Genomic DNA, 72,089 nt, shown 5'->3' with positions numbered 1-72,089 from the left:
TTTCCAAACAAGCTTGATACTATAAATTTTGTAATGAGTCAAGCTCGAGCTTAGTAAATGAGCTTGAATCGAGCTCAAGCTCAATAAGAACTAAACAAGCTTAGCTCGATTAGGCAAATACTCGGCTTGACTCGTTTACACCTCTATATAGGACAGCCTCATAAAAAGTTGTCCAAAGAAACAAAGCCTAGAAGAGGGAAATTTTACCTAAACAAATCAATATAAGAACCTAAGAGTCTAGGATAAATATAGTAGGAACAATAAGTTTGAAGCATTTAAAGTTAATATATCCATCTCCTCCCACACTGTTCATGCAACAGTGTTGGGCCTCTACTTTGACTAAACATTATTTCCCTTGTTACCGTTGTTTATGTGATTTTCACTATATCAGTATTAATGTTTGTAAATCAAACCTATCGCTACCGCTTCACCATCAAAAAAGTTGAATCATCAATAACTTTAAATCTATTGTTTGGTTAGAGTTTTGTATGTATTTTTCTTTTCTATTTTTAAAGTTATTTTTAAAAACACCCAAATAAATTTTTAGGTGTTTTCATCATTTTCAAAATACAAACTCTCAGGTACTTGACCTTGTGCACTATGTCATCTAGCCCACACCCGCCAATAGCCTAGCCTACGTCAACCATCGACAATTGTGCCTGCAGCAAGCCCAACCTCATGCCCGCCCCCATTGTCGGCCAATCCCACATCTGCCACCCTCCAAGCTCACACTCGTTGCATGCCACCCCATGTCAAAGTCAATTGCATCTCCATCTTGTCCACCAAAACCTCTTAACACAGCGCCATCATCCTCTTCCAAATCGCAAAACAAAAATTGACTAGTGTGATATTCAATCAAAACAAAAATAGCATATATTTGGGAAACAAGCATATCATTATTTCATATCAAAACATAAATAAAATAAAAAAGGACAAAAACAATATATATATATATATATATATATAAAGTGATCACAAACAACCTCTGAAGTTCTGCCACATGATTCACCCTAATTGTTGCCTCTGTTGTATTGGGCCCACTATTTTAGCTATGTTTGGTCCCTATTTGTGATGCTCACTTTGTGGCTTGGAATTTAAAATTAAAAATTAGACTTTTTATGAAATATTGTTTGAATTCATAATATGATGAATTGAAACTTGCAATATTTGAATTAATTGTGAGAAGTTTCTCATTTTGTATCATTTATAGGCTATGAATAGACCCTTGAGGGACATAAAATTAGTTGTATATTGAGTATTAAATCTTTTCTTTTATTATGTGTGCGCTAAATGTATATTATTCAAGTGCTTCATAGATGTGGATTAATACTTATAGAGGCAAGCCTCCTTATCTAGGGGTGAGACTGTTCTTCTTTCACGATATTTCAATCATTGGTTTGTGTAGTGATTGGAATTTTGGCAAATGTGAAATGTGTTGAATTCATTTTTTGATGATTAGTAGCATAAACCCATAATCTTCTTACATCAAATTGGTATTAGAGTTGATGATTAAATCATGTCAACTCTAGTAAGTCATAATATTGAGTTAATTAAAAAAAAATAAAAGATGCAACAATAACTATCCCGAAGATCTACATAACATTCATGCACCCAGCAGAGGTATGATCTTGAGAAATTTCCACGTCGAATCAAATTTTTTAAAACCTTTTTTAACATGACCATCTATCTAATTTAAAAAAACTTGTGTGTCAACTATACACTATTATATTGTGCTCAATCATTTTGAGAAGGTGTTGTAAGCAAAATAAAATCAACAGGAGCTAACATGAGGCAAACTTAAATAATAATATATACCATTCAGAGAATAACATGATCAATAGGATAATCACTTCAAAGGTTGTAGGCAAAATAATACTAGTATGTTCGCATAATATGATATATTAATAGGCATTATAATTAAACATAATTTGTTTTGAAACTTTATTGTTATATGTTTTCGTAACAGGACTTAGGCAAACGATTAGGGTTGACTTAAGCCACAATTTACCAAGAACACTAAGTGATGCATTTACTGATTCTTTGAGTATTTAGACATATTTACAATGATTTGTTAGCAATACCACATTTGCAACTAAAATCCTTAAAGAGAAATCTTTACCTTCTTCTACTAAGTTTGTCAACCTCAATTACAATAAAATCAGATGTACTAGAATTATATCTTAGTGAGGAAACAATAGTTCATGGATTATTTTGATGTCACGGAGTCTAATTGGCACCAACATTAGACTATGATTATGAACCCATATTTGAACAAGGGTTGGAATTCTAGTCTGGCATTGAATTTGAGCGTGAGACCTAAGCCTCAAATAGAAATGGCATTATCAACTAAAACGGAGCCTCTAATCAAAATCTATGCGTACCTTAAAATTTATTTCTGAACTTGAATTTATCCTCATGCAAGAAGTAAAAATTGAATATAAAAGCAAAAGTTATGCATGAAATCATATCAAAACTTAAACTTCTAAGCAAAATTGAATCTAGTCCTAAAAGTGAACTTAAGCCTAGAATCAAGCAAAAACTACAATCCAAATTTTGAAACTAAATTTGGATTTGAATTTAACTAAATTAAACTGAAAGCGAACAAATTTGTAAAGCTTTTATATGAAATTAAATCTACTCATTAATCTGAGCATGAACCTCTAATAGAAATTGAATTCATTTTTGCCTGTAAATATGAGCTTTTATGTGAAATTGAATCTACTCCTAAATGTGAACTTGAACTTCACATAAAACTATTGAATATGAATTGAGCTTTTAAAAAACATTGGCTATATTCTCCAATGTATAGTTGAACAATCATGCTTGCTATAATAAATGAGACTAATGAGCAAACTAATAAAATACATGTTGAATTTCAAAGTGAATGGCACCTCCCTACTAAAGTTGAAATATCACTAGAACAAGTTGATCAAACTCATTATGTACTTCTTAACAACCATATGTATGCCAATAAAATTGAAATCGATTTTTTCTTTGTTTTTTTAAATTTTATATTTATAAAGAGAGATTTGGAGATATGTTGACCTCAATACCGGTGTCGGGGTTGAGTCGACCCCACAAGGTGAGTTTCAAAAGCGAAAGTGCGCGACGTCGCCCATAATTCACTCGACGCGCTTCGACCAAAAATCCAAATCGCTGAAATGGCCTCCATTCGTGAAATGGACAATGCTGGCGCATCCGGAGCAATGGAAACAGCTGCTGAGATCGATGCCCATATTGATTGTGATGTAGGACTAAATACGTTGGTTGATGTTTTGCCTTTGAAATTATATGCTTTTGAAATAGCAAGAGCAACTAATCAACTTCCATGATTTAAACGGTGATTGAAAACAATAAAGCAGTGTTTTAAATCAAGTAATATATCACACATCAAAGATTTATAACACAAAAATAACCAATCAAATCATATTTTGCTTAATGTGGGGCTGTCGAAAGAAATTCCTAAATTAACATTTTGAATATTAAATATGTAAGATCCCTCACTCAACTCCTTGATGATTGGTGGAAACGGAGAAAGTTTGCATAATCTTTGTGATGCCACATTGAGGAAAACTTAGAAGAGATAAGACTTGCAAGAGATTTCACCTTTGTCAGGCTTCGGAAGAAAGTCGCCACTAAACGGGAGGTTGTCGTCGGTCGATAACGGTGGCAAGGGAGAAGAGGATTCTTTCCACGTAGTCTTCGACGAAGTGGTCATTCTCTAGATCGATGTCAAAGAACAGGGATCAGAGAACGTCAATTAATCCTTGATCGTCGAATATGAATCCATAATCAAGCTCCGGATTGGTCATTCATGAGGAGAAATATGTTAGGGGAGAAGCAATTTAGAAAATTTCAAAGAATTAATTTCAGCAAATAATGAATCCTGAAATAAATCTTGGAGAGGTTGAACAAGGTGGGGAATTAATTGGAGGGGCAAGAGGAAGAGGTGAGAAAGAGAGGGGCAGGCGGCTATGGGGGTGGGGAGGTGATGTGGGAGGGAATTAAGGGGTTACCAAACAAGGGATGTTTAATTAGGGAAGAGGAAATTATGTCAAATCACTAATTAATTTAAATTGGTGTGATTTGGGAAACTTTCCTAAGATAATTTATATTGCTTTAGGAAGGAATTTCAAATTCAAAATAGATTGAAATATGAAATTAAGAACCTTCCTAATTTAAGATGCTTTATAAACGGAAAGTATCAATTTAGGGTTTGAATTTTGGAGGCAAAGGAAAGGAAAGGGGTAGGGGCGGTGGCTTGGAGGAGGAGGAGGTGGCCTTGGGACCGGCGACTAGGAGGAAAAAAAAAGGGAGCTTGGGGGTTGTCGATTAGGAGGGGAGGTGGCTTTGGGTCGGCTGCTAGGAGGAAGGGAGAGGTGGAATCGGCCTAGGGTTTGGGTGGTGTTTCGGCCAAGAGAAAAGGGGAGATGGGGGCCAGCGGCTTGGAGGAGGGGAAGGAGCTTGGCTGGCAGCTTCTGGAGGGGATTGGTCGGCGGTTTATGGATGAGAAAGAGGGGATGAGGAGAACCATGAGCCCGGACACTTCCTGCGGCTAATGGGTAGCACGTTACCCTCACCTAGGGACTTCAAACTCTCACAAAAGCTCTCTCAACTCTCCAAAACACAAGCGCAGGAAAAATTTCATAATGATCATCATTACCCTCTCCAAAGAAGAGGAGGGGTTATAAATAGCCAAGTTACAATAGAAAATCCAAAAGACAAAAGTGTCCCTAAGGGTCACAAACAACTACTCCCTCAAGTGAGGGTAAAAATGAAAAACTATGATAATAAATCAAATACATATATAATATTAAACCTTATACAAATGATAGCTCAAAAATAAAGTTGTGTGATCGTCGTCGTAGATCGTCGGCCCCTTCTATGGTAAACTCTCCATGGTCAGATGTCCTCATCAAATTGGGGTCGTCAATTGGCAAAAATTTAAATTTCACATGCGCGAAAAAAGGCAATGACGTGTGTACGGCGATTTGACAGCAATGTCGAGGCACAATTATAAAATCTGTATATCATATATATTTTTAAAAATAACAATAAAAGAGGGAGAGAGAGAGATTAAAAAATTTTTAAAAAAAAATCCCTAAAATACCCCCACTTAAACCCTTAACCCTTCATTCCTCACATAACACTCACCCTCACTCAATCCAACTGGCCCACTCATGATTCCCTCTCTCATGTGTACCCGACTCCAAGCAGCTGGCCTCCTCCTCCCTCCAAGCTCCTCAAGATAAAATTTCTTCTTCTTCTTCTTCTTCTTCTTCTTCTTCTTATTCTTCTTCTTTCTTTCTTTCTTCCTTTCTTCCTACCCCATTTCCAACCACTTTCTCTTCTTCTTCCACTCTTCTTCTTCTCCTTCACCTTCTTCTTCCTCCTCCATTTTCTTCCCAAACCTAACCTCAACCTAACCCTTTTTTTTTTAATTTCTCCACATCTATCTCTCAAATCTCACATCTCAATTCACAAAAAAAAAAACACTCCCCTACACCTTCTCCACCAAAAAGCACCATCACAATCCACTTTCTCTCTCAAAAAAGAGATAAATTTCATAAAGTATCTTCATAAATATCTCCCTCTCAATCCCAAACACCTCCCTTCACTATCATTTACTCCTATCCCCTTCCTAGAGAGAGAAAAAATTTTCTCTCCCTCTTTTTCTCTCTAAAATTGGAGAAAGAGATTAATTTTCTCTCTAAACATCACCCTCCTCACCATAAACACCTTCCTACACCATTTCCACCAAATCCACTCCTTCCCTCTCTTTCTCTCTCTAAAAAGAGAGCTTGCACACTATATTTCTCTCTCTAGCCCCGATTAAAAAAAATAATGAATATAATATGCATATAATTGGATGCAATAAGCATTAATCATGATAAAAAAATGTATTGTGCATCACAGGTTTCGTGTGTCGTAGTCATCGCTGTCTACCGTCACCGCTTCCACCGCGCACTTAAGGTATAAACCTGACACTAGTATTTCATAATTTATATGCATGATATAAGTACCCGTAACCATTTCTATTAGCGATCAGGAAAACATAAGTAGATGTGACCGCTTTTATTAGAGAGAGAGAAAATTCGTATACATGAAATGTAAGTACCCATGATCGTTTTTATTAGCGAGCAGGGAAATTCGTTTGCATGAGATAAGTACTCATGACCACTTTCATTAGCGAGAGGAGAATTTGTTATATATTAAAAGAAAACTAAGTACCCGTGATTGTTTTACTTAGTAGGTGGGAAAATGCTGCATTTTAAATAGGTACTTGAAGACCCCGTGATCGTCTTTATTAGCGAGTGAGGAATAAAATTTCGGTCATGGTGTCACCTGACACCTACCATGACTATCTTTCTTGGCAGACAAGAAGGCTTAGTACCCCCATGCATCCCCCTACATGGGGACAATGCCGGAGCGCTGCCGAAATTTACAACAAAACTTATGACTTATAAAATTTTAAAGAAATTAAAATATACCCAAACTCCTAAGTCAACAAAATATAAAATGCATGATATCCTAGATATAAAATTGAACAAACAAGAATCAAAGCAGAACAAAACAAAGCTTGTAGTGAATTTGTAGGAGAATTAGTTGCTCACCAACAAAGTAGAATTCAAACCTCTCTATTAACTCTTAACTCACTCACACCAAGACCTTTAAGCAACACTCTTCGCAAGTTGAAATGTATGTATTGAACTACAGAATAACTCCATATTTATAGCCCAAAAAATAGCCATGTGTGGAGGCTCATCAATAAAGAAAATCCAACAGTGAAGGAGCAATGAAGCTTCATATTAAAATAAAGTAAATGTGTCATGTTTGAAGCTTCATGTGCAATAATATCAAGATGTCATTTCGAGACTCCAACTTTGGATTCCTCGAGTATTCACTAGCGAGTAAAATACGAGCATAAATACACATGAATATGGACGGTAATTATCCTAAAAAATGTAAGAGGCAAAAGTAAAAATTTATTTATTTTTCCTACGAAAATGTATTTACATTAAGGGTTGCTACATAGGACTCACTGCATATCCCCGGTAATTATCCTGGCTAAATACTTCATAATAAAATGGGAAATGTCAATCATATTGCAAGTCACAGGTGCACAAGTGTTTCACATAGCGTGCACGTCAGCTGTTAAAGTCAGGAGACTCGTAAGTACCCCGTGAAGATTTCGTAAATCCCGTGAACATAGTCTTTGAAAAGAAACAAAATAGTGCACTGTTACTTGTCACGGGTTGTACGACCCTCCATTAACATGCCAAAATCATCGAAGGGTGTCACCTACGAGCCCCTACTCCTATTGTATAATGCGCATGTACCAAATATATACAGATGCATCAGGTGGCACATATGCATACATCCAATCATATTAGCGCACTAAGTAACCTGCACACATAGCGTTGATCATGCAAACCACTTCCTACATATGCTAATGATCATGCCATTATGCAAGTGCATCGAAATTCATGTAGGTGTGTCACACTAACGCACTAAGTAAAACATGTCAGTGCACTGCACGAATGCACTATACAAGTGCAAGTGTATTTTACACATGTTTAACATGCAAATGCATATCCAAATACATAAGTGTGCATACAAACATACAAATGCATATGCAAACAAACATGCAAACTGTTAGACCGGCCCTCTATGGACCGGTCCAGCCCGCCCAGTTCCTTGTGCCGATTCGTTTTGTTTACATCCGAAGGGGGCCGGCGGAAGCTAGGAGAGAGGAGGGGGTGGGGTCCACTTGATATTCAAATTCAATCTTGGAGCCAAAAGGGGGGCGGCAAGGGCAATTAGGTCCTTTTGCTTTATGGTGCCGAATGTTGGCCTTTAAAAGAGAAGCATAATACTAAGTTAAGTGTGGCAGAGATGAGGATGCTCAGGTGGATGAGTGGCTTTACCCTTAGAGATAGGATACGAAATGAGCATATACGTGAAAAGGTTGGAGTAGCTCCAGTAGAAGATAAGATTAGAGTAAGTCGCCTTAGATGGTTTGGTCACATAAAACGGCGGCCTTGCGATGACCCGGTTAGGAGAGTAGAGGTATTAGATTTGACTTATGTTAAGAAAGGTAGGGGTAGACCTAAAAAGACTTGGTTAGAAAATATTAGGAATGACCTTTCTTTATTAGATTTAAACGAGAATTTGACTTTTAATAGGACACAATGGAGAAAAAGGATTCATGCAGCCGACCCCACGTAGTGGGATAAAGGCTTGATGTTGTTGTTGTTGTTGTTGTGTATTAATTTTGAATTTCATGCATTAAGGGGGAAAAGCTAGGGTTAGGGTTATGTGAATTTTTCTGAAAGTTCTCTTGGATTTCTCTTGTGGCTAGGGCTCTAGATTGTTCTCTAGAAATTGGGAGAGTGTGATCCTCCTCTCGAATAGAGGATCTCTTGTATCTTTGTTGTTTTTCTTGCATCTACCATTAATATCAAGTATTTTGGTGTGATTTCTCTCAAGTTTTCTCCATGTTTTCCCTATTTTTCCACTGTTGGCTGATATTTTCCTGTTGTAAACAGCTGTTTGGTTGTTGTTTTCTACTGATTTTTCAAATTGGTATCAGAGCAAGTCTTGGGACCAATCGTGGGCTGTTTTTTGACAAGTATCAGTGACTGAAATTTGTACCGGCGAAGAAGAAATTGCTGAAATTTTTTTCAGTTCTAGACATCTCCAAAATTTCAAGTCGTAGGAAATGGCAGCTAAGAAGGTGGATGCTTAGGAGGAGAGAATTGAAGGAGAGATGAATCAAATCAAGGAAACCGTTGAGGAAAGAATTTCTTCCATGGAAGGGCAAGTGACCGATCTACGATATATGATGAAGAAGATGTTGGAGTTTCAAACTCAATCGGTAGCGTCTGATGCAAAAAGCACGAAGCGAAAAACACCAACTCTGAAATCCATCGGGAGGAAGAGGAAGTGGAAATCGTGGAAGGGAGTAGGGGAAGGCCTCATCTAGAGCCTTTCCAGAGGGAGGAGAGAGGAGGAAGATATGGGGAAAGGCAAGGCTATGGAGGCGTGGAACCAGGAGGTGCTTCTTGGGAGCATCGGGGGGGTTATCATGGACATTAAAAATGGCGGGGGACAAGCACATGGGAGAGCAGAAATGGCGGGGATCAAAAGGTGAGGAAATTAAAAATGCTCATTTTTGAAGGGGAGGACGCCTATGGGTGGATTTACAAGGTGGAGAGGTACTTTGCCGTTAACGGCTTAACGGAGGAGGAGAAATTGCCGGCAGCGGGCTTATGTCGAGAAGGGAAGGCACTCTCTTGGTATCAGTGGAGAGATCAGAGGAGACCTATCCGGAGCTGGGAAGAATTCAAGGACAGTTTGATAGAGCGTTTCCAAACCGACCGGGGAGGAGACTTCTACGAGCAGTTCTTTGCCCTAGTGCAGGAGGGGTCTGTGGCGGACTACCGAGAGAGATTTAAGCATCTGTCCGGCAGGGTAGAGCGCTTGTCCAATATTGTACTGGAGGGGAACTTCATGAAGGGGTTAAAGGCAGATGTTAGAGCAGCGGTGAAGGTCCTGATGCCCATGGACCAGGGGGAGGCCATGAAGCTTGCACATGAAGTTCCCCACCTACCCAACTGGTCAAAAATCAAAAGAATCTGGAGAAGGGAGCTAGGAATAGCAGCTCAGGAGGCACTTACAGGTGGATGAATAGCCACCTAGCCTCCAAGGGAGCGTCCACATAAGGGATGAAAGAAGTTCCGAAGGAAAAAGCAACAGGAGGAGAAAATGGGGGGCAGTTCAAGAAGCTTACTGGGAAGGAAATACAATAGAAGAGAACAAAAGGGCTTTGTTTCCGATATGACGAAAAATACATACCATGGTATAAGTGCAAGGATCGAACTTTTCAAGTTCTCCTCGAGTCCTCGTTTGTGAAGATGAGAAAGACGAAGAGGGAGGGGGAGCGTTTTTGAGGTGGAGGAGGAAAAGCTGCATTTGAATGTGGCAGAAGTTTCTCTCAACTCCGTAGTGGGATTCACTCCGAGTCACATTATGAAGGTGAAAGAAGAGATAGCTGACCGTGAAGTTGTGGTGTTGATCGATAGTGGGGCAACCCACAATTTCATTTCTACCCAGATTGTGGAGCTTCTGGGGATGGAGTTAGTAGATATAGGAGGCTATAGGGTGATGATGGGCACGAGGAAGGTAGAAATGGGAAGAGGAGTCTGTAGAGGGGTGGTGCTGAAGATCCAAGGTATCCAAGTGAAGGAAGAATTCCTTCCCTTAGATTTGAGGAGTACAGATGTCATCCTAGGGATGAAGTGGTTGCAGGCCTTGGGGGAAACCAAGATCAATTGGGGTACTCTGAGGATGGAGTTGGTGAAGGGAGGAAGGAAGAGGGTGATTTAAGATGATGCGGGGCTGACCAAGGCAGGGGTTTCTCTCAAACCCCTAATCAATAAAATACAGGAGGGGAAGGCTATTTGGTGGGATTACATAGATTGGAGGGAGTGAGTTTGGAGGAAGGGGGAGACATACCTCTCTCTGTACAGCCTTTGATCCATGAATTCTATGAAGTTTTTCAACCACCTCTAGGGTTGCCACCACCCAGGGAGCAAGAGCATGTCATCACATTGAGGGAGGGAGTGTCACCTATCAGCGTACGACCTTACCGTTACCCCCAGTTTCAGAAAGACGCAATAGAAAAGTTGATCAGAGATATGCTGGAAGCATGGATCATCAAGCCCAGCACTAGCACGTTCTCTAGTCCTGTTCTATTGGTGAAGAAGAAGGATGGCAGCTGACGGTTCTGTGTAGACTACCGCGTACTCAACAAGGAAACTGTACCTGATAAGTTTCCCATACCAGTGATTGACGAGCTGTTGGATGAATTGAGTGGAACAGTGATTTTCAGCAAGATCGACTTGAAATCAGGATATCATCATATTCGAATGAAGAAAGAATATGTACCCAAGACCGCTTTTAGAACTCATGAGAGCCACTATGAGTTTCTAGTGATGCCCTTTGGCCTCACCAATGCCCCAGCCACATTCCAGGCACTCATGAATAAGATCTTCAAACAGTATCTCAGGCGATTTGTTTTGGTATTCTTTTATGACATCTTAATGTACAGCAGAACAGAGGAGCATTGGGGGCATTTGAAGAAGGTGTTAGAGGTTCTCCAGGAGCACCAGTTAAGGGCTAACTTGAAGAAGTGCTGCTTCGCACAAGCCAATGTATAGTACTTGGGGCATGTGGTATCCAAGGAAGCGGTAGCAGCAAATCAATCCAAGATTGAAGCCATGTTAAAGTGGCCACTGCTTAAAAATCTAAAGGAGTTGAGGGGATTCCTAGGGCTTACAAGGTACTACAGAAGATTTGTGGAGGGATACAGTACTATAGCATGACCACTCACTGAGCAATTGAAGAAAGATGGGTTCCTATGGGGGGATGCAGCCACGACAGCATTCGAGAAGTTGAAGAAAGCTATGACCACAGTCCTGATCTTAGCTTTGTTGGATTTTACTCAGGCCTTCATCGTAGAGACAGATGCATCGGGGTATGGATTAGGAGCAGTGTTGATGCAGAGTCACGGGCCCATTGCCTATTTCAGTCAGGTGTTAACTACCAGAGTCCGGTTGAAAGCTGTCTATGAGAGGAAATTAATGGCAATTGTTTTGGCCATCCAAAAGGGCGCCCCTACTTACTCGGAAGGCATTTCATCGTCGGGACCGACCAAAGGTGCCTGAAATATTTGTTGGAACAACGCATGGTGACAGAGGAGCATCAAAAGTGGCTATCCAAACTACTGGGATATGATTTTGAGATTCAGTACAGGCCAGGGGTAGAAAATAAGGCAACATATGCCTTGTCCAGGTGCATGGGGGAGCTGTAGACAATGACTGTATCAGTCCCAATGATGCTAGATTGGGAAGTCATAAAGGAGGAGAGTGTCAGGGACGAGGAACTAGGCAAGATGAGGGCTACCTTACTAAAAGAAGAGGGCGGCCATCCAAGGTACTCATTGGAGGGGGAGAGATTGTTGTATCATGGGAGGTTTGTGTTGCCCAGAACATCAATTCACATTCCACATTTGTTCCAGGAGTTCCATGAGACCGCAGTGGGAGGTCATACAGGAGTGCTAAAGACCTACAGGAGACTGGCAGCAGAGCTGTACTGGAAAGGTATGTATAAGGATGTGGAAGAGATGGTATCCAGGTGCGAGGTTTGCCAAAGGAATAAGTATCTAGCTATGTCACCAGGGGGGTTAATGCAGCCATTGGCTTTACCAGGCCGAGTCTGGGAGGAGATATATATGGACTTCATTGATGGGCTACCCCGCTCTGAAGGACTCACTTTGATTTTGGTGGTGGTGGATAGATTGAGCAAATAACTCACTTCATTCCTCTAGCCATCCATACACTGCGGTGACAGTAGCGTCAGCATTCATCAGGGAGATAGTCAGATTACACGGGGTGCCAGAAGCGATAGTATCAGACAAGGATAAAGTGTTCCTCAGCCATTTCTGGAAAGAATTGTTCAGACTGCAGGGAACTGTGCTGAAAAAGAGTACTGCTTACTACCCACAGACGGATGGTCAAACAGAAGTAGTGAACCGGAGCTTGGAGACTTATGTGAGATACTTTGCATCAGAGACACCCAAGCTTTGAGCTAAATGGCTACCATGGGCCGAGTATTGGTACAATACCTCTTTTCATTTAGCTTCTCATATGACCCCGTTCAAGGTGTTGTACGGAAGGGATCCGCCCCACTTGGTGCATTTTGGGAGTAGCAGTACTCCAGTTTCTTCAGTAGATGAGTACTTGGAGGAGAGGGATAAGATACTTGAAGAGTTAAAAAAGACATGTTGAGAGCTCAACAGATTATGAAGAAACAAGCTGATGGGCATCGGAAGGATATTCAGTTTGAAGTGGGTGAGAGGGTGTTTTTGAAACTCCGTCCATATCGACAGAAAATGGTCGCCAACCGGAGGAATGAGAAGCTTGCTCCAAGGTACTTCGGTCCTTATGAAGTGTTAGAGAAAATTGGAGTCGTGGCATATCGTTTGAAGCTACCACCTACGGCGATGATCCACCACGTTTTCCATGTATCCCAGCTGAGGAGAGTCATTGGAGATTATGCTACCAGTTCGGAGTTACCAGGGACATTAACTGATGAGATGGAAATGATATTGGAACCTTTGGAGCTTATAGAGGTTCGTCAGAAAGCATATGGAGCTACAGAAGTCCTGACCAAATGGAAGAACCTACCTGAATACGAGGCCACGTGGGAGCCATACGAGCGGATGAAACGACAGTTTCCTGACTTCCACCTTGAGGATAAGGTGATTTTTTGGGAGGGCGGTAATGTTAGACCGGTCCTCTATGGACCGGTCCAGTCGGCCCAGTTCCTTGGGCCAGTTCGTTTTGTTTACAGCAGGAGGGGGCCGGCGAAAGCTAGGAGAGAGGAGGGGGTGGGGTCCACTTGATATTCAAATTCAATCTTGGAGCCAAAAGGGGGGGCGACAAGGGCAATTAGGTCCTTTTGTATTAATTTTGAATTTCATGCATTAAGGGGGAAAAGATAGGGTTAGGGTTATGTGAAATTTTCTGGAAAGTTCTCTTGGGTTTCTCTTATGGCTAAGGCTCTAGATTGTTCTCTAGAGATTGAGAGAGTGTGATCCTCCTCTCGAATAGAGGATCTCTTATATCTTTATTGTTTTTCTTGCATCTACCATTAATATAAAGTATTTTGGTGTGATTTCTCTCAAGTTTTCTCTTTGTTTTCCATGTTTTTCCTCTGTTGGCTGCTGTTTTCCTGCTGTAAACAGCAATTTGGTTCCTGTTTTGAGTGTTTTCTACTGATTTGGGCTAGGAAATACTTGATTTCAAGTATATCAAGTATTTCCTATCACAAACATGTATGCAAATACACTGTGTCATTTATGCATATGTGTTATATCAATTCTCTATGTGCATTATGTTAGTCATGCAAATGCATTATGTCAATCATACAACAGTCAAATAAGTGCATAATGCAAATCATATATATACGTCACTCACACTATGTAAATGCATTGTTCAAATCATAAAGCACGCAAATATACAGATACGTCATATACATCAAATGTGTCATATACAAAATATATTGAAAAGCATGATATTTACATGATCCCCTACGAGCGTGACACGTACACGTGATGTCTGAAGATGTTGCGCGGGTCAAAAGTGAACTTATGTTCAAGTCTGATTCTCATTTTTAATGGACTGGAGTTGACACGACTTGCGTAATGCTGACCAGAGTATTTTGTTTTATATGTTTATATTAGGCCTTTAAGGTTTATTACAAGAAGTGTTCACTATTAAAAACATAAACTCTCGGGATCGTAAATAAATCAGAATATTTGAATTTTATACGTTCATATTAAGCCTTCAAAGTCTTTTATAAAGAAAATTCACACATCAAATACATGCTCTAAATTCTAATATATATATATGATAACTCTTAAAATTAGGAGTTGAACTCAATCCTATGTTGGCAAGCAAACAAAGTCGACAAGGTTCGATTAATGAAATGAAGTTGCTCATAACCCCTGATGATGGTTGTGTTGAATGCAAATCTCAACTAGGGAGATCCATGCAAATTTCAAAGAAATGCCCCCAAATCTCAAGTTAATTGTTTGATGCTCAAATTTAAATAAAATTTTAAAATATATTTCTCTTTAAAAATTCAAGATATTCAAAATGAAATAAATCACTTAAACACATAAAGCAAAAATTCATCCACCCTCTGCAACAGTTTAACGAGATGGATAAATTTGAAAAATCACTTCAGCTCACAAAGAGCGAATGTCTAGTCGATAATATCACTAAGATTCATTCTCAAATCATCCCTTGTGAGTAAGGACGTAGCACGTGTACTCTAACCGGTGATTTTGCAGCCAAATGTCACCACTAGTAAACGATTATGACCGAATCCTCTGACCGTATGGTTTTACCGCCAAATGATACCACTAAATTACGGTCATAGTCAGAGCATGTATGTTTCCCAATGGCATTAAACCCTTGAGTAATGAATTAATAGGATATAATTGATATGACACAAAGCCCTTTGTTAGCTAAGGTGGACTCAAATATGTCCCTTTAGACAAGCATTCACCCCAAGTCTACAAGGTACCTATGGATAAAGCAACCCATCTCTACCGACAAGGATCCTTTGGTCAAGTTGGGTCGACTACCTCCTTTGACTAATTAAACTCGAGATCAAGATGACCCAGGCCGATAAAACCATGGGATCTTAATCTGGTTCATCATCATTCCCCCACCACCGCTTTAAGTGTGCGGTGATAAAATTTTAATTTTCAATATGTAATTTTGTTGCTAGTATACGCTGGAAACTATGTATATGTTCAACAACTAGCCTTAATCAAAAGTTTTCTCTCGTCATCGGGAGGAGTAATTAACTAAAGAGGTTTACGACTATAGGAAACTTGTACTCATATCATAAAGTTCTCACAAAATGAGGGTGAAATCTCTGGGTAATGTTTTATCTAAAACCCAATCTGTCTTCTAAAATTTTACCTCGGAACTTAAACTTATTAAAACTCTCCTCAACGACACAAAAAAGAAAGGGATCGCGGAGACGCCCCGGTCGACCCCACGTAGTGGGATAAAGGCTCGTTGTTGTTGTTGTATCACAACAATTGCTTAAATTAAAATCTTTTTATTTCTTTCATAATAAATGAGCCTTCTGATAAGCTGACTCAAATTGGTAGAATTGAGCCCCAGCTTGAGCTCAAACTCAATTAATTAATCGAGTTCAAGCTCAAGTTAGGGGTGGCTCAAAGTCAGCTTAAGTTGTTTACACTTTACACCCCTACATTAGGCCATTCCTCAATCTCCAAACAAAAATAATAATAAGCAATTTTCTTGTGGCAAAATTTAATCATGGAAGAGCAATCATTGCAAATACTGCCTCTAAACAAATTTCAACAATGCAAAATGAGCAGTTCTTAAACATGCTGGAGGAAGAAAACAAATAAAGTTTTCAGATAAAAGCATTCTACAAAAATCCATACCTTGAAAACGCCTCCCAACCAAAACCTGAGGATAAAACAGTGGCAAGGGTTAAGAACATGGGATATAGAAAAATAAAAGCATTACATTAGCTACTCATACCTTCCCCCAAGGCTGCGATGCAGTGCCCTCAATAGCCAAGGTTTTGATCTTCGAGATTCCTCAAGCCAAAATTTCTGGAATCTGAGAACAATATATTATTGTCAATATTACAAAATATTCTCACGAGTGACAATGTGGCAAGAAATTTTATTTTTTCTAATAAAAGCACCTGCTATTTAATGTCTCTGTCTCATCCCATGAGTCTAATTTCCAAACATCCTTCTCAGTGATAGGTCTTTTGAAGCCAAGTTGCATGAGTGGAGTAATCCATGAAAAAAATATTTCTGCAGAGAAGGAAAATAAAAATAAAAAGCCAATGAGTGTTAATTCTAACATGGATTTTACATATTCCAATATCTTTACCCAAGCCAAGGGTTCTGTTACATGTTTTATGAAAAATGAGAGAAGAATTTCACCATTCTCCAATACACTCACTAGAAAATATGTTTACATGCCTCTCAGGGCATATCTGCTCTCCTCCAGGAAGCAATTCATACTCTGTGTTGTCCACATGAACATCACCTCTAAGAGGAGTGTATCCCGGATAAGGATCCAAAGTTGGAATATAAAACACGAGCAGGATGCCAAACAAAAGCTACATAAATAAAAATATGAAAAAAAGTTATTGTATGCTCGAAACATAAAGCAATAAGAAAAGATGACCCCTACAAAATCCAGACCACCACAACATAATGAAAATATATGAGCTAAACTCAGTTGCAAATGCATGTCAGATGACAAAGATGCAAAGACAGACCTGACAAATTACACCACTGGTAAATATGTTAAGTGCCAATCTGCAAAATAAAATTTTTTGAGTGAGAGATGAAACAGCTTGGTTGATAATAATGAGAATGGAAAACAAAACAAAAATCAATTTTCTCAGTTACAAAAGTCACTAAATGCAGCGAGGAAACTGGATCCAATAAATATCCAACAAAAAGCATGTAAGGATCTTTAAGATCAAAATATTAGCTTACGGAATTTATCTGGTTCAGAAAAAAAGAATTCCGAGCACATAAGTGATCCAACACATTTCAAACATAAATAGCAAAAGGGGGTCAAATTCCAAAAGTTGTTTAAAGGCCAATAAGCTCCTGCAAATCACATAGAATTTGCAAATTTTCAAAGCAAACAACAAATTTTTGCACATCACAAGGAATTTTCAAATTCTTGGCGCAAACAAGAACGTGATAAATGTAGTTGGAGTTCTATTTTTTTAGGGGAGGGCATGTGGGGATGCCATTAAAAACAAAAGAACAATAATCCCAAACTTAAGCAAAAAAAAGAAATAAATGTCCATCCCATTCAATTGTTCTCTAGCTTCCATCTGGTGTATTCAACATGACAACATCTTAGAAGGAGAGTAAGCATAGAAGTTGCATCCTCAATTACCAACAACTTGTCACCAAAAATCATGGACATTTTCCATAAGGAAATATCGAAGTAACACTTAAAGTAACAGCATGTGATGACTTACTTGTCATAGTACTTCTTTAGTGATAGGAAAGCATCAAAAGCAGCTACATCGCCAACAAGTACATATATGACTACAAACCGCACATACCACCGGAATTCATGGATGTAAATTTTAGTTTCCAAAGCAGTCATGGTGAGCATGCAGAACCAAGCAACTGCTTCAACAATCAGTGAGACCACCTGACAAACGAAGATGAAATGACTGAGTGGATTTAAAATCAACTTTCCGGCAAGTGTCAAACCATTAGATTAGCACATTGAAGTGCTATTCTTGGCACTTGATGACTAACACAAGGATTGAACTTCCAGCAGGCAATAACAAGACAATATTTCATGGCAAGGAGCACTTATGCGCTCAGTTTAGTTGACATATCAAAAACCAGTTGAGAATGAAACAAAATGGCCTGCAGATAAACAAAGGCTTCGTTTGGGACAGCTTTTTTGCTGCTTCTTAAAGCAGCTTTGAAGGACAAAAATTTCAACCTTTGCACTACAAAGCTGTTTTAAGAAGCATTAAAAAAGCCGTCCCAAACGAAGCCCAAATGTAAACCATCATAAATTTAAAATAAAACTGCTGTAGCATTTGCCTATTGAAGCATATTACCCTCTGCTGCACTGGTAACATACCCAAACTTTAAGATATCCATAGAAAGTATGATGACCATTGAGTATGATTGGAGAAAAGTAATCATACTAACCTCAAAGGGAGCAAGACTAGTCTGCCCATCCAAGTTTGCAATCGATAAACCCATGAACAGCCTAACCAATGGCTCTACAGTGCAATACAAAGCCAAAACCCCTAAGAAGTAATTGAAGTACGGAAACCTCAGGCGGTATCTTTGAACAGAATAATCTTTCGTTGTCCTCCATATTCTGTAAAAGCAACAGCCGAATAGAACTAGATAGGAGATGTCAAGCACAATGGTCATGATGCCGCAAGGTGTGTAAGCTCCGAATGCATTCTCGACAAACTTCGCCCATTTCCCGTTCTCAACCGGCCGGCAATACCAAACCAAGGGTTCAAAAGCCATCTCTGCTGAGTTCAGAGAATATCTTGTTCTTTCTAGCAGTTCATTTCCCTGCAAAACCAAAAAAGAACAAAAAAACAAAAAAAAAAAGACGTTCAACTTTGGTAATCAAGCACTGCAGGAAAGCATAAGCAGAATATACTTTAAACAGGTTCGGATCAGAAAACATGATTACAATTATATTATGATCGATAAGAAAAAAAAAAGGTATTTTTCCTCAGAGGGTTTATCCTTGATTTTTTTTCTTTTTTTCTCCTTGAAATTCTCAGACAATGCTCGGCAAACAACAGCCGCTTAATTCCATACACACGTGCTGTAATAAACCAAAACTCAAAGTAAAAAACAAAAAAAAATCATTTACGAAGCTGAAGAACGAAAGGAAAGTCTTTCTCAATCTATTCAGGTCTTGCCGATTTTCTTGTGGAAATCCTTCTTTCCATCAGAACTCGAGGAAATATTAGCTGAATAAATCAACGAAATCCAGCTAGAAAAAGTTATACCTGTAAACGGCCAGAAACCCCAGCCCCAGATTTTGCGGGTTCTGCGGTGTTCCTCACATTTATGGCCGTAAGCCTGCGATTTTATACTCGCTCTCGGAGGAATCAGCAGGAGGAGGAGGTATCGACCAGCCGTCAGCGATGACGAGAGAGAGGTAGAATAGAAAAAAATAAATAAATAAAAAGCTGGCCTAATTATAATATTAAAATATTAAATAACTAAAATATAATTTCTATATATTTAATTGCAGGCTCATTACTTTTCTCTGTCGTTTATGTTCCGAACATTTTGACTAGTTTTAGGTTTTGTTATTTTGTTAATATTGATTAATAAAATGTAAATTATGTGATTTTAATTAATGGTTTAGAAAAGAATTTCTATTTAATTATTAGTCGATAATTATTTCATTGGTCCCATTGAATTATTATATGGCGGATTTGAAAAAAGTTCACGGTAGATAATTATCAGTTTTAAATTGTTTAAGTATAATAAATATTTTAATTATCTTACTCATCTTTAATAAATATATTTATTTAAATTTTTAAACATATTTTAATCTTTAAATTATCCATGTCATAATTCTATCTTTTTAATCATCACAAAAGAAATTAGTCCCACGGCTAACTGCTTATTCTTCTATAAATATTTTTGTTGCGTCCTGGGGTATTTGCGGCGGTAGAGAAATATATAGTTTAACATCTTAACGTTGTACGAAGATCCAGCACACAATCGGATAAGAGAGAGGGTGTAGCGTTCATTAGAGGCACCTGAGTTTTTACATGTAAACCCTTGAAAATGGGGAAAAAAATAACGAGGTCTGGCCCAGTTTAAATGAATCCACTAGTGTTTGCAGTCAATTACAAATGAGGCCCTTCCTTGAGAGAAGGCCTTGGCTTGATGGTACAAATATACATCATATAGAGCACATTACATTGTTGGAGTTACAATATAGAGATGTTTATTTAGTCGGCACAACCATAGTCGATAGGATAGAGGTCAGAAAGACTGTTACCTGGTGATGGAGGTCGGAAGGATCATAGTCGGTAGAAGACAGAGGTCCGAAAGATCGTAGTTGGCAGGAGATCGGGATCAGAAAGACCGTTGTAAGGTGATGGAGATCGAAATGACCATAGTAGGCGATGGAGGTTTGAGGTAGTCGGCATGAGACAAGGGTCCAAAAGATCGTAATTGGCAATAAGGGGTCTGAAAGATCGTAATTATAATGCGGTACTCCAGTAAAACTCTGGGCATCAGGTGGTGGCCTAGTAGAAGTCTGGGCCTCAAGTGGTGGCTTGGCAGAAGTTTGGACCTCATGTGGTGGTCTATTAGAAGTTCGGGCCTCACGTCAGTCTAGCAGAACTCTGAGCATTAGGTGGTGGCTCGTTAGAACTCTGAGTATTATGTGGTGGTTCGGTAGAACTTCGGGCGTTATGTGGTGGTCCGGCAGAGGTTCGAGCTTTAGGTGTTGGTCCGGGAGAATTTTGGGTTCATGTGATGGTCCGACTGAGCTTAAAGCCTTAAGTGGTGGTCCGGCGGAGCTCAGGACCTTAGGTGGTTGTCTGGCGGAGCAACGACGTCAGACGTTGATCTGGTAGAGGATTAAGGCCTCAAGTGGTGGTCTGACAGAGCAACGACGTTAAGCGGTGGTCCGGCGGAGGTGAGGGCCTCAACTGGTGGTCCGGCGGAGCAACGACGTCAAGTGGTGGTCCGGCGTAGGTGAGGGCCTCGGGTGGTGGTCCGGCTAAACTCTGGCGGTGGTCCGACGAAACTCTAGTGATGGTCCGGCGAAACTCCGTCGGTGGTCCGGCGAAACTCCGACAGTGGTTGAGGATGAGCTTCTTCCTTCTTCTCCTCTTGCTTCCGTCCCTCTTTTCAAGAGGAATGAGGGTCTATTTATATATTTATGAAGTGGCATGACATGTAAATAGGTGATAGATCAAGGGTAAATTGAGAGTGATTGGATGGACGGCCGATATTAAATCCCTTGATCATGTACCATTTGAGGGACATTTTTATGCCTTAGTGATGTTAAAATTCAGTGATCCTAGGCTCATTGGATTCGTCTCGTCGAGCCGCTCAATTTGACCATAAGCACCTTATGTTTGAAATTCTGTTTGGTAATCCAATTTGTGTTTTAAACCTTACAACAGCGTTTTGAGTCTTGATTTGGACCCATTTGGGCTTGGATTGAGTCGAAGTTGGTGTCGTTGGGTTCGTATTTCTGAGACGTTCAGTTTGACTGTAAGTTTGCTGAAATTAGAGTTCATATTATTCCAATTTTAATTTTGAAAGTTTCCACCTTGATTTTGCATTGAGATTCGTGCCCGATCAAGATAATGTTTTGATGACATATCAATTTTGATTATATATATGTGTTCAATTATGTTTTAAGGAAAATACATAAATATGGTTAATTTAAATTTTATAATTTGAATTATTAAATTTTCAGATTATTTAAAAGTAAATTTAATTGGTATATTTTAATATCTGATTATGAAAAAAAATGTATTTTTTTATGAATATAATATTTTTCTTAGTCAAAAAGCACTCATGACATGGCTCCCTTAAGATCAATATTAGGGCGTTTCCTAGAAGCGACGTGTTATATAGCTTAAATACAATGAAAAGTATGTAAGTGTTCTGCACAGACATCCGAGTGTAACGTTTAATAGGCAAGGATTTTCATACCATAGAAAGAAGCTATTTCGTAAAACTAAAATTAAGATAATATCGTAAATATTAATAGAATTTGTGATATAATTATAATTTTAAATATTATTGTTGATGCTAAGATTATTAATATTATAAATATTTATATTTTAAAGTAGATTTGAATATGTGTTTAAAATAAAAAAGTTAAAATAACTTAAAAAATTAATAAAAAAATAATTTTTATTGAAGAATATTTAAATGGAAATGCTGGTGAGAGGCAAAGGCAGATAGACGGGGAAAATTATTCGAATAAATTAGAGAAACCCGCTTCGTTTGCGAGCGGTAAAAAAAAAAAAAAAAGCTTATTTCTCGCGACTGCTGCGCTCGATGATAAAGCCCTAATTTTTATTTCCTATCGTAATTCCCTTCCCCAGCGATTCGTATTCTCTCTGCTCCACTCTACGCGATTCCCTTCCTGCTTGACTGCTCCACCGACCGCTCCTGCGGAAAAAAACATGAAGACAAAACTCAGTCAACTTCAATGTAATCTTGTTATTCACCAATAGAGATTTTCTTAGAAAAACAAATGTGTCGCTTTTCACGTTTCTCTTTAGGTCATTTGCGTGTTATTAGGATTTTGATCCTCTTCTAATCTTGAGATTCGCTTTCTGCTTCTAAACTAGGTTTCAATTTATGGGAATTTCTTGATCCCGCTCTTGCTCTAAATACCCTTTCTTATTATTGTGTTTCTTTTGAATTCCTTGGTTAAAGAACGACGTTGGATCTCATGATATTCCAATAAAGATATGAAAATGTTTTGAAGATGAAAGAGTTTATTGGCTTATTAAATTTTTTAATAATATTTTGAAGACTAAAAAGTTGTAAGATGGGTTATGGAGCATATGTTATGACGTGATATTAATGTTTCTCAAAATTAATTTATATTCATGTCGCGTAGGTCTACTATGAAAGCTATATATTTATTGAGAGATTTGATGGAAAAGTATAGATAGAATAAGGATGATCTACATATGATATTTATTGATTTAGAAAAAACATATAATAAAGTTCCAAGAAAAGTAATATGGAGAGTTCTAGAAAAGAAAGGGGTTAACAATGTTTTTATTCAAATCATTAAGGATATGTATGTAGGAGTTATTACTTGTATTCAAACATAAGATGATTTGACAAAGTCTTTTCCTATTTCAGTTTGATTACATTAAGGATCGACCTTAAGTCCATATCTTTTTGTTTTAGTCAAGGATGTTCTCACTAGATATTTGCAAGAGGTTGCACCCTAGTGGCTTGGTGTATGTTTTTTGGTGATGATATTCTTCTTGCTGATAAGACTATTGATGAAGTTGAAGTTAAACTTGAATTGTGGAGGTAAATCTTAGAGTCTAAAAGTTATCGTTTGAGTGTATATAAAATCAAATATATTGAGTGTAATTTTAGTAATAAATCTAGTGGGCGAGATTGTGACTTTGGGAATCAAGTCATTAACAAGAGTATATCTTTAGATATCTTGGGTCTATTGTTCTGAGTGATGACAAAATAGACGGGGATATTATTAGTAGAATTCAAGTTGGATGGTTGGTGGAATAATGCATTGGGCTTCTCGTGTGATAGAAAAGTCTCTCTCAAACTTACGAGAAAATTCTATAAGATGGTGGTGAGACCTGTACTATTTTATTTTATTTCATTTCATTTTTTTAACAAAGTTCAAACCTTGTAAAGTACCTATACTATTTTATGATGCAAAATGTTGTTCATTAAAAGAGAAGCATAATATTTAAGTCAAGTGTTGTAGAAATGAGAATGCTCAAATGGATGAGTGGCTTTACTCTTAGAGGCAGAATATTAAACGAGCATATACATGAAAAGGTTGGAGTAGCTCTAGTACTGAAAGACAAGATTTGAGAGGATAGCCTTAGATGGTTTGGTCACATAAAACGATGGCCTTCTGATTAGGGCTGTCAATTCGAGTTGTCGGGTCGGGTTCGGGTCGAACCCGAATTGACCCGAAGCTAAACGGGTCGACCTGAACCCAACCCGTTTAGCTATACGGGTCTATTTGCTGAACCCGGACCTGACCCGAATTTTTCATGGGTCGGGTCAACCCGACCCGCCAACCCGAAAGTATAAAAAAATAAAATCAGAGATATTTCATAAATTAAAAAAAAAAATCAAAAAACAATGAAACAAATAAACAATAAATGAATACAAAACAAATATGATTAATTCAACAATTACAGTTATAAATTTACAATCTACAAATACAATAAATAACTAATACATTACAAAATATAAATTTACAATCTACAAGACTAAAAATACAATAAATAACTAATACAAATATAAATAGCAATTAATTGATAAAAGCTATAAATCATCACAGCAATTCAACATGCCAACTAGCCAAGTATCCAAAGGCCCAAAGCCAACAGCAAGACTGAGCAAGTCAAGTAGTCAACAACAAGTGTCAACAATAGCCAGTGAAATAACAATATAAATTATAACATGTCAACAACTCAGTTACTCAGCAGTCAGCACTCAGCAGGCCGACAAAATAATGAACAATCCCGACTACTTCCACAGTTGATAGTTCCATAATCAAAAATCAAAATAACCAACATAAAGATTAGCAACAAGCAGCTCAGTGATGTATTGACAAGAACATAAAAGATTTCATGTTCATGATCTCAAGACTCAAGTTCACAAAAAAATCGTAATCAACATTTCAGATTTTCAGCACACCTAAAGCTCTCAGTCTCAAATCGGCTAATCCTCCTTCCTCAATCTATAGATTTCAGCTCACTCATTTCAGAAATCTGTAAATCACGATTCACGGACTCACCAAATCAGCAAATCGGTAACGCTCAAAACCTCGAAACCACGATAGGCAAAACCGCAAAACTCGAAATTTGCTACATAAAGAAATAACAAATCTTCGATCCAAAAACTAAATTGAAATAAAAAAACATCGCCTTAGGCCCTGAACATCCCACCAACAGTCCAAAAGGACCAAAACAACAAAAGGTCGTGAGTTATTTAAGATATTACCAACCGTCACGAACGAGAAAGCCAGAAGTGAAGAGGATTCGAGAGCTCGATACTCGATACTTCGATAGTAGAAGATCCAGAAATAATGAGAGATGAGAGACAGAGAGAGCGTCAGAGCGAGGAGAGGAGACGAGGACGTCAAGCCGTCGAGGAGTGAAAACCCTAAAACAGTCGAATCCGCGAATGAGACTAAAGTGCTTAGTGCGCTGCCTCTCGCTCGAAGCCTCGAAATAGCCCTAAAAATTTATGTAGTCGCGGGTTAGGCGGGTCAACTGCGGGTTAAAAATTGACAGGCCTACTTCTGATGTTGAATGTCAATAATTGTTGAATGTCAGAACATACTCCATAGAGTTGGCGAGTTTATCACTTTAGTATTAAATCAAGAGTCGTAAAATGCATAAAATTTTTATATGGAAATATATAAAAAAAGAACAAAAAAAGATAGATTTTGATGTAATTAAAATGATTCCTCTAATATTTTCCATCCATAATTGAAGAAAGCGTTAATACAATATAATATAACATAAAGTTTATAGAATAAATTCTATAGAGGAAGCTAAGTTAAAAGAGCCATGTGGTTTGGAAGCTGTTTTTAAGAGATTATTTGTTGTATATTTAGTTATTATCCTTTTCTGGATGGGATGACAAAGATGAAGATGTTTAACGTAAATCTTGGTGTTGACACTTGGAGTCAAAATTGATGTCAACGACATGAATCAGCCTTATATGCGATGTCATGTACCCCACTATCAGCAATGATAGATGATAGAGTCAATGAGCATCGATGCTATTGAGTGACGATAATTAGAGGATTGTAATTGGGAATTAATGGTTAGGAGATCATAATTCATATCATAATCTATTAATTGTGGTAAAAAAAAAACAATCATTGGGAGGACCATGATCAGGGGAAGATAGTTCAAAGATTGTTGTTGAGCAATGATAACAATAGGATTATAGCCAAGCATTATAGACAGAGGATTGTATGCAAGCAATAGTGGTTTGGGGGCCATTGTTAGGCTCAATAATTCTATTATTTAATAGGCTTACCACCATACTCTAATATATTTTGCTCATCTCTTGATAAAATAAAGGCATGCTAGTTTTTTATGTGGTTCTTTATGATTTTTCTTTTTACTTCTCTTTCTTTGTACCACATATTATAGTAATTGTTTGAATAAATTTATTTTCTCTCTTTCATATTAAGCCAGGCAGCTTGAACTTGTAAAATAAAGCTCGAGTTTGAGCTTGAACTCAATTAATTAATCAAGCTCAAGTAAGAGCTGACTCAAGCACCGCTTGACTCATTTACACAACGCACCTAATATTTTCCATGGAGCTTATAAAATATTTAACTAATAATAAATTCAAAATAATCCTTATGTATTAAGAATTAAGAGAAATTACACATATTTCCCCTAAAAAATCAATGAATTGCATTCCGGCATGCAAATATGCTAATACAAATCGAAATTACATTTTTATTTTTCATTTCTTATTATTTTAATCATTAGTCAACGCAATAAGCGTCTACTTGGAGAGGGAACAACTTTTTGTAAATTAGTTGAAAAATGTTAAAAAAATAGAATTTTAAAAAATGTTGCGAATATTATAGATTTTGTTTTTAATTAGAAAATTATTTTAATAATTATCACAATAAAATAAATCTTGTTATTAAAAACTCATTATCTTGACATAAATTTTAAAAATTTATTGTTATTACTTTCTTTTTTTAAGTATTTTAATATTAATTTTATAACTAATTGTCAATATATCATCATTATCAAATTTTAAATTGAGATTTTATTAAAAGAAAATTTTGAAAGTCGGCAAGTCACAAAAAATTGTCTTGATCTAACACAATTTAGATGAATTATAAACTTCCGAAATTAAATTCGAGATCATCCGAACTACGATTTCAACAAATTTATATTGAAATTGATCATCTCAAGTAGACGAACCAAATGACATCAAATTAATTTTGATCTGAGCCCAAATCAAGAGATCAAAGCATTTTTTTGAAATTTTTTGAGTATTAATTGGATAACCAAACAATATCCAAATATGACATGTTTAGAGTTGAATCGAGCTGCTCAATGAGAGGAATCCAACGAGCCCATGATTGCATAATTCCGACATTACTAAAGCACTTAAATGTTGAATAAAAGCCCAGTGATCAAATGAATTAATATCTGCCGTCCGATTGAACACTCTCAACATGCAATTGATTTCTTCTTATTTATTAATCATACCACTCCCAAAAAATCATAAAAAAACCTCCATTCTTCACATGAGGGGGAAGAAAAAGATGAGCAAGCTTAAGAGATATCTTGCACTCTCCATCCAATGCTGCTCTCACCAGAGTTCTTCCCGACCACTGTTCGCAGTCAAACTTCTGCATGTTCTCCAGCTATTATTGGAACTCTTCACATATGTTACTGATGCTATATCTCTGACGATCACCTTTGCCCGCCGACTAAAGTCCCACGTACCACCATCGCCCCATGACTACTATCCTTCCGACCACTATGGCCCTCCGATTTAATAATCTATTTATATTTTACTTTATATCAAAAATAGGAATTGTTTTGATATTGTCTATATGATACTTGAATGTTGTTCCGTACTAGAACATTTACAAAGATAGAGAGAGATATATAGTTTAATGCCCTAAATTATGGGAATGTCCAATAAATAATTAGAGAGGGGTAAATATCATAAAAAAATACCAAATATTTTACATGAAAAACCCATAGAAGGAAAAATCATATCGTGATTGTCACAACCCGGCCCGATTAGTCCGAAATAATGGGGTGGGAACAGACGATCGTACGTATAACACTTATAACTTTTATTTCATAAATGACATAAACATAATAATCATCCAATAACACAACAGTGAAAAAAAAAGCTACTAAACTTCCAAACTGAAATATCTCTAATACATCAAAACATGAAATCTCTTATAATATAAGTTGAAAATATTACAGTAGTCAACGATGCATCAACCAACACATTACATAGGGGTGTCAATATTGGACCCGACCAGACCCAAAAATTTTGGGTTTGGGTTGACCCGAACCGGGTCGGGTTCGGGTCTAAAAAATCGACACGTTTGTAAAACCGAGTGGGGTTTGGGTTGAACCAAAAACTCGAAAATGACCTGAAATGACCCGGAAAACCTGACTGCCCGAGTTGCAAGCCCCGCTTGTCCTGCAGCTCGGCTGCCCGTATGCATCAAGCCGTGGAAACTGCCCGCTTGTTGTGTCGTCACGTCTGCCGCACTGTCGCACCTGCCAAGCCTCGCGTGACAGCATTTGTCACGCTTTACCGCTGCTCGGTTGTTGAATGTTGGCTGCCCTGTGATGTCGAAGCCGATGTCGTGCAATCTATGCTGTTGTTGAAGCCAAAGTGAGTCGGGTTCGGGTATATATGGAAAATCAACCTATATGCAAAAATGGGTCTGGTTCGGTTTGACCCAAATAGTGCCGGGTCAGCTCCGGATTTGACCTGAATCCGACCCGTGTCCCAAAATTGACACCCTTAACATTACATAACATGAATATAAAAACCTAATATCATGGGATCCTCTATGATGGTAGGTAAACGATCTTACAGCCATCACTCTCTAACTGTTTCTCCTGAAAAATATTTCCACAAGTAGGGTGAACTAATGGCCAGCAGGTAACATGTATTTATCATAAATTCATGAAATAATAAAAACAAAGATGTTATGTATGAAATTTTCATTCATAATAATTTAAGAAAATAATGAAAATATACTTGACATTTGATATGCATATATTGTATAACATTTCTCTTTTATTTTTCTTAAACTTTTTTAAGTCTTCATAAATTTTATCTTTCATCATAACCTTTTTTTAAATGCATAAAATTCTTAATCATAATATAATACACCCGTCCCGAAAGTACTAGTGTTTTGTACTGATCAAGTACACAATCAAATTTGATCATTCCTTTATCATTTGCTCTTAAGAGCACTTTTACCATTAACTCCAAAGAGTCCCTTTATCATTGGCTCCGAAGAGTCATTTACCATTTGATATTCCTGATCATCATGCACATACAAGTATAATATATATCATAGGGCCTAAGTCATTCATAAATTCATATATATATTTGCCTAAATTGTTTCAAACTCGAATATTCTAATGTCAACCTAAATTTTAGTTAAAGAAATATGCCATCACATTTTACCTTTAAGGTTTAACACTTAATGTAACGACAAACATAAGTACAAAAATTTAACATTTATTGAATACTAAAAAAATGCATATAATTTTAACATATGAAATTTACATAAAAAATTTAACATAAAAGAAAAATTTAGAAACATGAAATTTACTTTAAAAACAAGTACCGTAAACTTAAACGACACCGCTTTTGCTTGAGGCGCCCCCTTAATCGACACCTATGGATAAATATAAATACAATCATACTAATCATTAATCATAAATATTTTTAATAATCACTTTAATTAAATTCTATTTTTGGATTTATTAAAAATCCAATTTTTATGAAACCTAAAATTAATTAATTTCATCAAATAATCATGCCTAACTCCCTTCTAAACCTAATTAATAGTTAGGTTAACTTAAAATTTTGGATTATTTGAATAAAAAATATTATAAAACTAAATATTTTTTGCCAAAACCCTAATTTTCCACCATTAAAATATTCCTAATATCATATGAAACAAAAATCGTAAAGGGTTTTCTTAAAAATTACAAATTATGAAAAATCTTAACTTTCCAATCTCAAAAATCTTTGGGGAAAACTTCGTTTTTATGATTAAAACACTTCCCCTAGCATTCCTAATAAGTTTCCCAAAAAAAATCTAAGTTTTTGTCAAACCCTAACATTTTCTCTTCCAAAATTTTAGAGAAAAAGAAGGATTTTCTTAACTTAAAAAATATCTTAGTCTTCTCTTAGCCTTCCTCTTTGATTTCCCCCAAATTCGGCCATCAGAAAACACCGTTGGAGCCGCCCACGAAATCACCCCATCGCCCTCTCCCGCCTGCCTCCTCCCTTTCGTTCGGCCGAACGAAATAATGGGGAACGAATGGATTTCGGTCCCCTTATGAATGGGCGGCTAGGGGTATCTGCAAAAAGTCTTAATTGCCCTCACATGGCTTATTTTTGTTTTAATATCATTAAGGGTACTTTAGGCATAATAAAACTTATATGATTTTTAACTACCAATTTAAGCGAAATTAAATATAGATTCTTTATACTAATTTGCTTGAAATTTTAAGCACTATTTTATAAATTTAATTTCATTGAAATCCGACAACTTTAAAATTTTACTTAAATGTCGTCTCGATGCATTGATCTGCGTGCAACACTTACGATCAACCATTTCGGGTTTTACAGTACCAACCCAATTGAAATGATTCAACTAGTGTTTGTCGTTGATTACAAATGATGCCCTTCATTTGAGGAAGATCTTGGCACGATATAACAACATATACCATATATAACACATTATATGATTGTAACCAGGAGAATTCAATGGTATGAGAAAATGTTCTTAAGATATTGTTGTTTATTTGATCAAAATGATTGTAGTTAGGTGACGATGAGTGATCAAAGGAACTATATTCATGTGATGGAGGAGGGTGGGACCGTGGTTAGGCGAAGCTAGTTGGTGGGGTCGTCGTCGGGCGATGGAGTTTGGAGGGATCATAGTCAAGTGACTAAGGGCAAAGGGATTGTAGGGGGTAATGAGAGTCGATATGACTGTAATCAAGCGATATTAGTTAGAGGGATCATTGTTGGGTGATGAAGACTAACTTGATTATAATCACACAATAAAGATCGATGGGACCATAGTCAGATGATGGTGGTTGGAGGGACTGTAGTTGGTCGACCAAGGTTAGTGTGATTGTAGTCGAGCGATTGCTGAAGGAAGGCTTGTAGTCTGGTGATATTGGTTGAAGGGATCATAGTTGGGCGATGGATGTCGGTTGAATTGCAGTCGTGTGGCTGATGCCAAAAGATTATATTCAATAGGTGGCAAAGTTTGGAAGGATCGTTGTTGGACAATAATGATTGGATGCCCATAGTCTGGCGACGGTGGTCCGAGAACCATAATAAAACGATGGTGGTCCGAGGATTATAATAAGAGGAAGACAGTGGATTGTGGGTGGCAGTTGATTAGCAAAAGGTCCGACGATGACGAGCGACGATGACATGTGGGTGGTGGTTTCCTGGGAAAGTCCAGTGGCGGTGGTTGATAGATAAAAGTTAGATGATGACGGCCTGTCTAAGGTTCGATGACGACAACTGCGTAGAGGAGGTCTAACGACGGTATGTTGGTATATGAAAGTTTGGACGGTGGCGTTCGAGCAGAGGTTTGACGGTGTCAGCATAGAGGAGGTTTGGCGGTGATGGCCATGCAGTGAGGGTTTGTTGGTGGTAATGCTCATGTGGAGATTTGGGATTTTTAAGCCTCAAAATTCTCTTTCCTGACTAATAAAGAGTATCAACCCTTCCCTCATGTGAAAAGTGATTGTCTATTTATAAAATTTTTAGATTGTCATGTCCCATAAATATGAATAAAATCTACAATATATCTTGAGCACTCTATCAGACAACCTATGTTGCCTATCAAAATCATAGATTGTTTGACTTTTATGTGTCTAAATGATGTTGGAATTAAATGATATTTGGTTTGTTGGATTCATCTCGTCAAGCCGCTCGATTCAATTATAAGTGTCATATTTGAATATTATTTGGTCATCCCAATTAACGGCCAAATGTTTCAAATTATGCTCTAGCCCTATTATTTGACCTCATTTTGTCTTCTATTGAATCATTGTTGATGTTGTTGGGTTCATCTCGATAAAATATTTTGCTTTGTTATACACTTGCTAAGATTAGAGTTTGTATCGTCCTGAGTTTAGTTTTGAAAATTTCTAATTTAAAAATGTCTTGAGATTCATGTCAGATGAAGGAATGTATAGTGAAATTTTAATAGGAACAGTCAATATAATTGATTTGGATGATGAGATCGTTCATAAAATTAGGTTAAATGTTTTAGGATGGCCCATTCCAACTAGTAACCCACCCATCAATAATACAAACAATTATTACGTCCTCCGACCGGACGTAGAGGAACGTCCAGTCGGAGGCCAAACTGGCAAAAGGTCTAAAAATATTACTAGTAGTTATACTTAATTCATACTCCTTGAATGAACATCTTTTGAGTTTGCCCACCCTAAAAAAATGGGCTGGATTCGCCACTGATTTGGATGATGAGATCGTTCATAAAATTAGGTCAAATGTTTTAGGATGGCCCATTCCAACTAGTAACGCACCCATCAATAATACGAACAATTATTACGTCCTCTGACCGGACGCAGAGGAACGTCCGGTCGGAGGCCAAATCGCGCCAAAAAACGAGAAATATCGAGCAAATATCGAGCAATACCAAACAATAACGAGGAATACCATCACTGAAGACCCAATACCGAGTTATACCGAGCTATACCGAGTTATACAAAAGTTCTACCGAGTTTTTCCTAGAAAAAACTCGGTACAACTCGGTATTGCTCGGTATAGCTCGGTATAACTTGTATTGCTCGGTATAGCTCGGTATAACTCGATATTGATCTTCACAGAGCGGTATTCCTCGTTATTATTAAATAATACCTAGCAATACTGAGTTTTTTTGACGTGACTTTGCCTCCGACCGGACGTTCATCTACGTCCTTACACCGGACCTAATAAAAGTTTCAATAATACGAGTATAAAAAATGAACTTTGATGAATAAACCATCACATTCGGACTCATAATCCTCCCGCCTCTGAAACTCCGAGTACATAATACAAACAAACCCGCATAGGAAACGCCCGCAAGATATACAAAATACACGCGACTTTTGACGTCCGAGAACATGCCAACGGCCAATTTTAATAGCTGCATTCATTTGTTATGCGGGAATTACCGCACGAAACACAAAAAAAAAAGCACTCACCACCGCATAGCCGGCCATCTTTTCCTCTCCTCACCTCAGCAAAAACCTTTACGTCCTTCCTGCGCACTGGATTCTTCTCACTGCTCTCTCCTTTCTAGCCCTAGAAAGAAAAAAAACTACCCGCAAGGGGCAAAAGACGTTTCCTTTTCTTCGACCTCCATTATCTGGACTTCGGTGCTTTTAGCATACGGAAGGGATCGCAGCTCGGCAACTGTATGTGTTTTTTTTTTTCAATGGTTCATTTCATTTTTCTCGTTTGCTAAGAAATTTGGCGTAACTCGATTTTTTGTTTTTTATTTTGTTTTTTGTTGATGTATTTGTCCTTGATTGATTTTTTTGTTTGCATGCTGTAAGATTTTCTTGGACCCAATCGTTTGGCTTTTTTCCTTTTGGCTGCTCTATGATGTGATACTGATTTTGTTGCGATATCTATATACGGTTTATGTGTTGCTTTTTGTTGGTTATGTTCTCTTGTCTGTTAATGTATGCTAATTGTATCTTTCCTTCTAATTTGGGTCTGGAATGATTCCAACTCGAAGCCCTCTTCTGTTTGAAAAATTGTATTCCTTAATTTTTTTTTAATTCCCTTACATAAATTTAGACGAAGTCAAATTTATTTCAATGAACATCATATGGATTTTGTAATTCTGACCAGGTTTTATGTATTTAATCTGCTAATTATCATAATTTTGTATTCCATGTTTTGGATTTTAGCGAAAAAATGGAGGAGCAGATAACGAATGCCGGAGCCTTGGATGGAAAGCCTGAGCTCTCACTATACGAATTGAGTCCTCTGAATGTAACTGCCACAGTAAGTGAGAGTGGTGGGAATGACTTTTCTTCTTGCAAGCCGTCCATATTGGATGAGATGGATTCATATATGGAGGACCTTAATGCTCGTTTGATAGTCTCAAGAATGGTAAGTAATTCTGTTATCAAAGGGATTGCTAGTGCCATAGAGCAGGAGTGTGCTGAAAAAATTTCCTTAAAAGAAGGGATTACAAATCTTAATAATAAGTTGCAATTTCATGATGCTATCTCAGAAAATTGTAAAAAAAATGCTATTTTCATGGAAGAAAATGTAGTGTTTAGCCATTCCACTTTAAACTCAAGTGCAATAAGTCATATTGAGCATGCAAACAGATTGAGAATCGAGGTAGAAGATTTGATCCAAAAGCTCAAGGACGAATTTGGGAGGGCAACGAGAACTGATCTTAGTCAATCTGATAATTTACATGTGGAGGCGGGACAGTGTAGAAGCTGTTCTCAGATAGAAGGTGTCCATAAATTTGAGATAGTGGAGGGGTGTATTCATTCTCTTGAAACACTGCTAACAGAAATGAGAGCATATATTGCTGCAATAATTTCCTCTGATAAAACTTTGATTTGTGAGCAGCAATCGGAGAATGATATTCAAATAGATAGTACTACAGCCATGCTTCAAAACCTTATTACAGGTTTGCAACATGAGTATGAAACAATCATCCATGATAAAAAACCTTTTATGATTGATTTAAAGGAGAAGTGGCAGAGAAAATCTGCTGAACTTTCTAATGTACGACGGGAACTCGAAGATTTGTATAAATCATCCATTAGTTTGGAACCGGGATTAATATTCCCGCATGTCAGTCATGAAATTTTGGAAGAGCGAAATGCATTGAAGACGAAGGATCAGGTCCATTGGAAGCCAGTGGGAAACAATATTGCATCCCATGGTGAAAATAGTCCAATTTTAATAGAGAATGTTGAGGAACTTGACAAGCCTATTATTGTCGATTCTCCCCAGTTGATGTGCATGACTAAGGAGGAGCTCATAACCTACTTTAAAACTGAAATGGCCAAGATGAAAAGACAACATGATGTTGCTTTGCAAGAGAAGACAGAGGAATTGTTCAGCATTAAGCGTTTGTTTTTCAAGGAGAAGGGTTCCAATCTTTCGAATTTTAAGAAAGACAAGGAAGCTGAGTTGATGAAGAAAAGGATTGCCGAAACTGTTTCCAAGTTGGATGACATTATTTTGGAAAATGAGAATATAAGTACTATTTTTTATGACGAAGGGTTATGCAGTTTTAAGGAGAAAATTGATGGTATCCTTTTAGAAAATCAACGACTAGCGTCTCTTTTAGCTGCTAAAAAGAAGGAAACTTTACATGACTGTTCCAAGGTTTTGGATACGTCAAATCAGTTAACAAATATATTTGTAGGTTTGGAGGATGTTGATCAGATAGAGAAACTCCAATGGGATACGGAGGCTTTGAAGATTGAAATGAGTTATAACGATGTTATAAATAAGAGTGCTTTGAGGCAATTGTCTGGTGAACTTCGAGATAGAGTTGAAGGCATGGAGATGGAAACCCAGGTTGATCGATCCATTCACGTTTTTATTCTTAAAGAAGTTGTTAGGGATGTTCTCTTCAGGATAAAAATTGTTATGATGAAATGTTATGAGGAGAAGGACTCTCTTTCAGAAATCCTTTCGGAGAAAAAAAAGGAATTATGCTTAGAACTTGAAAAGAACAAAATTTTGAAGGAGCAGATAGAATCATCTTCAACATTGTTGAAAATGAAGGAAAAACTTGCATCGGATTTGGAGGCTTCTGTAATTCAACAAAGTGAACAATTGGACTCGATATGCCATGAACGTGACATGCTGAGAGACCAGGTCTATAAGCAAGAAGTGATTATTGCAGAGACAAAAAATGAATCTGATCTGTTAAAGTGCAGATTGGAGGATAGATTTCATGATGTTGATAGACTCCAAAATGAGATAAATAAAATAAATCAGAATTTCAAGATTGTTTCAGATGCTTTATTGGATGCTGAGAAACAGAAAAACATTCTTCAATCCAAGCTTATCGAGAATCAAGCAGAACTTGCTTCAGAAATAAAAAAGGGGAAAGAGCAAAGAAAGCAGGTGAAGTTAATGCTTACTTTCATGTTAGAGTTACCAAAATCTTTGGAGGAATTGCAACATAAGATAATTGATATTATGGAGTGTAATGAATCAAGGTGTGATTTCATTCCTGATCAGTTGGTATTAACTTTTAAATGTATGCCTAATTTTTAATTCTTCTCTTGCTGCCATATGGTGATTTTTGACATATTTTGTTTCGATGGTCTTCATGTTATGCTCCAATTTATGAATGCTTGGCTTTGATATCAAGTTGCTTGTTATATTTTTGTTCACAGATGGATATGTTGCATGTGTTTTAGGTTTCAATTAATAATGCCGTGATGAACACAGTTTAGGGCTTTCCATCACGCATTTCTGACACAGATCAACATTGGGTTATGACAGGATTTTGAAAAATAATTAAGAAGCATTGCATTACCTGCAGAAGCTTTTTCTAGCTGATTTGAAGCGCTTCATACGACATGTTAGTGAAAATAAATGCCAATGTCCAGCACTTAATAAAAAAGTATGCCACTAAAACTAGATGCCTCAACCTTTTATAATGATAAGTTGATAACTGAACCTGTGAACCATGAAATATTTTGTTCTTTTTGTTTGATTTCATCTTTCAGTTGAAGGCCATCACTATATTTGGTTTGATTTGTTCCTTATAAAGCAGCAACAACAACAAGAACATCAAGCCCTTATCTCGCTATGTGGGGTCGGCTACATGAATTTTTTTCTCCATTGTGTCCGGTTAAGAGTCAAATTCTCATTTAGATCTAATAAAGAAAGGTTATTTCTAATATTTTCTAACCAAGTCTTTTTAGGTCTACCTTTACCTTTCTTAACATAGGATAAATCTAATACATCTACTCTCCAAACTAGTTCATCGTAAGGCTGCCATTTTATGTGACCATACCATCTAAGGCGACTCTCTCTAATCTTATCTGCCACTGGAGCTACCCCAACCTTTTCATGTATATGCTAATTTCGTATCCTATCTCTAAGAGTAAAGCGACTCATCCACTGAGCATCCTCATCTCTACAACACTTAACTTAATATTATGCTTCTCTTTTGTGCCTTTTAAAGCGATGAAGTTTATATATTCATGATTGTCTTCAAGTTCTTAGTCCCTTTCATGTTGCATTACTATCTCATATCTTTGTGTTTTGTAAATTAATGTAATATAAGGTTTATTTCAAGATATTACTATTTCTGTAGGATGACAGTTTAGTTGGTAGATATACTTCGACATGCAATTGCTACATCAAAACAAAAACATCCCTATTGTGTTCTTGAAATTTTATGATAATAGAGAGAGTGTTTATCTTTTAACATTGCACAAAAGTCCTGAACACACATATAGGACTAGTATGAGATACAAGATTTTTTGGTAGAAAATCCGGACAGGGAAAACCTCAGATATAGCTTACTTGAAACATTTGCATTATGTTTATTGAAAGTTATAATGCTTCACCCTTTATCGTTGTTTGAGGAGGCATGATTTTAAGGCATGAACCTTATGTGTTCTCTTGCATTCTCTTGCCATGATGGTGGAGTTGGAGGGAGGTGGTGTTCATGAATAAATGATGGATGATGTTGCTGTCAACTGACAATGATGAAGGGAGTTGGTGTTAAAGAACGAAAATGGTGGTGCCAATGGTCGGGTGATGGTGGACTTTGAAGGAAAAAATGTGTTAGTCCGGTTCACCCTGTACCGGCCCAGCTGGCCCAAGGGCTGGCTCAGGTTTACTGGAGGCGGAACATGTCTGCATCCCTTGCTCTTGGCCGCCCACATGGTGGGCCCCACTAGCATAATGGAATTCAAATTCAAAAGGAGAGGGCGGCTAGGTCTTGAGAGGGAGATTAGATTAGGGAAATTTTTGTATTAAGAGCATGAGATGTTTAGGGAGAGATTAGGTTTTGTTTGGTTCTCCATTAGGGTTTCTTGGTGACTTGGGCTCTAGACTCTCTTGTCTAGAGATTTGGGAGAGACAATCCTCCTCTCGAATTGATGATCACTTGTATCTTGTTTTAGTGCTTGTTTGACTTTGATTTTCGTATTGCAATCTATCATTTGTGCTGTTTTTCTCCATTATTTTGTGCTATTATCGCAGTTTTTCACCAATTCGTGGTACGTTTACTTGCGAACTCAAGTATTACCCTTAGGGTTTCTTGCGAACTCAAGCATTTCCTATCAAATTGGTATCAAAGCTAGTCTTGGGACCGTTCGGGGGTTGATTTGGGCGAATTCCTGCTGCTAATTTTTGGTCGGGAAAGGAGAAAGTTACTGTTTTTGTAATCCAAATCCAAAATTTTTGGATCTACAAAAATCCGGATTGAGATGGCGGCCAAGAAAGTAGATGTACTTGAAGAACGGTTTGAAAGGGAGATGAATCAAATCAAGACAACGGTGGAGGAAATGATTTCCTCCATGAAAGGACAAGTAGCCGATCTCCAGGACATAATGAAGAAAATGTTGGATATCTACAACCAAACGGTGGCTTTCATGGCAAAATGGGTGGAAGGGAAAAGCATGAATTCTGAAATCTGTAGGGAGGAAGATGAGGTGGAAATCATGGAAGTAGAAAGAAGAAGACACCATCTGGAGCCTGTCCAGAGGGAAGAACGAGGAGGTGGATATGGGGAACGTCAGGAGGGATACTATGGCCGTCGATGTGCTGATTTTGAAGAAAAAAGGGGGGAATTCGAAGGGGGTTTGGGCTATGGCAGGGCAAGGGAAGATCGGGAGACGTGGGGAGGGCCAAGTAATTGGGAGAGAAGAAGCTATGGAAGAATAAGGGGGAATGGTGGAGATCAGATGGTGATGAAGTTGAAAATGTCATATTTGAAGGGGAGGATGCTTATGGGTGGATTTATAAGGTGGAGAGGTACTTCGCCGTCAATGGGTTGACGAAGGAAGAGAAGCTGACAACGGCAGGCTTGTGCTTGGAAGAGAAGGCTCTGTCATGGTACCAGTGGAGAGACCAGAGGATATCTATCAGGAACTGGAGGGAATTCAAGGACTGCATTATAGAATGTTTCAAAACTGACCGGGGAGGAGATTTGTATGAGTAGTTCTTTGCTCTGACACATAAAGGATCAATAACAGACTACTGGGAGCGGTTTGAGCACCTGGCCAGTAGGGTGGAGCAATTATCAAATACTGTATTGGAGGAAAATTTCATGAAGAGGTTGAAGGCATAAATTTGAGCAGCAGTGAAGGTTCTGATGCCTTTGACTTGGGGGAAGCCATGAAGTTGGCACAATTAGTTGAAAATCAGAGAAATCTGGAGAGGGGAGCCATGAGTAACAGCATAGGGAGGACTTACATGATGACGATCACCCTTTTAGCTCCTAAAGGTCCAGCAACAGGAGGAAGTTGGGAGGCCATCAGGGAGAAAATAGTAGGAGGGAGTGGGAGAAATTTCAAGCAGCTGACAGAGAAGGAGATGCAGGAGAAGAGGGCTAAGGGGCTGTGCTCCAGGTGCGATGAGAAATATACGCCAGGGCATCGGTGTAAGGACTGAACTCTTCAGGTTCTAACCATCTGTGATGACGAGGAAACTGAGGGAGGTGAGGAGGGGTCAGAGGAGGAGATGGAGGAGAAGCTGCATTTAGATCTGGCCGATATTTTCCTAAACTCAGTGGTATGATTCACTACGAATCATGCCATTAAAGTGAAATGGGAGATAGAGGAAAGGGAGGTGGCGGTACTCATTGATAGTGTGGCTACTCACAATTTCATTTCCACTCAGGTCGTCGACCAATTGGGAGTGAGATTGGTGGATACCGGTTGTTACGGGGTAATGATGGGTATGGGAAAGATGGAGAAATGTTAGGAGATCTACAGAGGAGTGCTGCTGACTATCCAGGGGATTCAGGTGAGGGAAGATTTTCTTCCACTGGAGTTAGGGAGTACAAATATCATCTTGGGGATGAAATGACTGCAGACTTTGGGAGACACAAAGGTGAATTGGGGAACACTCATGATGGAGTTGATGGTAGATGAAAGGAAGGTGATGATTAAGGGAGATGCAGGGCTATACAAATCCATGGTTTCTCTTAAAACTATGACGAGGGATATACAGTTGGCGGGTGAAGGATATTTGGTGGAGCTACACAGTTTTGAGGGAGCTAGATTGGAAGAGGGAGGGGACATACCCCTCTCTATACAGCCGCTGATTCAACAATTCCAAGAGGTGTTTCAACCACATCAGGGATTGCCACCGCAGAGGGAACAAGAGCATGCCATCATTTTGAGGGAGGGTGTGTCACCCATCAGCTTACAGCCTTATCATTTTCCCTCAGCTTAAAAAAAACACAATTGAAAAGTTGATTAGAGAGATGCTGGAGGCAAGCATCATTAGATCTAGTATTAGTCCTTTATCTAGTCCAATTCTATTGGCGAAGAAGAAATATGAAGCTTAGGGGATTTCTAGTACTGACATGTTACTATAGAAGGTTTGTAAAGTGCTACAGCATCATAGCATGGCTACTCACTGAGCAATTGAAGGAGGATGATTTCTTGTAGGGAGAGGCGGCCACATCAGCGTTTGAGATCCTGAAGAAGGCTATGCCTACGGTACCGATCATAGCTTTGTTAGATTTCAGTTAGATCTTCATAGTGGACACAGATGCGCCCGAGTATGAGTTGGGTGCAGTGATTATGCAGAGTCATAGGCCCATTGCATATTTCAGCCAGGTGTTGACTGCTAGAGCCAGGTTGAAGTCAGTCTATGAGAGGGAGTTAATGACCATCATTTTGGTCATCCAGAAGTGGCGACCCTACCTACTAGGGAGGCATTTCATTATCAGGACATATCATCTTAGCTTGAAATACATGCTGGAATAGCAGATGGTGACAGAGGAACATCAGAGGTGGCTGTCCAAGTTGTTGGGGTAAGATTTTGAGATTCAATACATGCTAGGAGTGAAAAATAAGGCAACATATGCCTTGTCCAGATGTATGGGGAGCTGCAGACAGTGGCACTATCTATTCCTTTGATGCTAGATTGATTAGGACGCCATCAGAAAGGAAAGTGCTAGGGTTGAGGATTTGGGAAAGATCAAGGCAAATTTATTGAGGGAATAGGGTAGCCACCCAGGGTACTCATTGGAGGGGGGCAGACTGCTATATCAGGGGAGGTTATTGATGCCCCGGACTTCGATCCACATTCCAAACTTACTCTATGAGTTTCATGGGAGGGCTGTTAGGGGCCATTCAGGAGTGTAGAATACATACATGAGGCTAGATTCGGAGCTTTACTGGAAGGGAATGCATAAAGATGTAGAGGAGATGGTGGCCATATGTGAGATCTGTCAAAGGAGCAAATACCTGGCTATGTCGCCAGGAGGACTACTACAGCCATTGGCTCTACCAGGATGAGTATGGGAGGAGATATCCATGGGCTTCATAGATGGGTTGCCCCGATAAGAAGGTTTCATGGTGATTTTAGTGGTGGTGGACAGATTGAAGTATGCTTATTTCATCCCCCTCCGACACCCTTACACCACGGTGTCAGTGGCTTCAGCTTTCATCAGAGAGGTGGTTAGATTGCATGGAGTACCACAGGAGATTATCAGATGGAGATAAGGTGTTTCTCAGCCACTTTTGGAGGGAGTTGTTCAAATTACATGGGACAGTTCTGAAGAGGAGCACAGCTTACCACCCATAGACGAATGACCAAACGAAAGTAGTCAATAGGAGCTTGGAGGTTTATCTGAGATGCTTTATATCGGAGACACCCAAGCTATGGGCCAAGTGGCTATCATGAGCTGAGTACCGGTATAACACATCTTTTTATTCTGCTTCGCAGATGACCCCATTCAAGTTGTTGTACGGACATGATCCTCCCCATTTGCTGCACTTTGAGAGTAGCAGTACTCCAGTTTTTTCAGTAGGGGAGTACTTGGAGGAGAGGGATAGAATGCTAGAGGAGTTGAAGAGGCATCTACTGAGAGCTTAACATATTATGAAGAGACAAGTTGATGGGCATAGGAAGGACATCCAGTTTGGAGTGGGGAGAGGGTGTTCTTGAAGCTTTAGCTTGGGCTGATTGGATCTATTTTGAGCTTTCTCATTTTTGGGCAACTTTTTTGTGCCGCTTTAGAATGTTTCTAGGTCTTAATGTTTTTGGCGTAGATGGGGATCTTCGGCCCTTAGGTTTTTATTTCTTTTTGAGTGTTTGTAGCTCTTTGAGCATTAGCGGGCTGAAAATCTCCTTAAGGACTTGTAATTTTGACTTTAATCGACGCGTAGGCCCTTCCGTGGGTTTAACTTTAAAAAAAAAAAATCTAGATTCAACACTTTCAATGCTATGTTATTCTCCTTTTGCTTCTCACCTTCATCAATATGCCTTTGAGTCACTCATTGCTCGTAAGTAATTAGTGATCCAAAAAGATTGTTAATTGAATAAACATTTAAATCATTAAACTCTATAATAATAGTTATTTTTGCATCATAAGCAGCAACAACAACAACAACAACAGCATCAAGTCTTTATCCCACTATGTGGGGTCGGCTACATGAATCCTTTTTCTCCATTGTGTTCTATTAAAAGTCAAATTCTTGTTTAAATCTAATAAAGAAAGGTCATTCCTAATATTTTCTAACCAAGTCTTTTTAGGTCTACCCCTACCTTTCTTAATATAAGTCAAATCTAATACCTCTACTCTCCTAACCGGGTCATCGAAAGGCCGTCGTTTTATGTGGCCAAACCATCTAAGGCGACTCTCTCTAATCTTATCTTCTATTGGAGCTACTCCAACCTTTTCACGTATATGCTCATTTCGTATCTTATCTCTAAGGGTAAAGCCACTCATCCACCTGAGCATCCTCATCTCTGTCACACTTAACTTAGTATTATGCTTCTCTTTTAATGGCCAACATTCGGCACCATAAAGCATTGCAGGCCTCACTACCATCTTATAGAATTTTCCCTTAAGTTTGAGGGGTACATTTCTATCACATAACAAGCCCGATGCATTCCTCCACTTCAACCATCCAATTTGAATTCTGCTGATAATATCCCCATCTATTTCACCATCACTTTGAACAATTGATCCAAGATATCTAAAACGTGTACTCTTATTAATGACTTGATCGCCCAAAGTCACAATCCCTTCAGTAGGTCTATTACTACTAAAATTACACTCCATATATTCTGTTTTAGATCTACTCAAGCGAAAACCTTTAGACTCTAAGGTTGACCTCCATAATTCAAGTTTACCTTCAACTCCCTCTCTAGTCTTATCAACAAGAAGAATATCATCAGCAAAAAGCATACACCAAGGTACATCCTCTTGCAAATGTCTAGTGAGAACATCCATGACTAAAGTAAAAAGATATGGGCTTAAGGCTGATCCTTGATGTAACCCAACCGAAATAGGGAAATACTTGGTCAATCCACCTTGTGTTTGAACACAAGTAATAGCTCCTGCATACATATCTTTAATGATTTGAATATAAGCATTATTGACTCCTTTCTTTTCAAGAACTCTCCATAGCACTTCTCTTGGAACTTTATCATATGCTTTTTCTAAATCAATAAATATCATATGTAGATCCTCCTTATTTTCTCTATATTTCTCCATCAAACCTCTTAATAAATGTATGGCTTCCATAGTCGACCTACCCGGCATGAATCCAAATTGATTTTGAGAAACATTAGTATCACGCCGCAACCTATGCTCCATAACTCGCTCCCATAGTTTTAAAGTATGACACATTAACTTAATACCTCTATAATTCGCACAATCTTGTGCATCACCTTTATTCTTAAAAATAGGAATTAACATACTCATTCTCCACTCATCTGGCATCTTTTTAGTCTTCAAAATAGTATTAAAAAGTTTAGTAAGCCATGAAATTCCTTCATCTCCTAAGCATTTCCACACCTCTATTGGGATATCATCAGGTCCAACAGTTTTTCCACCCTTCATTTTCTTTAAAGCCTCTCTAATTTCAGTTTTACTAATACGCCGATAAAAACATAAATCTTTATTTTCATCTAGGGTGCTAAGGTCACTATAGTCAATCTTATTTTCACAATCTTCATTAAAAAGTTTAGCAAAATATCTCATCCATCTTTGTTGAATATCATCTTCTAAGAAAAGTATTTTTTGATCTTCATCTTTAATACACTTCACTTGAACTAAATCCTTACTACTCCTATCTCTTTGTTTGGCTAACTTATACATATATCTTTCTCCTTCTTTAGTATCTAATCTATTATATAAATCACTAAAAGCTAATGTCTTTGCATCGCATATGGCTTTCTTAGCATCCTTACGAGCAACTTTATATATTTCCCAATTATCAGAATTTTTAAAATTAAACTAATTTTTATAACAAAGCTTCTTATTTTTAATTTTTTCTTGCACATTAGGATTCCACCACCAACTATTTTTACTATTGGGAGCTTTTCCCTTTGATACTCCAAGGACATCTTTTGCAATATTCTTAATATCAGTAGCCACTTTTTCCCACATAATATTAGCATCCTCATGCACAGACAAAATCTTAAGATCTAAAATCTTATTTCCAAAAATATTTTTGTTAATATTCTTTAAATGCCCCCATTTAATCCTAGAAAATTGTTTTACTTTATTTTTTATTTTATGCCCCTTTATCTTAAAGTCCAAAACTAATAATCGATGTTGGGTACATAAATTTTCACTCGGAATAACTTTACAATCTTTGCAATCTAAACGATTTAATTTTCTAATAAGAAAATAGTCAATCTGGGTTGTATTATATCCATTTTTATAAGTGATGAGATGCTCATTCCTTTTCTTAAAAAAGGTATTAGCAATTAAAAAATTATAAGCTAAACAAAAATCCAATATGGTCTTGCCACCTTCATTCGTCGTTCCGAATCCATGGCCACCATGAATGCTTTTAAAATCATCTACCTCTCTACCAACATGTCCATTTAAATCTCCTCCAATAAAAACTCTTTTTTCAAGAGGTATATTTTGTATTAATTCTTTTAAGTCATTCCAAAAATTTAATTTAGAACTCATATCCAAACCTACTTGAGGAGCATAAGCACTTATAATATTAACAATCTTATCATCAACAACAATCTTTAAAGCTATAATTCTATTTCCAATCCTATTAATTTTTATAACATTATCTTTTAAACTCTTATCTATAATAACACCTACACCATTTCTAGTATGACTCCTACCTGAATACCAAAGTTTAAATCCTAAACTATCAATTTCCTTAGCCTTCTCTCCAACCCATTTAGTTTCCTGAATGCACAAAATATTTAACTTCCTATGAATCATAATATCTATTAATTCCATTAATTTTCCTGTAAGGGAACCTATATTCCAAGTTCATATCATAATTTTAGTTTCATGGACTAGCTTTTTTGCCCACATCTGTCCTTGATGTGGGAACCCTTGCCTATTTAACACTACACCCGGGCGCCGGTGCAGCGGCCCTTGCACACTTGTCACTATATCCAGGCCATACAGCGCGTCATTTCCAGGGGACGCCCTAGCATTAACACAATTTCTTAAGGGATTCATGTCATTATTATTCGACAAGTTTTACACTGGCTGCCGACTACCTAACGCAACCATCCACTTTTCTCATCCAAGACTTGAGACTTGGCAATGGTAGTGTTTGGTAAAGACTCAAAATTTGGAGAAAATTTGATCCCTAGAACTTTATAATCATGCTCTTGAGTGCTTGATTTGAGCCAATTTGGACTTAAATGAAACCTTTCTTGGTACCGTTGAGTTCATCTCGCCAAATTGCATTTTCTTGACTATGAATTTGCTGAAAATGAAGTTTGAGAGATCTCATAATCAATTGCTGAAGTTTATTTTCTAATTCAGATGAGTTTAGATTTTAAATTTACATTAAAATTTATGATTTTAAATTTAATTTAAAATTTATGTTTGATTAGATGAGTTATTTGGAGACATATCAAGCTCAAAGTTGGAGTTGCTTTTGATTGTAATGTTCTCCATATCTATTGCCTTTATTGTGAGCTGTGACCATTATATGATTATAATATGATGATGGTTTTATTAGCTACAGGTATCAATGCATGCAAATTTTTTTTGCCTTCAACTTAGGTGTTTAAATTTTTTGAATTTTGAACTTACGCTGGACACATGCGAATACTTCCGTTCATAATTTATGCTAAGGCTTCGTTTGTGACAGCTTTTGACCGCAGCTTTTTGGATGTTTTCATCCAAATTTTTAACTAAAAACTTGCTGTAACCTGCTATTGAAAGCAATAAGAAAGCTGTCCCCAAAAAAAATCTAAGTTGGCTATGCTTTTGGAACTTTGTTGGCATGATTGTAATAAAAAAATATCTTCTTGAATATTTGGTTTGACTTTATCATATCTTTGTTTTCACCTATCAACATTATGAAGAGTTACATTATTTTTCCATCGAACTTTGATGTCTTCCTCTATTTTTCAGGTTAAAGGTGTTGAGTTGTATAAGTGACAAGCTTTTACAGCGGGCGAAGAAGTTTCTATTGTACAAAGAAGTGTTTGAAAGAAGATGCGAAGATCTTCATAAGGCTGAAACTGAGGTAAATGCTATGTCAATGTCTCTTGTATGATGCAGAATTTCTCTCTGTAGTCCTAGACTTAGATGAACAAGTTTGAAAAATGGCATTAATTCAACTAATCGAACATGAAATATATACCAAAACTCGAAGTATTAATGATAGATCACAAATAATGGCTATAAGTTGTTAAAAAATACATGTGCAAATTATAGCACGTTTTGCAACACTCAATAAGAAGAAATGGTGATTAAGGTTTCATAATGTTGAACTCAAAATTTTGGGATAAGGAAAATTACGGTGATGATTCTTGCACTAAGTGACGCAAATTATTGCTTGCTTCTTGAAGCAACGGGGCATTTACCTCTTTAGGAAACATTCCTACTCAATTAGCAGCATAAAGCCTTTTTAATTCTTTCCCTTCCTTGCATAGTGAGTATTAGCTTTCATGGCCCCACAAGAGGGCCGAAACCCTCTCCCTGCTACTGCTCTGGTTCCCGCCCAACAGTTTTGCTAGGTTCGGTAGTCTTGGCCTGCTAACTGGCTCCTACCCTCCTCTGGCGTAACATATGATTTGTGCTGTTATTGATGCAGACATCTATCATTTGATTTTGGGACGAGCTTGGCAATTCTATATGGGTGCATAGTATGATTGTCGGTCTAATATTTATTTGTTTTAGTGGAAGGGCAAGAAAATGCGCCTAATAGCCTCAAATCCACCAAACTACTGAAGCAGAGCAATTGGCCTACCATGTTGTATCGGGCTTGCCAAGCTAATAGCGGAGCAACTTGTTAACACCTCAGAGATACCCGTGGCAATGCAAAATCTCCTTGAACAGTTTAATGGCATCACTTTGCTGGAATTACCAAACTAACTCCCGCTAGAGTGATCTATACAGCATCAAGTAGATCAAATTCAACACTTAACATTGCCAAATTTACCACATTACCGAATGAGCCCTAAATAGCACAAGATTTTGTAGGAAATAGTGGGTGATATAGTACAAAAGAAACTTATTAACCCTAGTTTGGGCCCTTGTATGGTTCCAACTTTAATTGTTCCAAGAAGGATGAAAAGCAGCGGATGCATGTGGATAGTTGTGCTATTAACAATATTTCCTGTTAAATACCATTATTCAATGTGACAATTAAAAGATTTATTAGGCAAGCTCTATGTCACCACCATATTCTCCAAACTAGATTTGCAAAAACAACTATCATCAAATTTGGATCCGATTGGGGCACTTGAATGGCAGACATCACGCCCTTTGGGTTATGCAACATCTCAAGTACATTTATGCGTGTGATGAAAGTGATATTCAATGCTTATCTTGGTCGATTTTGTGTGATATAGTTTGATGACATGTTGGCATTTATTAAGTACATATTAGATCATCTTCAACATTTCAAACTCCTATTCAATTCCTTGCAAACTCATAAATTCTATTTGAATTTACGGACACATGAGCTAGTAGTAAGCCAATTGCATTTCCTTGGTTTCATTATAAGAGTCATAGGTGTTGAAACAACATAAAAAATTGATGCTATTAAGACTTGATCGACACCCACATCCTTGAGCGAAGTGCACAACTTCAATAGATTAGCTAATTTCTATTGGCACTTTGTCAAATATTTCTGCTTCATTATGGCACCTTGATGTGATACCACATGCGAAGGAGCTTCTTAAGAAAATTAAAAGTGATTGACAATGGAATTACAATTAAGAGCTTATTGAGATAACAAGTAAAATCATTAAAGGTTCTTAGTTGTTAACTTGCTTAGGCGAAGGAGTACAAGTAGATTAACCAAAAACTCATGGATAACCAAGGATAGTAGCAATACCAAAAGCTATTAATCAACAATCCGTAATTTAATAACGAGAGTTTCACCTTGGGGATTGATCACTCAACTACACTAGGCTTAGCGGGAGAAGATCTTCAGCACACCAAACGATGCCATGAGGAAGGTTGCAACGCCGATGGTCTTGAGCCACGGAAAGGTCGACGGTGGTGGAGGAGACACGGACGGATAGCCGTTGACGGTCCACGAATAGTCCTCAAATTGCTCGTCGATTACGTCTACGAGCGTGGGGAGGATGCGATTCAAGTAGTCTTCAACGGTGTCGTCGAAATCAAAGGCCACATCAAAGAACGGCGATTGGTGGATGTCGACTTGACCTCGATCGTCATGCACAAATCCAAAGTTCCATTCGGATTTCGCCATGCATGCTTGGCGTCGGAGAATCTTCCACACGAAGAGAGGAAGAACGTGGTGTTGAAAGAGAGTACTTGTCGTTTGATAAGATGGGAGAGGAGGGGAGAGGGCCGGCGGGAATCTCAAGGAGAGAGGGTGGGGGCCGGCGGTTGTAAGAGGGAGAGAGCTAGGGTGAGAGCAAATTAAGTTGGATGCTTCTCAAAATGGTTTACTAAAATCTGAAATTTAATTTCAGGTTTTAGTAAATTTGGAGGGAAGTATTTGAAATAAATTTCAAATTTTGAATGTGATTAAGGGACTTAATGAGGGATTAATGAGGCCCATTAAGAGGGGAGGCCGGCGGCTTGTAGAGAGGGAGGGAGAGGTTTGAAAACTTAAAACTGAAATTTAATTTCAGTTTAAGTAATTTAGGAGGGAAAAACTTTGAAATCAAATTATGATTTCAAAACGGTCAAGACATTAAACAAGCAATTAATGAGGCGCAATTTGAAATTTGAAAGAAATTGAAACCTAAATCTCCTCTCCACTTTTGGTAAAACTGAAATTAATTTCAGTTTTATTTCCCTCACCATTCCCCTCTACATCTCCCGCCGGCTCCCCATTGGCTCCCCATTAAGGGAGCATTAATCCCCCTCCTTTAATTTGGGATTTCAAATCAAAATCCTAATTAAGCTTCCCTCCTAAAATTCTAAAACTGAAATCAATTTCAGTTTTGGCTACAACCCTTCTCTCCTTCCTCCCTTACCCCACCGCCGGCACCCTCCTTCTCCCTCTACATCCCGCCGATCTCCCCTCTCCCCCCCTTCCTTGGAGAGTTTGTGACGACAACCACCCATTCTCCTCTCAAACGATGCATGGAGGTTCCCGAATGGAACTTCGGGTTTGAGTACGACGAGCAAGGACGAGTAGACATCCTCCGGTCCCCTTTCTTTGACGTCGGATTCGACTTCGACGACACCGTTGAGGAGTATTTGGCCTGGATCGTACCCACCTTGATAGAGACCATTGACGATCACTTTTCAGTGTACACTTGGATCGTCAAAGGACGTCGCTTTGCAACACCTCCACAAATCGTGCCGACCTCTCCCTCCCTACGGATCTACGGCGCCGTCGCTCTAGGAGTGATCTCGTCCATCGTGTGGCTCTTCTTCTCCCAACAAGCCTAGTAGTAGGTAAATGAGAGTGGCCTCAAGGTGAGACAATCGCTTTGTTAACCTTGGGATTTTTGTTGTTCCTTTTCATTTGTTTTACGTTTATGAAAGTCGTTATTTTTCTCGGCCTTGCTAATTTACGTGTAAGTGCTTGTCTAGCCGTAGTTAACAATTGAGATTTCCGAAAAGCTTGAATTGGGAACGAGTTTTAATTTGGGTAGTTGATGCTCTAACTAGGCGAGCTAGCCTGCTGGTTGCTTTCTGGTTGCTTTGTAAACTGCTATTATAGGACTTGAATCTTTGCATGAGCAGAATGAAAACCTTGGGCCAAGTGCCAATTACAAACGGCCATGAGTGATTACCACATCCAGTAGGGTTATCCATTTAAAGGTAACGAGTTATGTATTCCTGTCACTTAACTTATATTTCAATTGATCTATGAAATGCATGTTGTAGGACTTGTGGCTCCTGTGGGGCGAGACAAGATGCTAGCTCTTGTTCAAGCCCGTTTCTTTTGGTTTTTACTGTGGTGGGACTTATGCCCCTATGTTGAAAAATGTCACGCTTGCTAGGCATATAGATGAAACACTTGAGAAAAAGGGTTGAGTAATAATGGAGAATGGTGGAATCACACCAATTGCCGACAACCCTGTCGTCGCCTTTGTTGCCTCCTTACTATCCTGGTAAAAGCCCAATGGATCTACCCACAATCAAATCACATAGAAGACAGCGTGGGCTTCAGACATAGTAGATACTAGAGTGCTTGCCAAGGTTTTGGATGATGAGATTGACGAATAAGGTGAAGGAGTGGAATCCATGGTTGAGGAGGAGGGGTTGAAGGGGTGGAGGGGATGGTGATTCGCAGATAATACAGGAATCACTTGAGGAAGAGTGTGAATTCGCTACTGGATAAAGACAACTTACGTTAGCATTACCTGCCTATCAAGTTGCTTACTTGAACTTACTCATACTTAAACTGCTTAACCCAGACAAGTGCTTGTAAGTTTCTATCAACCTCATATTTAATAAAAGAAATGAAGGGGTTAAGCTAGCCAGTTCTAATAATATTTGGTTCGTTGAAAATAAACCTTATCAGGTCCATGCTAGCCTACTTGACGGCTCCACAAAGAAGTTGAAGGAAACTTTACTGGTGAAAAGAAACAAGAACAGCTATAAGAAGCTACAATGGTCACCCACATGAGACAAATTATGAAACCAATACCTAGCCTGTACCCAAAAACCACCACACCTCACCTTTCCATAGGCTGGGAGGCTCTTAATAACTCAACTAACTAAAAACATTTCAAAATTAAAAATAGAAAAATCAAAATTCATAATTTAGATTCAAAATTTAAAACTCTAAAATTCAAAACGATTCTTGCATTGCAAACTTTTCGTGATTTTGATGATTGTAGACTTTAAGTTGTCCATCATTATACCTATAAATAGTTAGGCAATGCGGCTAAAAAATAAATAGGCAGGCCTTCACAGATATGTAATCAAAAGTTTCAATGTGCATGCATGGTCAAGTTATTCTTATATTTACGATATATTTATGGTTCTGGGGTTAATTTTTCACTTTAAATGCTAACATTATTCTTATATTTTGCTTGCTTGTCAGGTTGATCTTTTAGGTGATGAGGTTGATCAACTGATCTCTCTTCTTGGCAAGATATACTTGGCTCTTGAACATTATTCTTCAGTGTTACAGTATTATCCTGGGGTAATTATTTTTTTCTGTTATTTGTTGTTATCTTGCTTTATATATGAATGACAGCATTACTGGTTGGATAGGATCTTTTGTATAATTATAAAATAAAGAAGAGCTTCACCTTTATGATATGAATGACCACTTTTAGACTTTTTTTGTGACGGTTTTTTTACCGCTTCTTAAAGCAGCTTTCTAATATTAAAAATTTAAATTTTTATACTAAAAAGCTAAAAATATGCTTTAAAAAGCAGAAATAAAGCGATCCCAAAACACTAAAAAGATATGCCAGTGCATATCCGTTGCATGTCATTTCCCAGCGAAGGCAAGCTCTGTATGCCATCCGCAAGTTTCATGTCCCATATGGCTTCAGCTCTCAATTTTTGGGCATTGGGCATAGTCTGAAACATGTTATAAGTTCGTTGTCCTTCATGTTACCATTCCTATAGGTTACAAATGACATTTTGGTTTATAGACTTTTGTTTCTTATTTACTTCATAAACTTCTTTATCTTTGATGAACATTCTCAAATGTTATTATATTATCCAGAGACATTTTATTTGCAAACAGGGAAAAAGTTGGGTTAGGATATCCTGATTAAATTATTTATTAGGATGAGCTTTAAACGTATTAAATTTATGTTAAGATAAGTGCAAAATAATTTTGATTCATTATTTATTTATTACACTCATCTTAAAGTAAATCAATTGTTTTGAGATCTGTCTTGACCAAGGCTTCGTTTGGGACGGCTTTTTTAATGCTTCTTAAAACTGTTTTTTAGTGAGAAAAATTAAAATTTTTGTACTAGAAAGCTTCTTTAAGAAGCAGTAAGAAAGACCTCCCAAATGAAGCCTAAAACTTCGAATAGAATATTCTCATTCAAATTTTGTCTGATCCCAAAAAATTTCCCTCAAATACCCTCAATGTGTTCATATTTACTTCTTTCATTTCTTCTTTTTCTTGGTTGCCACAGCAGCGAACTGAGTTGGTTTTCTATAATGCTTTTAATCTGCTTTGTTTTTCATATTTAACAATATACCAAATTTTTTATTTATGGTATGGGCAAAACACTTGCAAAGCAACTTGTTACCTTCTATGTCTATGTGAATTATGTGCTATAGTTTTCTGAAATCCAAATGTGCTTGCTCTTTATGTTGATCGACCGTTTATTCATTTGCAGGTTATGGAGACTCTGAATCTGATTAGAAGAGAAATTAAAGGAGAATAATAAATCATTTCGACAAGTTTCTTTGGTGAATGGAGTAATTTCTTGTTCGCTAACCGATTTTGCTAGCAAATGGAATCTAATATTGTTATCCTTCTTCTGCAAACTGTCATTAACTAGTCCAGACTCCTGAGCCTGTGCTTCGATCAAACATACAGGAAGAGAGAAACTCCATTGGCAGTTCAGTTTGCTTTGAATTTGGTATTATTTTTTATCAGAAGATGGGAAGTTTTTATTTTTGTTTTGATGTTTATATTGTTTGTTTAGTTGGAAGTTTTTTGAACTGTAAATGGATGGGTAGAATTTTGAAGCTGTAATATGCATATTAGTCACCAGTATACAGACTTGAGTTGAAAATGCTTAGGCTTCGTTTGGGACAGCTTTCTTTCTTTTTAAAATAACTTTTTAGTACAGCTGCTTTAAAAAGCAGTAAGAAAACCGTCTCAAATGAAGCCGTAGTTACTGTATAAGCTGCTTTGAATAGAAATGCAACATTTTGCTACAGTTGGATTCCAGTAATAGGGCTTCTCTGTAGTTTGTTTTGAGCCATAAAATTCTTTTTGAATGACTACTTGGGATTGAATTCAGTATTATAGTCTATTTAAAATAATTCTGATTTTTGGATTTAATTCCAGCCATTCAATCTGAAATGTATGATTGAGATTGAATTACAGATTTCTGGAAAGAGGTGGATAAAGAAGGAAATGTTTTTCAACATTTGAGAGCCCTCTATTTAATACCAGATGGATAATTACAGGCTGTCTTATGTGAGTAATTATTACGTCCGATCAAATTCGAACGTATCTGAATGTATACCGAGTGCTCAATACCGAGTTTCAGGTGATGTGGCGTGTGGTTATTGGTCTATGAACGCGTTCGGTTGACCGGACGTAATAATTGCTCGTCTTATGTTTTGATACTTTCATAAAAAAATTCAGCTGATCAGACAATTTTGATTCCAGATTCATTATATGAATTTAAAAAATTTGAAAACAAATTTAGATTCATCTACACTCAAATTTTAATAAATTTATAATTTAATTAAAATTTTGATGAATCTAATTGGAGTTTAAATGAGTCAAAATCAGGCTCTTGATGTGTAATTAAAAACTTTGAAGAATTAATTGAAGGGTTAAATGATATTTTAATTAGGCATTCATGTGATTAAATCATTAGTCTCCATAAATATGAATCCAATGTTTTTATTTAAACCAAAATTTTAAATTTGGCATGCTTATGATTAATTGAAAGCTTTTAAGCGTATTAGAAACAACGGATTCATAACATTGAGATGCTTGAAATTAAGTATTTTAATTGCTTTTAAATTAATTTGAAATTAAGTCTTTGTGATAGTTTTTTTTAGCACTATTTTTTGTTGCTTCTAAAAATTTTTTTTGTAGAAAGTAGTAAGAAAATTATCCCAAATGAGACTTAAATTCAAAATAAGTACAACATATTCACAATGTGCCATTCTTGAAATTCAGCTCGTCTTTGAGATAGAGCAAGATTCATCACTAATAAGTATATACTTATGTACGAGAATATGTTAGATGAAGGGGTGAAATTGTGCGAGGCTCAATATGAGAAATTATTCTGTGCAGATTTCGAAATGTTCAGAGGCGAATCAGAATGTGCCATGTCACCCGGTACACAGTGGTATTTAGTTGTGGTACACAACAAATGAGTGACGTGACACATTCTGATTCGGCTCCGAACGATATTCGTATTGGCACAGAATAATTTCACCAAGATGACGATATGGATGTGAGTCATCATGACAATGATTGCTGAAGAATTAAGCTATAAAGTTTTATACAATACAATATTAGTCTATTTTTAGAAAATTCAAATAGAGTAGTTTAATCAATATAACAAATTAAGACAAAAATATATTATAGACAATTGATACATTCCTAATGACCTAAAATTAAGTTTAGTTAATACAAAGATGCCTTAAAAATATTTTTATTAGGGATTTTTTAATCACAATCTATTTTTTGTTTGAGATTTGTGTTATTAAGTTTCTATTATAAATTTATTAGACAATAAGACATTTCTTATAAAAAATTTTAGATGCCTGTTTCAATATTTTCTAAAAGTTTATTAATTTTGTTAGATGAATCATGATGAAGTTATAGGCTAAAAAAATGATGAAGTTATAGGCTAAAAAAATGATGAAGTTATAGGCCAATCTTATTTTCAAAATTTATGTCAAATTTTAAAATTCTCTCAACAACAAAATCAAGCCTTTGTCCCACTACGCATGGTCGGCTACATGAATCCTTTTTCTCCATTGTGTCATGTTAAAAGTCAAATTCTTGTTTAAATCTAATATAGAAAGATCATTTTTAATATTTTATAACCAAGTCTGTTTAGGTCTACATCTACCTTTCTTAACATAAGTCAAATCAAATACCTATACTTTCCTAACCGAGTCATCGGAAGGCCGCCGTTTTATGTGACCAAACCATCTAAGACGACTCAATCTAATCTTATCTTCCACTGGAGCTACTCCAACCTTTTCACGTATATGCTCATTTCGTATCCTATTTCTAAGGGTAAAACCACTCTTCCACCTGAGCAACCTCATCTCTACAACAATTAACTTAGTAATATGCTTCTCTTTTAATGGCCAAATTAGGCACCATAAAGTATTGCAGGTCTCACCATCATCTTATAGAATTTTCCCTTAAGTTTGAGGGGGACTTTTCTATCACACAACAAGATCGATGCATTCCTCCACTTTCCATCCAACTTGAATTCTGTTGATAATATCCACATCTATTTCACCATCACTCTCAACAATAGATCCAAGATATCTAAAATATGTACTCTTATTAATGACTTGATCGCCCAAAATCACAATCCCCTCACTAGGTCTATTTCTACTAAAATTATACTATATATTCACTTTTAGATATACTCAAGCGAAAACCTTTAGACTCTAAAGTTGACCTTTATAATTTAAGTTTACCTTCAACTCTATCTATAGTCTTATCAACAAGAAGAATATCATTAGCAAAAAGAATACGCCAAGGTACATCCTCTTGCAAATGTCTAGTGAGAACATCCATGACTAAAGCAAAAAGATATGGGCTTAAGGCTGATCCTTAATGTAATCCAACCAAAATAGAAAAATACTTGGTCAAACCACCTTGTGTTTGAACATAAGAAATAACTCATGCATACATATCCTTAATGATTTGAATATAACCATTATTAACTCCTTTTTTTCAAGAACTCTCCATTGCACTTCTCTTGGAACTTTATCATATGCTTTCTCTAAATCAATAAATATCATATGTAGATCCTCCTTATTTTCTCTATACTTCTCTATCAAACCTCTCAATAAATGTATGGCTTTCATAGTAAACCTACCCGGCATAAATCCAAATTGATTTTTAGAAACATTAGTATCACATCTTAACCTATGCTCCGTAACTCGCTCCCATAGTTTTAAAGTATGACACATTAACTTAATTCCTCTATAATTCACACAATCTTGTGCATCACCTTTATTCTTAAAAATAGGAATTAAAACACTCATTCTCCATTCATCTAACATCTTTTAGTCTTATAAAAAGTATTAAAAAGCTTTGTAATCCAAGAAATTCCTCCATCTCCTAAGCATTTTCGCTCCTCTATTATGATATCATAAGGTCCAACAACTTTTTCACACTTCATTTTCTTTAAAGCCTCTCTAACTTCGGTTTTACTAATACGCTGATAAAAACATAATTTTTTTTTATTTAAAGTGCCAAGGTCACTAAAGTTAATCATATTTTCACAATCTTTATTAACAAGTTTAGCAAAATATCTCATCCACCTTTGTTGAATATCTTATTCTAAGAAAAGTACTTTTTGATCTTCATCCTCAACTCACTTAAACTAAATCCTTACTACTTTTATCTCTTTGTTTAACTAATTTATACATATATCTTTCTTCCTACTTATTATCTAATCTATGATATAAATCATTAAAATCTAAGATCTTTGCATCATATATTGATTTCTTAGATTTCTTACATGCCTCTTTATATCTATATCAATTATTAGAATTTTTTTACCTAAACCAATTTTTAAAACAATTTTTTTTTATCTTTTCTAGCACATTTGGATTCCACCACCAACTATTTTCACTATTAGAAGTTTTTCCATTTAAAACTCCGAACACATCTTTTGCAATAATCTTGATATCACTAGTCACTTTTCTACATAATATTAATATCCTCATGCACAGACTAAATCTTAAGATCTAAAACTTACTCTCAAAAATATTTTTGTTAATATTCTTTAAATGCTTCCATCTAATCTTAAAATATAGTTTGACTTTATTTTTTTATTTTCTATCCATTTGTCTTAAAGTCCAAAACTAATAATCAATGCTGGGTACATAAATTTTTACTTGGAATAACTTTATAATTTTTGTAATCTAAATGACGTGATTTCCTTATAAGAAAATAAACAATCGGAGTTTTACTATATCCATTTTTATAAGTGATGAGATGCTATCTTTTTTCTTAAATAAGGTATTAGTAATTAAAAAATCATAAGCAAAAGAAAAATCTAAAAGGATCTTACCACATTCATTTTTTATTTCAAACTCATGGCAACCATAAATATTTTTAAAATCATCTATCTCTCTACTAACATATCCATTTAAATCACATCCAATAATTTTTTTTTCTTCAAAAGTTATATTTCATATTAAGTCTTCTAAGTCATTCCAAAATTTTAATTTTGAATTCACATTCAAACCTATTTGAGGAGCATAAGCACTTATAATATTAATTATCTTAGCACAACAATAATCTTTAATTCTATATATAATTATATCTCCAATTCTATGAATATTTATAATAATATCTTTCAAACTGTTATATATAATCACGCCTACACCATTTCTAGTACGACTCCTACATAAATGTCATAGTTTAAATCCTAAATTATCAATCTTCTTAGCCTTCTCTCTAATTTATTTAGTTTCCTGAATGCACATAATATTTATTTCTTATGAATCATAATATCTATTAATTCTATTTATTTTTCTATAAGGGAACATATATTCTAAGTTCTTATCCTAATTTTAGTTTCATGGACTATATTCATTGCTCACATCTGTCCATGATGTGGGAACCCTTGCATATTTAACACTGCACCCGGGGGCCGGTGCAGCAGCGCTTACACACTTGTTGCTATATCCAGGGGACGCCCTAGCATTAACACAATTTGTTAAATGATTCATGTCATTATTATTTTACAAGTTTTACGCCACTACTAAAAAATAAGGCTTTCGCAGCACTTTTTAATACCTACTGCAACGATTTTAACACATGCTAATTTATTTACAGCGGTTTAATAACTGCTGCATATCCACTGTATTTGCGTTTGCTGCAAAGGCTTTAGCAGTGGTTTTATGAGTGCTGCTGAAGGTAGGCTTTAGCAGCGCTTTTAGTATGTGTTAAAACCACTGCTAAAAGATAAAATTGATTAAAAATATATATAATACCAAAAAAATCAAATTTGGTAATTAGTGTAGCAGGCACATCATCTACATCATTCAGTGAGCTTTACCCACAAAAGCTGGCTGTAACTTTTTTCTGGTAATATAAATATAAGTCTAAGAGTATGTGCAAAGTTGGTATCAATAAAAGACCCATCTTCGAAAACTCAGCTATTACATCAACATGATCCAAGAAATAAGCTTTTCATTGAAGTTCAGATGCTTTTGCAACACTCACTAAGACTATAAAGAAAAATATAATAAATGAAGAACTCGCCTATCTTCTATGTGAGGAATACCAGCACAAAAAAAAATGATAAAAAGAATTAATAAGCAGGCTATCATCATAATTTGCCCCTTCGCTCCAGCCTTCTTCATAACCATAACAGCTTTTTTCTGCAACAATAAATCATTTCCTTTGTAAACTACTCGAGGCATATCTACCAGATTGAAACAATGGAATGACAGTAAATGAACATAAGAATTGAAAAAGCTCATCATCACAAATGAACAACATAAATAACATTAATAACAATACACCTCAACATCAACACAATGTAGTGAATAACCTCAATAGCATTAATAACATTACCTACCATTCAATACTCTCGTAATTTGTAAGGAGTTCCTTGGTTAGATGAACATGCTCCCCTGTTTCAAAAGGTGTTTGCTCCAATTCATGGAAAGTAACTTGTAGCTTGTTAATTCCTGAAAATGGGAATGAATAATTCATAAGTGGAAGTGTAAAACACCATATAAACAAAGCATTATAGCAAATCTAACGACTTCCATCAGAAAAAAGGAACTAATCTATTAATACATTTAACACACCCCTCCCATATCCACAAAAAAAAAAAATAATAATAATAATAAACGGACTCAATCTAATGAAAAAATGGGGAGCATCTAAGTCACCATCAAATAGCCACAAGAAGTTCATTACTAATTTCAAAAGAGTAATAAATTGAATCTCCTCATTACATCCTTATGCTTCAAAAAAATGGAATTAGTTTATTTTACACTCATCCAGGCACGCTGGCATTACATGTTCACCGTATGACCGTCCTTCAAACACTTTAGTTTACAATGAATCCTCCAATTCATCAGTTAAGTTCAGTTTCTCTATCAAAATATAAACTTAGCTTTGTCTGTATGAAAAAGGGATATACTAATCACATTCAAAGCAAATATTTTGGACTTCCTGCAAAGAATCAGCAAGAATAAACGATTCTTAAATATGTTATGTGCATTAGTAATTCTGCAAAGAATCAACAAGAATAAACGATTCTTGTAAGTTGCATGCTCCACTTGAGGATCCCAGCTTTTCATTTAAAATTAAAAAATGGAGAATCAGTAAAAACTAAATAACTAACTGGTTGAGACAAAAAGCCTTAGGTAAGTAATTATGCATGCTCTTAATTTTACCAAAACTACCAAGCCAATTACCTGTTCAGATAGGTAACTTTCAATCAACAATTCATTCATAATTTTAGAACCCATATCATGTGAACTTCAAACTACCTCAACAAGGGATAATTTAATTAGTGGTAAGTTTTGCATAGTTGGAAGAAAACAGCTGCACAATCAAGAATTTATTTTTCATGCTCAACAAACAAAAGGAGCTTTTGAAGGGGCTTTTGCACAAATACTTGTAGTGCAGTTTGCTGAGTTGAAGATAACATTAGTGGCAACATTTGATGGAGGTGCACACCTGCAATTAAGATAAGAACAAACAATAGAATCCTTAGAATCATTTAACTAATGGATTATGAACATATTGGATGAACTCTTTGTTGCAAACTAAATAAAAATAGAAAAAAAAAGTTTGCAATCATAATAAAGCTCCCAGTTTTGAAATTCACAAATAAAAATCATGTTTATTACTGGAATCATAGTTTGTCGATCCAAAATTAGATTTTGAATAGGATGAAAGACAAAATCAAATAACAAGGCTGGAAAGATTGCCACAAACTTCTACAAGAGAACAAGAATTTAGCTCGATAATAAAGCATCCACAAAGGTCTAGAAAATAATTAAAGTAGCAAACTAGCATAACACGAGGAAGCAATTTAAGTGGATTTGTCTTACTTCTTTGTCGTTTGAATTAATTCCAACTTATTATCTGCAGCTAAACGAAAAAGACAACAAACTGAGAACTGCTTGTATTCGTTTAAGGGAGTATCCAGATGGAACCCCATACCACCGTCAAATGTGATGACAGGCTTCAATTTGATTTCTTCTTCCTATGATGAGAAACAAATAGTTATGATTGTCTAAAAATGCTGCTGTGAAATCAAAATAAGAAATTAAAATAAACGTTTTGCCATAATAAATGGGGTTAAGATACCATTTTTTATGTGTATACCTCTCCGATAATGATTTCTCGATGTCAATGGTGAAATGGGTCAGTGAGCTCGATGGCGGCCGAGAGATGGCTAGTTGATGGGTTGAATAGTGAGAAAAAGGCAGGGGGAAGAATTGGGGTACGAGCGGAGCTTGTTTGAGAGAAGAAAGAACAAACCTGTTCTGTGGATGCTTGAGCGAGAGGGAGTGATCAGGAACGGGATCTGTGGATCCTTGGCCGAGAGGAGTAATCATGCGAACTAATAAAGAAGGGACGAGTGGAACTTGCATGAAAAGAGGATGAACGGATATGTGGATCCTTGGCTGAGAGGAGTAATCGAGACCGGCTAGGGCATCGAACAGGAGAACAAAGCGGAAAGGATCGGGCGTGCGCGGGAGAAGCGAGTTTTAGACTTTTTAGCATTTCAATTACATAAAACAGTAGCGGTTTTTTAAACCGCTGAAATTAAAAGGCTGCGAAAAATATAAATTTTTAGTAGTGCTCATGCTAGCTGTGGACTACCTAACACAACTCTTCGTTTTTCTCATTCATGACTTGTGACCTGACAACTATAGTGTTTAAAATATCTTCATATTTTATAATATAATAACTTTATTTACACATTAAATTAGTGAAAGTAAATTAATTAATTTCTAAAATATTGTTTCTATTTACAAATAGGTTTAAAAATGAGGCAAATATGAAGGGAAAAAAGCTTTGATTATCAAGTCCTATTAATTATCAAGTTAGAGCATAATAAACTCAAGTTGGTTAACTATCTTCATATCAGATTGACTTATTAGTGGAAAGACACATTCCAATTATTGTTGAAGGCCATCAAACTATTAGGATATTAAACATTTGTATTTTCAATATTTACTGCTTTACCATTATACTCTCTTTATATAGCTTGCAATACTGTACACATAATTCATTAAATACAATTTCCATTCAATTCTATCTTTCCCGCTCTCTCTCTGTCTGCTTGGTTCTCTCCTCACCTCCATCGGCTACATCGTCTTCATGGTATCAAGAGCCGTCACTGTGGATCAAGAATCCACTAGTTCCAACCCTCCCTCCTCCGCCGCTCCCATGGCATCCACCACCACCGCTTACACTATTCCCGCCAATCTCAAATTCCTCGTCTCTAACATCAAGAATCTCATCCCCTATCCCCTCACCGCCGATAACTACCCCATTTGGCGCACACAGATTCTACAACAATTTCTTGCGAATGATTACGCCGGTCATCTCACCGGTCAAGCTGCTCCTCCGGTGGACACTTCTTCTGCCGAATACAAGCTCTGGCACACGGCGGACAGCAATCTACTTTCAGCTCTCTTCTCCACTCTCTCTCATTCCATTCTTCCCTACATCATTACTTCCACCACCACGCACGAGGCTTGGTCGATTCTTGAGCGTCGGCTTCAACCCACAAGCCGATCTCGTGTTATCCAGTTAAAGAATGAATTATACCATGTTCAACTTAAAGATATGACCATTCAACAATACCTTACCAACATCAAGACCATTGTGGACAATTATTATGTAAGGCTTGATCAGATATTTGGTTAAGGGCTCCTTTTAAATGAAAAAAATCTTGATGTTATTTGTAATTTGGCCCATTATTATATAAGGCTTTGTTTGGGACGGCTTTCTTACTGCTTTCTAAAATAGCTTTTTAGTTCAAAAACTTATTGAATTAGAATTTTTTGTGCTAAAAAACTGCTTTAGAAAGCAGTAAGAAAGCTATCCCAAATAAAATCTAAGATTCATTTAATTTAAAATATGAGTGTATCATAATTTCTAAATTATATTTTCTAGATATTAATAATAAAATAAATGAATAAGATGGATTTTCTCTATACTTACACATAAATATGTTAATATAGTAGGTACTTTTAGACATCAAGTTTTTATGGAAACAAACATAATAGGATGGGCACTTATTTGTTTTCAAATCATCTAATAAGATAAAACATTTCCATGCATTTGACACAACATAACATTATATCTTAAAATTTAAAATTATATATCAATTGTATAAATTAAATAAATATGAAATAAATTTATATAATAATAAATTAAGTTCACATGAAATAAGAAATATATTTAAATTTTTTAAATATCTTAAACACAATTGAAAAAGAAAGAATCACATGATATTATAAATTGTTCTTGGGTGTTAACAAAATTATTATTTTTAAATATTATAAAAAAATAAAAAAGGAGTAAAATAAAAAATAAAAATAGTATTAAGTGGATATTACATTAGTTAAGACTTTAAGTAACCTGTTTTAAAATAAAATAAAACAAAACCCTTAACTTAAATTATTTAAATAATACAATTTAAAAAAAAAATAAATTTTTGGAACCCATATATTGAACATTTGTAGGGGTGTAAATGAGGGCAAATTATTAGGTCCGGTCAACTGACAGAGAGATACATCCGGATTTATCTCTGTCTACAGTAAAAAAACAGTCAAAACGCAACTGCTATAGTAACTATACTTTGACTGCACTTTACTGTCGAAATAGGAAAATCCGAATGTATTTTTGTAACAAGTGACGAACCTAATAATTTGTCGTAAATGAGTGAGTCGAGTAGTAAATTAATAACAATATGGAGCTCGGTTCGTCAGAAAGCCATCTTAAACTTGAGCCTGAGCTCCAGTTGAGCTCAAAAAATGGAATTTTTATTGCCTCAGGTTACCTGACGTAGAGATACATCAGGTAGCCTATAATATATCGCCACGTGCTCTTATTTTTTACCGTGCAGCCCGACGACCCAACCCGGAACGAATCCGGGATTACTATGTTCGCGTATTGCTCGGTATTTGCTCGGTATTGCTAGGTACTACTTGTTATTTGCTCGGTATTGCTCGGTATTTGCTCGGTACTTGCTCGGTAATGCTCGGTATTTGCTCGGTACTTGCTCGGTAATGCTCGGTATTTGCCCGCCTGGACGCTCGGTACGAGGAGGTTCGTCCCGACACAGAGAGTGAGAGAGAGAGCGACGGAGAGGAAGTGGTTCCGTGCGGTCTTTCCAGCCGAAGGATAGAGCGGAGTTCTTCCTGCTTGTCTGTGCTCGTCCGAACGAGAGTAAGTGAGAGCAGAGCCGGTCGGCTTTGCCTGTGTTCGTCCAGCCCGAGCAACAAGGAAGCCCGATCGGGCCTCCCGTGTCAGTGAAACCGGGGAAAGAAAGAGCCGCAGCTGCGGTTCTACCGCTGTCGCGCGACCCAGGTGGAGCGAGGGACCCCTCAAGCGCCCTCTTGCTTACGTTTCTGACGTCCGTCCGACCAAACCAGAAGGAGGAAGAAGCTCTCCTGTGTGCAATCGAACTCAACCAGCACACAGGGATCTTTTCTCGTGCAGTTCTCCCTACCTTTTTCTTTGTTTCTCTCTGAAATTTAAGGGGGCTGCCATTTCTTCCTTTTCCGAGCAAATACCGAGTAGTACCTAGCAATACCGAGTAGTACCTAGCAATACGCGAACATAGTAATCCCGGATTCGTTCCGGGTTGGGTCGTCGGGCTGCACGGTAAAAAATAAGAGCACGTGGCGATATATTATAGGCTACCTGATGTATCTCTACGTCAGGTAACATGAGGTCAGGTAACATGAGGCAATAAAAATTCCAAAAAACGAGCTTGTCCCGCTGTAAAAGAGCTCGAGCTCACGAGCTTCCGCGGTCCGGTCGTCTTCATCGCTCACAAGCGTGGTCTGGTGGTCTTCCGAGCCCACAAACTCGCGAGCCTCGGCGGTCCGGTCGACTTCCGCGTCCACGAACTCCGCGGTCCGCCTCGAATTGCGAAACAGCGGGCGGGAGCGAGACTTATGAAACTGCGGGTGGGATTGTGAAACAGTAGGGCAGGATTTGCGAAAAAGAGCCGCCGGCATATAAAGTAAACTAACGGTGTTGTTTATTACTTCATTCTGAGCTTCAGATGTCGAGGTGAAAGGTATGGCAGGTTTGATGGAGTTTTTTTTTTTGGGGGGAATTTTGGGGTCAAGGCCCATAAAAATCACTAAAATAAGAAGGGAATTACAAGTAAGAAAAAGTCACAAGAAAAAGCACCCCAACATAAGCAAAAAAACAAAAACTTATGTGAGGAAAAGGGAAAAAAAAAAAATCCCAACTATACCACCCAATTACAATTAAAAACCCAAAAAGAGCTCAAAGAGAATACATGGTAGTAAGCATATGACCAAAATGAAGCCAAAAATCAGCAGTCCACAATCCAGAACACGCAGTAGATGACGAACCAGCTGGCAACAGCAAAGATGAACACCTGTAGAAAGCAGAATAGAAAGAACAGCTCCCTTGGCTTGGTGCCTGGACTCAGAGAGAAAAACAGTGGATCGAGGGACATTTCCCTGGTTGCCCGAAGACCATCCAAGGGAGATACAAGGGAGCTTCATCATCGTCCAGGCACAGCCTTGTATCATACCCGAGGGGCAGAAAGTCTTAGAGACAGAAGAGAAATGCCAAAGAGTCCACCAAAAGATATTTCCAGAATTTCCAAAACAACTATCCACAACAAAACTACTCCAGCCAAAAGAAATACAGCTGCAGGTGAAAAAAAACTCAAACAGAGAGGCCAACCAGATGAGGCTCATTCTAGCCCAGGAGGTACAAAAGTTCATGTGCATTTTTCCAACCCAGCAGTTTTTCTCTACAAGCTCTTTTAATTTTTCTAATATGGAGTTTAATTTGGCTTTTAACATTTGCAGAAATGATATTTCTATGAAGTTCCATGTGTTCTGTCAGAGTTAGAATTTTTTTTTTTTGGGTGTAGAGGGTTAGAATTAAGTCCAAACGAAATTAACCTTTTACCATGCATGTTTGTCTTTATTATCTGTCAGCCTAGTGTAATTATGCATCCATCTGTTTTGATATGTATTTGGCTTTCGTATGCAAGCTGCTGTTACCAGGTAAATCTAAACAAACCAACTTTGGGGTTTATGAATGCTTTGTTTTCTGCATGATCTCATGAAATAATAGAAATATGCCGGCTCTATCTTCTCTCTATCATATTCATCATCATCATTAGCGTTATCTATCCTAACTATTTAGGGTAATTGGATGAGATTCAAAAAACATAAGAACACTGCATGCACAGATCAAAGTTCGTAGCCGCAAACTTAAGATGAGATAAAATTTAGACTTCATTTGTAACAGCTTTCTTATTATTTTTTAAATAATCTTTCTTACTGTTTTTTAAATCAATTTTCTAGCATAAAAAATTTTAATTCAAAAAATTTTTATGCTAAAAAATTGCTTTAGAGAGCAGTAAGAAAGCTGTCTCAAATGAAACCTTAGTCTCTTTTGTTGCAAATTAAAAAGTATAATAAACTCGCTCCAAATGATAATTTAAATATCATCAAAATTTAAAGTTTTGCAACAAATTTGCATATGGAAAAGCAATATAACAATTAGGATTAAAAAATTGTAGTTGAGAAAATTCAATTACAAAATCACTAAATAGAAGATTTAAGACTCAATCCCCGTGTAATGAGAAGCTTTAGAGTTTAGATAGGGGCGGAGAGAGGGAGGCTTAGCGGGGCACGCCTTCAAAATTTAAAAAAGTCCGCATCGGATGCTTCCTGTAAGCAGTTTTCGGGAGCCTTTAGATATCATGCTTGAATAATTAACGGCACACGCATGAGTTTATGAAAAATTGAATTTTTATTTTGCATCCAAATGAATTTTGACATGCCAAAATGACATTAATACTGGATTCCTGCCAGAATACTAAGTTGAGCAAGGAAATAAAAACCTGACTATAGGAGAAAGCCAAGTATTTGATCCTTGCTACGGTTGGAAAGCCAAATAAAAGGAAGGAAACTGACTGCAATAAAGAAGGAAGAAGTCATATGAGGCAATAGATAATAATAGTAACGTCAAATGAGCTGCAAATCAATAGTGGCATGATTTGAAGGATGAGGACACACAGTGAACAATCTAAACCCTAAACTCAGCTACAGTGCATGCAAATATCTGGAAACAAGGTGTTCAAAAATAAGGGATTCAAATTCTCTTAGATAATCCTACAAGAGATGAATCAAAGCAACTTATTCTGTTTAAACATTATTTTTATGTTTATTCAATCTTTCTTCATAATCCTCCAACATCAAATTTCTCTATTTTCTTCATTTTACATAAAAGTTGTTTTAAAAAGTAATAAAAAATCATCCTAAACGAAGCTTTTTTACTGCTTCTTAAAGCAGCTTCTTAGTATAAAAATTTAAATTTTTGTACTAAAAAGTTATTTTAAGAAGTGGTAAGAAAGCCGTCCCAAACGAAACCTTAATCATTCCTAATTTTGCTTGCCACCTTTTATATTTAGGAAATCATGTCAATGAAGCTTGCGGCTCAGGAAAAACTATCGAAGCTTATGGAATAACTAAACATTTTTGTTGTAATTTTTCTTTCTAGAATTCTGTGTCAAGGACATAATGCTTGGTTCTGCCTTATGGGTTGGTTTGATTTGCTTGTTATAACCATATGTTTAATTGCGAAACTTCTTAGTTCATTTAGATCATCTCCAACCAAGCTGCATACCATTGTATGCCGTCTGCGAATCGCAACATTCGAATTCCAATTCTCAGGCCAAAAATCGGTAGCCGAATAGTGCGACGTCACTATTGACGTTGGACTGTTCACCTACGCAAAAAAATGACTACCTTCGCACTTTGCTTAGCTTCACAGGAAGCGCGTGAAATAGGAGAGAGATGATTAACTTCGCAAAGAAGCACGCAAAAAAAGAAAATTGGAGTTCCATTGAAGATGAACTACCGGATTTTGAAGTTTTATGACATTTTAGAATAGAAAATGCGGTTTTCGGTTGGAGATGCCCTTAGAGAAATGGACATTGAATTTTTTCATAATAAATTCTATTTTTCCAAAGTGTACTTGTGAGTACCTGTACTGTAAAAGGTCATTTTAAGTTCTCCTGAATGTTACTTCTCGACTGATACCTAACTGTAACATACCAAAACGTCTCAAAAGCAACTAGCAATAGGAAAAGGCCTACAAACATGTTGAACATTCTGTGGCTATCAAATTCTTTGTACAGGATCTTCAATCTGACTGCACTTCACCCTTTCCAACTCTACTTCCAATTACAGATTTTGATTGGGAGATCTCACAGTTTAGAACATCATCAGAGCTAACATAGATGACCTTGAAAATGTCAAACTGAGCTTCATAGCTGAAGTTGCTGATGTACGGCCGGATAGTCCTGCGATAATTTGCAGTAATAAGCCATGTGTAGCAAGATTGCAAGGACTTCCAGACGTGGAGCATGGCCACCATGGGCCTATCACGGCACTGGAGGCACACACCAGCTGTGGATGCCTCGACATTATTGAAGCTCGAACGAAGAATTGCCATGCAAGCATAAGAAAGATCAGAGCTATCTTCAGAAGCAGGGACCATTCCACATAGTAAAATGGTGTCGCCTGTAGAGAACCGGGCATTTTGCTGGCCGTCTTTGGATTCTCCAGCGTAGACGCTGTAAAATCCGTGCTGTATGAGAACTGCAAGATGTGATAGGTCTTCTATGGCTGATAACTGTTCGAAGGAATGCATCAGTAAATGAAAGAAATGGATTTTTTGAACGAGGTGGTGTATTTTGAGCTCTGAACTTAGTAACTTACCAGTGTTTTATTCAGTATATGTCTGTTTTCCTCTGACCTTTTGATCCAAGCACCATACCAGACAATCTGATTTCAGAAGCGAGAAGTTTAAGAATACTTGTGCAGTGGAAGAATCAAGATTTAGGATTTGTTTGGGACGGCTTTCTTACTATTCCTAAAGCAGCTTTATAAAGCAGTAAGAAAGCCGTTCCAAACGAAGTCTTAAAAAGATTGAAAAGACTAAAAATTCGAGCGGCGAAAGTTTCATCATTGTGAACAATTATGATTACCAAGTTTCCATGAATGCTCTTCATCACTGAGCTGTAAACGCAGCCGAGATCCTCAGCTTGGAAGGAGAAACATTTCATGGAATGAATGATTTCGTCATCGAGAATACTAACCGACCGGAGCACGAAGAAAGTGAGGTCTAAGTTGTTCTTAAAGGGCACAAAGCAGGGCATGATTTCAGCTTTCTGTTCTCTTCTTCTTTTCCAATGATGATAAAGGTACTTCAGACTTTAGGAAAGAAGATGAATTGCAGAACCTTATAAGAGAAAACTAAAAGGAAGCAGCTGTACTGGTCCTTCAGAGAGAGCTTCGAAGTCATATTTGGCTGCGCTGACTTCCCGAAGCTAATCTTCACGTGTGACTTAATTCAAATGGAATGTTTGAAACTATGGGAGCCTCGTAGAATTTTGAGGTATGCGGACAAGTTTTACTTTTTGCAGGTTTAATTTGAATTTCTCTGAATGGGCTTTTTCAACTATTATTGTCGGACCTCCTGCTTAAGGTTGATCCGTTGATATCATGAATTCACTGGATATGACCGTTAGATCTACGTGCGCGCTGACGTCAAAGAGAGTGTTGTAAAAATGATTCAATCTAAAGCTTCCTTTGGAAGAACTTTCAAACTATTTTTTAGAAGCAGTTTTTTAGTGTAAAATTTTTCAGCTCCAAATAAAGTTTAAAATAGACTTGAAAAACACAGGTTCGAGTTTACCCTCATATTTTTTGAGTTGGATTTAAGATGAAAATCTTATCGATTAATTTTCGGTTTGAATTCAGATTGACTGGAAAAATGATAAACTTTTTAGGTTCTAATCTAAATTGGTCATTTTAAGGTTAAAAATGTTATGTTGATATAAAAAAATTGCATGATTTATATGATAAATTGGTAAATTATGGGTTAGATTTAGGTCAAATATTTTGACTCATATGATAATTGAGTCAGAATCAGGTAATCATATTCAATTCATATTAACTTTGGGTCTAACTCAAATCTGACTCACTAAGATTAAAACTTTAGTTTCTTTTGGGACTGCTTTCTCACTGCTTCATAAAGCAGCTTTTTAGTACACAAATTTTAAGAATCAGAAAGACAGTTGTCCGAAACAATGCCCTGTTTATATTAAATTTGTGTTTCCACGCTTTATTTATATATATATAATTGATTTATATAATTATTAAATTTTGCAATTAAATACTATATTAACTAAATGACTATCCTATGAAGATAAGATTAAAGCATAGTTTGGGATAGCTTTCTCATTGCTTTTTAAAATGTCTTTTTACTACAAAATATTCTAATTCAAAGAATTTTTTAAACTAAAATACTATTTTAGAAAGCATTAAGAATGTTGTCCCAAATGAACCCTAAGTCTTCATTAGGGATGGCTTTCTTACTGCTTCTTAAAGCGGCTTTTTAATGCAAAAATTTTAATTTTTATATTAAAAAGTTGCTTTAAGAAGTAATAAGAAAGTCGTCCTAAACAAAGCCTTAAATAATGTAGAAAGAAATGTTTGGGTGAAATTGCATGGTGTTTTGTTTGATGGAGGTTGTTCAAAGAGACTGAATAAAACAGTTTTGCATGGTGTTTTGTTTGATGGAGGTTGTTCAAATGAGTATTTATTATCCTTCTAACAAAAGTTTTCTTTGAGACAATTTTTTTACCACTTTCTAAATTAGTTTCTTTTTTGCATTTTTTGCACAAAAAAAATTTGAATTAGAAATTTTTATATTAAAAAGCTGATTTAAAAAATAGTATGAAAGCAAAGTATAATGATTATTTTTTTATTGTCGTGTTGCTTTGGGCTTATTTTAGTTTTGGGTTGGATTGTGTATGGTTTTATTAATTTGGATTTAGATTGGAAAAATATTGTGTTTGGGACTTTATAATTTGTATTTGATAAGGATGAGTTTTATGACAATTAAATTTATTTTAAGATGAGTAGTGTGTATGATTAATTAATTAAAATTTATACTACACTTATATTGAAATTACTATGTTGATGATATTGCTTATACAAAGCAAATTATTTCTAGTTAAGTACTCTATTTAGTTTTATATTTGTTGCATGCTATAATATTTATGAATGTTGAGCGAGAAATTAATGCTATAGTTTTATATGAAGATTATATGCGCAGAAATTAGAGTTTTTATGTGAAAATTTTAGAAAGGGAAAAAACATAGGATCTGACATAATTGAAATGATTCTGTTAGTGTATATTGTTGGTTACAAGTGATGTATTTTCGTATAATTGAGAAAGGTGTTCATATAATATAGTAGATATAAACTGTATATGATGGATTTAATGTTAAAAGTTATAAAATCATTGAGATATTAGGGTATTTCTAAGAGTTATTTATGATATATTTGATTGTTCGGAAAGAAAGTTATAAGAGCATTGAGATACTAAAGTTGTTTTTAAGAGATTATTTATGATATATTCTATCATTCTCAAATGAAGTTATAAGTGCATTGAGGTATTAGAGTTATTTTGAAGAGATTATTTATGGTATATTCAAAGAATATGAGACCAGAGACCAAGGATTTTAGAATAATCCTTATGTTGACTTGTGTTGGCATTATTGGCGTTAAAGTCGACAGGAAATAGTAGTCAAACAATGATGGTCAAAATGCTATAGCCAAGCAAAGGTAATTAATAGATCGTAATCAAGCAAGAGTAGTTGGGTGATGTTTATTAGACAATGCTGGTAGAGCGACTATTGTTATTGACAACAAACTTTGATGCCGATCATCATGCAGAGCTCTCACCAACTCGAAATTTAGGCTAATCTCCAAGTTTCTAAGCTCCATCCCTCTTCACATGGAGAATAGTTATACATTATTAAGTGACATTTTAGTAAATTTAGTCAAAATCACAAAATTCTCCATTAGATGATCCAAGTTGATCCCCTTGTTCATAGGTTATTCTTTCAGCATTTAAGTAATTGAATGTCCTTAGAACTGAGTGATATTGGACTCGCTAGAATAATCTTACCGAGGCAATCATTTTGATTATATGTACTTAAGATTTAAAATCATTTGGTCATTCAATTAATATTACAAAGTTTTAAATGTATTTTAAGTTGGATTGGATCACTTTTGACATTGATGAGTTTGTTTCAACAAGGCATTTAAAACAATTATTAGTTTGGTGAACATCAAGTTCGAATGTGTCACGTCCTAAAATTTAAATTTGAAAAAATTGTCTATTTTATATCTTAATTAATTATAAATCACTAATCTCATGAATTTAATAAAATCAGCACATGCAACTATAAATTATATACATCAAAATATTATATATTCATTCCTTAAAATTCACATACAATAATCAGGGACCCAATTTACAACATCACTCTATCAATTATCAATCCTGGTTACAAAAGAATAAAATCAAAGTACAAAGATTAAAACTAAATATGTAAGGCCTAATATGCCTCACTCAATTGGATTCTATATTCTTCCTGAAAATATATAACACCACGGAGCGAGCTAACAACTCATTATGTTATTAAAATATGTAGCTACAATTAATGCTCAAATGAAATAGTATGCATGTAATCATTTAATCCATATCAATATAAACATATAATTGTAAGAATATGTAGCAATCAATATAAGTAGTACCATTTCATATGAATAATGAAAATCAATACAAGCTATATAACTTATGATCAGTTATCATACAAAAGATTAGTG

The 72,089-nt window shown here is 36.6% G+C and overlaps 5 protein-coding genes across 6 annotated transcripts in view; 3 read left to right on the top strand and 2 right to left on the bottom strand.

Moving 5' to 3' along the window:
* The window catches only part of LOC110093280 (ABC transporter C family member 2), a 77,214-nt gene extending 57,899 nt beyond the window's left edge, over nt 1-19,315 (bottom strand). Inside the window, exons 1-8 of the mRNA XM_020818118.2 lie at nt 19,165-19,315; nt 18,335-18,715; nt 17,638-17,816; nt 16,915-16,954; nt 16,593-16,752; nt 16,327-16,441; nt 16,158-16,238; nt 16,058-16,082 (exon numbers count right to left, since the gene is read on the bottom strand). Of these exons, the coding sequence (XP_020673777.2) occupies nt 16,058-16,082; nt 16,158-16,238; nt 16,327-16,441; nt 16,593-16,752; nt 16,915-16,954; nt 17,638-17,816; nt 18,335-18,667 (933 nt within the window). The 5' untranslated portion in view covers nt 18,668-18,715; nt 19,165-19,315. The remainder of the gene's footprint in view (nt 1-16,057; nt 16,083-16,157; nt 16,239-16,326; nt 16,442-16,592; nt 16,753-16,914; nt 16,955-17,637; nt 17,817-18,334; nt 18,716-19,164) is intronic.
* Nucleotides 19,316-32,830: 13,515 nt separating this feature from the next.
* Nucleotides 32,831-53,186, top strand: LOC110093298 (WPP domain-associated protein). 2 transcript variants are annotated; one of them, XM_020818136.2, is made up of 5 exons: nt 32,833-33,090; nt 33,592-35,886; nt 46,227-46,341; nt 51,304-51,405; nt 52,571-53,186. In XM_020818136.2, the coding sequence occupies exons 2-5, from the start codon at nt 33,599-33,601 to the stop codon at nt 52,616-52,618; spliced, it is 2,553 nt and encodes an 850-aa protein (XP_020673795.1). In that variant the 5' UTR covers nt 32,833-33,090; nt 33,592-33,598; the 3' UTR covers nt 52,619-53,186. The 2 variants fall into 2 exon arrangements, 1 of the variants encoding a protein (XP_020673795.1); XR_002302685.2 differs by lacking the exon at nt 52,571-53,186 and having other exon boundaries at nt 32,831-33,090; nt 33,592-35,791.
* An 8,299-nt stretch (nt 53,187-61,485) lies between these two features.
* On the top strand, nt 61,486-62,037 carry LOC110093288. Its single transcript, XM_020818124.1, has one exon. It carries the CDS (start codon nt 61,486-61,488, stop codon nt 62,035-62,037), a length of 552 nt encoding a protein of 183 aa, XP_020673783.1.
* A 2,381-nt stretch (nt 62,038-64,418) lies between these two features.
* Nucleotides 64,419-65,658, top strand: LOC114580031. The gene is made up of 2 exons (XM_028696464.1): nt 64,419-65,094; nt 65,196-65,658. The coding sequence occupies exons 1-2, from the start codon at nt 64,719-64,721 to the stop codon at nt 65,210-65,212; spliced, it is 393 nt and encodes a 130-aa protein (XP_028552297.1). The 5' UTR covers nt 64,419-64,718; the 3' UTR covers nt 65,213-65,658.
* A 1,668-nt stretch (nt 65,659-67,326) lies between these two features.
* LOC110093318 lies at nt 67,327-68,598 on the bottom strand. The gene is made up of 3 exons (XM_020818162.2): nt 68,393-68,598; nt 68,124-68,189; nt 67,327-68,037 (listed from the first exon to the last, which is right to left on the bottom strand). The coding sequence occupies exons 1-3, from the start codon at nt 68,561-68,563 to the stop codon at nt 67,546-67,548; spliced, it is 729 nt and encodes a 242-aa protein (XP_020673821.1). The 5' UTR covers nt 68,564-68,598; the 3' UTR covers nt 67,327-67,545.
* Between the last annotated feature and the right edge of the window lie 3,491 nt (nt 68,599-72,089).

The sequence above is a fragment of the Dendrobium catenatum genome, unplaced genomic scaffold, assembly GCF_001605985.2.
Source record: "Dendrobium catenatum unplaced genomic scaffold, ASM160598v2 fragScaff_scaffold_743, whole genome shotgun sequence".
Taxonomy (NCBI): Eukaryota; Viridiplantae; Streptophyta; class Magnoliopsida; order Asparagales; family Orchidaceae; genus Dendrobium; species Dendrobium catenatum.
This window is presented reverse-complemented; position numbering and strand designations above follow the sequence as displayed.

Bases quoted from the DNA above. Each gene is read 5' to 3' on its own strand.
- LOC110093298 (XM_020818136.2), top strand. From the start codon at position 33,599: ATGGAGGAGCAGATAACGAATGCCGGAGCCTTGGATGGAAAGCCTGAG. The intron at 35,887-46,226 runs GTGTGATTTCAT...TCTATTTTTCAG, and splicing joins ATGGAGTGTAATGAATCAAG to GTTAAAGGTGTTGAGTTGTA. The intron at 46,342-51,303 runs GTAAATGCTATG...CTTGCTTGTCAG, and splicing joins TTCATAAGGCTGAAACTGAG to GTTGATCTTTTAGGTGATGA.
- LOC110093288 (XM_020818124.1), top strand. From the start codon at position 61,486: ATGGTATCAAGAGCCGTCACTGTGGATCAAGAATCCACTAGTTCCAAC.
- LOC114580031 (XM_028696464.1), top strand. From the start codon at position 64,719: ATGACGAACCAGCTGGCAACAGCAAAGATGAACACCTGTAGAAAGCAG.
- LOC110093318 (XM_020818162.2), bottom strand. From the start codon at position 68,563: ATGCCCTGCTTTGTGCCCTTTAAGAACAACTTAGACCTCACTTTCTTC. The intron at 68,190-68,392 runs GTAATCATAATT...TTCTGAAATCAG, and splicing joins AGAGCATTCATGGAAACTTG to ATTGTCTGGTATGGTGCTTG. The intron at 68,038-68,123 runs GTAAGTTACTAA...TCCTTCGAACAG, and splicing joins ATATACTGAATAAAACACTG to TTATCAGCCATAGAAGACCT.